This window comes from Crinia signifera, chromosome 3, assembly GCF_055691185.1.
Source record: "Crinia signifera chromosome 3, ASM5569118v1, whole genome shotgun sequence".
In the NCBI taxonomy this organism is placed as follows: Eukaryota; Metazoa; Chordata; class Amphibia; order Anura; family Myobatrachidae; genus Crinia; species Crinia signifera.
This window is the reverse complement of record NC_139219.1, coordinates 33,991,022-34,063,110: the sequence shown is the minus strand read 5'-3', so window position 1 is coordinate 34,063,110 and position 72,089 is coordinate 33,991,022. Positions and strand designations below refer to the sequence as shown.

Sequence of the window (72,089 nt, the reverse complement as noted above, 5' to 3'; positions counted from 1 at the left end):
TATCCTTCATTCCTTGTGAAAATGAAAAATTTTGAGCCAGATCTGCATTTTTGTGAAAAAAATGTCATTTTTTACAGAAAAATGCAGTTCTGGCTCAAAATTTTTCATTTTCACAAGGAATGAAGGATACAAAGCACCCCAAAATCTGTGCCCCAATTTCTCCCGAGTACGGCAATGCCTCACATGTGACCAAAAAATACCAGTTGGGTGCATGGCAGGACTCAGAAGGGAAGGAGTGATTTTTGGATTTTGCAGCACAGATTTTGGTGGAATGAATGGTGGGTGCTATGTTGCACCAATACAGTGGAACCCCCCCACAAGTCACCCCATTTTGCAAACTACACCCTTCAGGGAATTCATCAAGGGGTATAGTGTACATTTCAAACCCCCAGGGGTTTCACCAATTTTGATACAACTGAGCTGTGAAAATGAAAAATTATTTTTTTTTATTTTCACTGCCCAGTTGTACCACAATTGGTGAAACCCCTGGGGGTTTGAAATGTACACTATACCCCTAGATGAATTCCCTGAAGGGTGTAGTTTGCAAAATGGGGTCACTTGTGGGGGGGTTCCTAACTTTTAGCATCTTATGGTGCCTAGAAACCTACATGGTGCCTAAAAAATAATCTCATAAAAAGGAGGCTCCAAAATCAAGTAGGTGCTCCTTCTATTATGAAGCCTGTGGTTTGGTCACCGTGCACACTAGGGCCACATATAGGATATTTATGAAAACAAAAGAATTGGGGGAATCAATTTTTAGTCACATTTCTCTAGTAAAATCTACTGTATTCGTTAGAAAAATGTATTAAAATTTAAACTCTGCAAAAAAAATGAAATTTTGAAATTTCACCTACACTTTGTTTTAATTCCTGTGAAACACCTAAAGGGTTAACAAACTTCCAAAATGCTGTTTTGAATACTGTGAGGGGTGCAGTTTTTGAAATGGCATCATTTATGGGGGTGTCTCACATACAAGTCCCTCAAAGTCACATCAGAACTGAACTGGTCCCTAAAAAAATCAGTGTTTGAAATTTTCTTGAAAATTTGAGAATTTGCTATTCATATTTTACGCCTCCTAGTGTCCAAAAAAATTAAAAGGAAGTTGAAATAATGATGGCAACATAAAGTAGACATATGGTCTATGTTAGTTATTAACTATTTTGAGTGGTATGATTATTTGTCTCACAAGCAGAAAATTTAACATTTTGCAAATCGCTAAATTTTCCATTTTTTCACGACATTTTGGTATTTTTCACAAAAAAACACAGACTGTATCGACCCAAATTTACCACTAATTTGAAGTACAATGTGTCACGAAAAAACAATCTCAAAATCACTGGGATAAGTAAAAGCAAAAAAAAGTTATCCCCACTTAAGTGAGACATGTCAGATTTGAAAAAAATGGCTCTGTCAGGAACGCAAAAACTGGCTGCGTCAGGAAGGGGTTAAGTATAGGGTCCTGGGTTTGGATGGTTGAAGAGAGGGAGGGTTCACCATCCATTAGGCTCAGCTCGGGTCTTTGGGCTGTTAGCCTGACAGAAGGCTAATCAGTACCTCCAGCTGTGTGTGTGTTTTTTTTTGTTAAACACTGCTAGATTGAGAGTTAGGGGTCTCTGTCGGGGGAAAGGAGACACTATGCAGTGCTCTATGAGGAAGAAAATCTACTTCTTCTAAAACTACAAACTGTAACTGGTATGCTACTACTATTGTTTTCTAGTGAGTTAGGAGATTATCCTATGTTTAGTTAGAGCCAGACAGCAAGGATTATGTTGATGCTTTATTTCTGTTTTGTTTGATTCACTAATAAAACTGGTTGAGGCCAGTTCCACCAACATACTGGACTGATTTATGACCTCTCAGTTGCTGTAACTTACTATATTCCTGCAGGAGATGATACCTGTTCCCCTGACCTTCTTATAATATAAATAAATATGTGTATATGAGCAAACAAAAACAAAAAAATCCCTCTGATGAAGTCCGATGACGAAACGTGTTGGGGCGTGGCCTAGCGTCAGTCACACAGGAGTTTCATGAGCGAGTGTAACCGGCTCCAACAAAACCAGATGCTGTGTGCTGGTTGTTTTTGCTGACAACTTGCGGTGTATGGAGCCGCTTATATCGGTAATGTTACCCATCACTAGCGTGTTGTATTGAGTTATTTTATTGCATGAATAAATACTTTTAGAAACAGTACTTGCACTACGGGGCGCTTGTCTTTCTTTGTTTGCTCAGAGATTTACCTGCTGGATCAGGTGCCTGCTAAGGCGGAGAAAGGAGCAGCCGGGATTAATAACATCTTGAGTGCACCCACAAGTGAAACACAGAGACAGTGGGGAGTCTGGGACTTGTAGTACCTTAAGTGAACTTGTGACACGGATATCCATCTTCATTTTAACTGGTTTGATTTCAGCGCACTGTTGATTTGTATACACTGATGTTATCCTGAGACCGGCTGATAAAGGTGGGGCTTTGGTTGTTCAGGACTTTGCTAAATACAGAGTAGAAGCCATGAGACAGCTAAATGATGTGGAAATCTATACAAAACTGCAAAAGGATCCTACAGAGACCTATTTGACAGAACTGTCCAACCTATTACAACAAGGAGTAGCACACCAATGGATTACAATTGAAACAGCAGATGCGCTTTTGAAGAAAAATCCAGTAATCCCTATTTTTTATACAATTCCAAAACTACACAAGAACAGTGTCGACCCACCGGGTAGACCTATAGTGTCGGCGAGGGACTCTGTCTTTTATGAGGTCTCCAAGTATTTGGATTTTTTCCTTCAGCCAGCAGTACAGAAAGAGAACACTTATCTAAAGGACACTAACACTTTTCTGGAGAAGCTTTATGAACTAGGTGACCTACCTGAGAACGCTTTCCTGTGTACGGCAGATGTGGTAAGCTTGTATACCAACATACCATTGCAAAGGGCTTTACAATCGGTACGTAATTTGATAACTGACAATGACTATTATTCTGGTCTTCATATGCCGTTTTTTATTGATCTTTTGGAATTGGCGCTGGATAGAAATTATTTCTTGTTCGATAATATGTTTTTTAAACAACAGCAAGGCTGCGCGATGGGTAGTTGCGTAGCGCCAGCCTACGCCAATTCATTTATGTTTCATGTGGAAAATGTATTGTTTTTTGAGAACCCGGAGTATGCTAACAAAATACATTTTTACACGCTTTATTGATGACCTGTTCATCATTTGGGTGGGAACTAAAAATGAGTTTGACCTAATGATGTTGAATGTTAACCAGCTAGACCCTAATATTAAGTTTACATATGAAATTCAAACAGATACAGTACATTTCCTAGATGTATCTATGATTAAAACTGGTAACAAACTGGACACATCTGTAGACCCCTGAGTAGGGTTACCTTATTAGACGCGGTGAGGTCGTGCTTCCCCGATCTCACAGGCCCAGTCGGGAGTCTTCTCGGGATACCGGATGATGACACAGAGCAGTCGACACAGAATTAGGTTGACCTTTTATTCTAGAACGGCCACATAAAGAATCAACCTCTTTTACATAAAAATATGACAGTGATTTCACGATATCACAATACAATAAATGCGTTTATAACTTATGCAAAACAAAACCAACAATATCGCATCCCGTACCATACAAGGACTAGGGAGCCACCAACTATTGCATCAATAAATCGTATTAACAAATTACCATCGGATCAGTGCACTACCTACTCTAGGTACCCGGGTACTCTTTCTATACTTAAGACCGGTCAGTCCAGATGAAGGGCCTATGCATAGGACTTTGAAATAGCTGGTTGCGGTTCTTGTGTATTCTATAGGAGGTTCTTAAACCACTATGCAGCAATATCGTTTCAAAGGGGTCCTTCTCAGTCTCTGATAGGGTTAGTTGGCAATATGGCAAGGAGGCCCGAAAGCCCTTATAGTCGCTTATGTTTCCTTGCCCAGTCGACCGGAACGGGTGAGGCCTCCGTAATGTCACTTTCCTAACAACAGTGTGCAAATTAGGCCAATCACAGTTGCACCACAGGTTTCCGGCAAATGGAGTTAAATGGCTAAACAGCCTAACGGGCTACACAGTTAGTGCTGCAGGGGCCAGATCCCTCTGTGTGTATTCCCCTCTTCTAGGTACCAAGGTGTCAGCATTACTTGCCCCAGGGGCAGACTTACAGTTTGGAAGACACGGTCTGGGCTGGTATAGCTGGCTTGGGGTGGTTCCTTCTCTCCCTCTCCTCTGGGTCTGGCTGCGTGCAGGGAAGTGTCAGGGGCCACACTCCTTGTGGCGTCCTGGATGCGGCCGTCATCACAGGTGGTCGGCGGGGGCTGCCAGCCTCTCCGCGCTATGACATGGGCTGGCTATTGCAGGGGTCAGCGGGGGTCACAGCCTTTGTCTGCTCTGTCTCCTGTCTCGCCCTGGCTGCTGCGGCTGGGACGGACGCGCTCTCCTCTGCTGGGGAGGTCAGCGGGGGTCACCTGCCTCTGCGCGCCCACACTGCTTAGGAGGCAGCAGCACTTGCTGTGCTGCATCCCCTCCTCTGCCTGGCTGGAGGTCGGCGGGGGGGTCACGCTGGGCGGGGGGTCACGCTGGACGGGATGCGGCAGTGTCTGCTGCGCCGCGTCTTCTCCTCTCCCCCTGATAGAGGTCGGCGGGGGTCACGCCGGCGGTCAGCTGACTCTCCCTCCGGTCTCCGCTCCGGGCACTCTCTCTCTCCTGCTGCTGCTGCGCCCACGCTGCTCCGGGCTCTTCTCCTCACGATGCCGCCAGCCTTCAGGTCTCCTTCTTCCCCACGCTGGGACCCACGTGAGCCCTCCCCGTTCTCCTTCCTCTCTCCTCCGGCCGCCTCTTCCTTCCTCCTCCTCCAATCGGAGCTCTTCTAGCCCCTGTCAGTCACAGGCTGATGGGGCAGCTGGGCTAACCCCTTCACTCCTGGGGCTTACATCCGCCCCTACTTTTTCGTGGTCGTGTCCTCACGCCACGCTACCGGAGACATAAGTCCGAGCCGTTCAAAGTTCTGGATACTTTCGTTAGGAAGAGCAATCTATCAACAGTTATAACAGTGTAACTGAGAGCGACCAATCTACACATATATACAATAACATGAGGAAAGACACAATTCGATTACCTCTATATAAATATGACTATGCTCTATACCACAATGGTGGCGCCCCTGTTGGGAGGACTGTTGCCCACTCCGCCGTACTCCGCAACATTTTCAGGATGAGGTTCTGGCCGTCATTACCGCTCACTTTGCTGCTTGACTTGAGGGGCAGCTGAATTCCGTTGGGGTGTGACTTATGATGGTTGCGATGGACCCGGTGCCGTCGGGTTCCATCTGGGTCTCCCATCTGGTAGCTCCCGGTTGTCGACGTAGGCCCCTTAGTGGCCATATAAGGGCGGGTTTTCCATTTAGGGTGTACTTCACCTCGTGACTGGTCTTCTTTCATTAGCCCGTTCTGCACTCGGGCATGAGAGTACCGCTGGCTACATACATACGACCCCTCCTTTGTGTTCCCTGCCACGCATGCTGTTTTCTTGGAGTGCATACTTTTCCCCTGGGGTTGGTCTTGGGGATGGCTGAGGCAACGTGGGTGGCTCCCATACCACTTGTTCCTTGCCGCGTATCTGTTGCCTCGAACAGGAGTACCACCCGGGCCAGTGACGTTCACTGCTTGGAGGCCCTTCTCACCTCTGACAATGTCAAACTCTACCATTTCTCCAGCCCTCAGACTTCGGTATATTTGCCTTGGGTCACTCTTCTGGATGGCGGTGTAGTGGATGAAGATGTCTTGCTTTGGGTCAATACACTCAACGAACCCATATCCACGTTGGACGTGGAACCAGATAACTTTCCCTCGACTTTTCATGCGAACGGGAGGGTCACGGTCCAACCTGGCAGATAATTCGCCTACATTTATATGGCCCTGTCTGCCATAGTGGATCTGCCCGTTTTCACCTGGACCTACTCTTCCTGTTCTCCCCGAGGTTCGGCCCTCACCCTCGGGGGATTGGAGTTTAAAGGATCAGGTGGACAGTACCTTTCAACGTGCCCCAATTCTTGACACCGCTGACAGATGGGTCGGTCTTGGTGGTAAAACTGATCAGTTGCCCGTCGATCAGACTCCCGAGGTGGCTCCCATCGGTTTCGGTTCGGCTGCTGTCGTTCTGCCTTCCATCTGGCTCCCCCGCTGTCCGGCGCGGTTTGCTGTGCTACCTGGCGCATCTCTCGCTGCATAGCGGCCATCTCAATGGCTAGGTCTTCTACCTGGCGCTGGAGGGACTGACCGGGGTCTCCTGATGACTGTTGGCTATGCTGTATGGCCCGATCCCTTGGCTTCCAGGGCTGTTCTGGGTTCGTTGCCGCTGGTTCTTGGTAACCCACCATCTCCGGATACTCCACCTCAGGGTCGGAGTAGTTCCCGATGGTGACAATGGCGATGTTTTTGAAATCGGCAAAGGATTTACCCGGCATTTGCATCTTCAGGAGCCGTAGCTGGGTCTTAATGGTGGGGTTCGATACTCCTTCGATGAACTGTATGGTAAGGGCTTCGTCGCCATTGCGAATTTCATTCTTGTCAGCCGCTTGTATGAGTTTCAGGGTCGCCTGCAGACTCAGGGCGAAATCCCGGAGGGTTTCGCCCGGCCTTTGTTTCCGACCGTAGAGTTGCACCTTCAGCTCCGGGAGGGTGGCGGTCTCGAAGATCGTGGCCAGCCGATTCAGAATCTCGTCGGTGCCTGTCTTTTGGTCGTCGGCCCATGATTCGACCTCACTAAGGGCGGAGCCCGTGAGTTGGCCGATTAGAATTTGTACCCTCTGTTCTTCACTCGGGGTGTAGAGCTGGTGTATGGCCTTCAGTTGGTTCTTAAACGCTGTGAACGTGGCGCCCTTGTTGGGGTCCCCACTGTAGGTCAACATCCATGGGGCCCCAAAGTAGTAGGGTAGGGTGATGGGAGCATGAGGGGTCGCTGCTGGAGCAGGTACTGCCCACGCAGGAGCAGCCTGTTGGTCGCCGTTGGGGGCCACGACGGGTGGCTGTCCGCCCCCGACCTGTACTGCGTCCATCCTGGTATCAGATTATACTCCGCGTCGACTATATCCTGTTCGTGACGCCAGAGAACTGTAGACCCCTGAGTAGGGTTACCTTATTAGACGCGGTGAGGTCGTGCTTCCCCGATCTCACAGGCCCAGTCGGGAGTCTTCTCGGGATACCGGATGATGACACAGAGCAGTCAACACAGAATTAGGTTGACCTTTTATTCTAGAACGGCCACATAAAGAATCAACCTCTTTTACATAAAAATATGACAGTGATTTCACGATATCACAATACAATAAATGCGTTTATAACTTATGCAAAACAAAACCAACAATATCGCATCCCGTACCATACAAGGACTAGGGAGCCACCAACTATTGCATCAATAAATCGTATTAACAAATTACCATCGGATCAGTGCACTACCTACTCTAGGTACCCGGGTACTCTTTCTATACTTAAGACCGGTCAGTCCAGATGAAGGGCCTATGCATAGGACTTTGAAATAGCTGGTTGCGGTTCTTGTGTATTCTATAGGAGGTTCTTAAACCACTATGCAGCAATATCGTTTCAAAGGGGTCCTTCTCAGTCTCTGATAGGGTTAGTTGGCAATATGGCAAGGAGGCCCGAAAGCCCTTATAGTCGCTTATGTTTCCTTGCCCAGTCGACCGGAACGGGTGAGGCCTCCGTAATGTCACTTTCCTAACAACAGTGTGCAAATTAGGCCAATCACAGTTGCACCACAGGTTTCCGGCAAATGGAGTTAAATGGCTAAACAGCCTAACGGGCTACACAGTTAGTGCTGCAGGGGCCAGATCCCTCTGTGTGTATTCCCCTCTTCTAGGTACCAAGGTGTCAGCATTACTTGCCCCAGGGGCAGACTTACAGTTTGGAAGACACGGTCTGGGCTGGTATAGCTGGCTTGGGGTGGTTCCTTCTCTCCCTCTCCTCTGGGTCTGGCTGCGTGCAGGGAAGTGTCAGGGGCCACACTCCTTGTGGCGTCCTGGATGCGGCCGTCATCACAGGTGGTCGGCGGGGGCTGCCAGCCTCTCCGCGCTATGACATGGGCTGGCTATTGCAGGGGTCAGCGGGGGTCACAGCCTTTGTCTGCTCTGTCTCCTGTCTCGCCCTGGCTGCTGCGGCTGGGACGGACGCGCTCTCCTCTGCTGGGGAGGTCAGCGGGGGTCACCTGCCTCTGCGCGCCCACACTGCTTAGGAGGCAGCAGCACTTGCTGTGCTGCATCCCCTCCTCTGCCTGGCTGGAGGTCGGCGGGGGGGTCACGCTGGGCGGGGGGTCACGCTGGACGGGATGCGGCAGTGTCTGCTGCGCCGCGTCTTCTCCTCTCCCCCTGATAGAGGTCGGCGGGGGTCACGCCGGCGGTCAGCTGACTCTCCCTCCGGTCTCCGCTCCGGGCACTCTCTCTCTCCTGCTGCTGCTGCGCCCACGCTGCTCCGGGCTCTTCTCCTCACGATGCCGCCAGCCTTCAGGTCTCCTTCTTCCCCACGCTGGGACCCACGTGAGCCCTCCCCGTTCTCCTTCCTCTCTCCTCCGGCCGCCTCTTCCTTCCTCCTCCTCCAATCGGAGCTCTTCTAGCCCCTGTCAGTCACAGGCTGATGGGGCAGCTGGGCTAACCCCTTCACTCCTGGGGCTTACATCCTTATATACAAAGCCGACAGATGTAAACACACTTTTAAACTCATCCAGCTTTCATCCTCCAGCCCAAAAAAGGGGTTACCATACTCCCAATTTTTAAGGGTTCATAGGATATGCAGCAATCTAGTGGATGAAGGGATACAAATGGAGAAAATGAGGAAAAAATTTCTCTGCAAAGGTTACGCTAATAAAGCCCTTATGACAGCAATGAAAAAAGCCCTTGAACAACCTAAGCGACCCCAACCTCCCACAGAAGGTACTGAGGACACAAAAATTGATAATTCTATTATCTTTGTTAGTACTTACAATACTGCCAGTGATACTTTAGTGGGGACAGCAAAGCATTTTGGCCAATAATCCAACAAGACCAACACCTCTCCTCGCTTAAAAGTAAAACCCCCATGCCATGCTACCGCAGAGGTAGAAACATAAAAGATCAGATTGTACATACTAATATCTCGAACTTTAAAAAGAAAACAGAAACAGGTTTTTTTACATCGCAAACCAGGTGTTTATAAGTGTCTTGGCTGTGCTACTTGTGCACACATGGAGTCGGGGGATCATTTTTTTCACCCACACAGCGGCAAAAAAATAAACATCAAACATGTACTCACTTGTAATAGCCAGTAAGTGGTCTACTTCATTAGATGCCCATGCTCAAAATTCTATGTCGGCAAAACGAGCCGCCTTTTTAAAGAAAGAATGGGTCAGCACAGAAGTGCTATTAGACAAATCCTGGCAGGGAAACAAGTAGACCAACCGGTGGCCAAACATTTTAAGCAGATGGGTCACAATCTGGCTCAGCTTAAGTACAAGATGATAGACCATGTTCCCCCCAACACACGAGGGGGTGACAGGGATCTACAACTCTTAAGGATTGAGGCAAAGTGGATAGCGCAGCTCAATACGGTCCAACCGCATGGACTGAATGAGTATCTATCTTTCACTAGCTTCCTCTGATCTACGAGTTGTTTGTAAAAAAGGTTTTTCATTAATGATATACTATATGATATAAAAAAAAAATTTGACCCACAGTATGGGCATTTAATATGCGATGTGTTGATAATATATGCATATATTTTACCATGATGAAATTGTAAATATTTCCTAAATTGTTTTTGCAGGACTCTGTCTCTATTGATTTTATGGTTACAATGGTGATGGTTACCACACACGCACACAATTTTTTTTTGCGAGCCTGGCTCCAGGTAACGGACGTCATAGCACAGGGAGGACCTCCCTATCCACACGTCATGACTTTGCCGGAAGTGGGCGGCCGCTCCTGATAGGCACTTTTTTTGTTAGTTTGGCATAGTATAAATATGGTGACATTGTAACTTATCTTTATTCCTGATGAAGGTCTTATAAAATAAAGACCGAAACGTTGAATTAAACGCTGTAACAGTGTATTTTTTGATTAAAACCGAGAGTGCCACAATATTCCTCCTTATATTTATCTACCTTGGGGGCACCCGGCATTTGAAATAACAACGGCTACAGGAGTGCCGGACACGAGTCGTATATATATATATATATATATATATATACACTTAACATCGGCACTCACCTTTCCTAGTTTTGGGGTGCCCTATGGCTTGTGACCACATTGTTTAAACAGACATTGTAGGGGCTCTGCACACACTAAATTAACTGATAATAAATAGTGGAGATTTGGTTCATGAATTGATCAATGCATTTAAGCCTGCAGCCCCCTTCACGGGACCCCACTTTTCTGCAGGTCCTAACACTATCGCTGAAAATGGCTACAATACACATAGCTATCACATCAATGTTTGATTCCAGGCATGCTATCTGGTCTGAAGCTCACAACACACTTTGCTTTTATAGGTGAGCAGCTACCAACACACCTGTCACTAATCATCTAGGGAAATGGTTAACATAAGCTATGGAATCTTAGTTAAAGCAGGGTGCATGAGAGAAGCTTATGTTAACCATTTCCCTAGATGATTAGTGACAGGTGTGTTGGTAGCTGCTCACCTATAAAAGCAAAGTGTGCTGTGAGCTTCAGACCAGATAGCATGCCTGGAATCAAACATATCATTGATGTGATAGCTATGTGTATTGTAGCCATTTTCAGCGATAGTGTTAGGACCTGCAGAAAAGTGGGGTCCCGTGAAGGGGGCTGCAGGCTTAAATGCATTGATCAAGTCATGAACCAAATCTCCACTATTTATTATCAGTTAATTTAGTGTGTGCAGAGCCCCTACAATGTCTATATATATATATATATATATATATATATATATATATATATATATATATATATATATATATATATATATATATATCTCCTTAAGTAAGACTAAAGGCCCAGTAAGTGGGCTAATGGATGCGAAATATAGATAAAGTAATTAAAATTATAGAATATGTTATGAAAAGAAAGGAAAAAAGATTTGTGAAATATGAAGCTAAGTTAAAATCAGTCTCTATATGCTGTCATTTATTTAGTATTGAGGTGGTTCCCCCAGCGTTTTATGGGGGAACCAATAGAAACGCTGGGCGTAGACCTGTGAACGCAGCATGTCGATGCATGCTTGGGACGGGTGGCTGACAACACATGACATCAGCGACCGCCCCAAATTCTCCTATCTTACACTGACTTTTATCTGCAAAGGTGAGCAACCATTGAATTACTTTTTCTCCCGTGCGGCTGCATGCGAGTGGATACCTAGTGAATAGAAATGAATCAGGCCCTTTATTCAAAGGGAAGAGCTATATAACCCCAGATCAGCATGTGTGTTTTATCAGTGTATACTCTGGTATGCTTAATTATTATTCTCAGCGCATGGTGTGTATTTATCACAGCACCTGCGGGCTCAGCTTGTTATACTGTATGTGTGCTCTTGATAATACTATGATAATACTATAACCATAATGTGAATTATCATATCCCTTTTACACAAAAAATCCCGGATCCGACCTGACATTTGGAAGAAGGATCCAAACTGGGTCGGATCCGGGATTTACACCGTTTACACTGCGGTGCCCACCCGCAGTGTAGACGGAGGCAGCACCTCCAAGTGACATCATCTCCAAGTGCCGGGACCGTGGTGATCCCCGCCGAAAAACATCGATCGCCGTGCCGGGGGAAGCCCAGCACCAAGGTAAGCTGCTGGGCTGCCCCAGCCCCCATGCACCCCCCCAGCCGTCATCCGGGAGGTGAATGGATGCCGCACACAGGCATCCATTCACCTCCTCCGCTGCCGCCGCTGCTGTCTGCAGAGTATAGCAGACAGCAGTGCAGGCTGTCTGTGCCCCCCCCCCGTCCAACCTGCGGACGCTGCGGTCCGCAGGTTGCACGTCCCCCATTGATGTAAATGGGAGCCGGGGCGGTTGACCCGGCATACCCATTTACACCACCCTCTACCCAGGTCCTAGCCGTGTTCTACTCAGGTCAGGACCTGTGTAAACGGGGTATCAGTGAGTTACACTTGGTATAGTATTGCAGGCATAAGGGGTGAAAGTTCATATTAGTCGCCCGGAGGCAAGTAAGGTGCCCCCCACCCAAAATATGTTGTGTGTCAACATTCCCCTGTGCATATCATCTCAGAGTCCAACAGAATTGCTTGCTGCAGCCCAGACTGAGTGGTATCAGGCAGGAACCATCCTGTTCCCTATTGCAGATGTTAGCACGGCTCCTGGTATAGAGCCAATTAACTACAGGTGCACCACACAAGTGCTGCTCTACATGCAGGTGCCCCTTCAGGTCTTGGAGCCCGGAGGCTAGAGCCTCCATTGTCTCTAGGAGTTATGTCCCTGGCAGGCATGTAGATATACAGAAAGCAATGAAGTCTGGTATGATAATCTGTCAAATGCCTGTACCGTATGCTCTTAAATAGCATTGCTCCTGTGGAGTCATAAATGCCACTGTATTATGCTTTCATATGCTGATATAATGTGGAATATGCTCTGTCAAAGGCACCTGATATAGGGGACAGGATGGCTCCTGCCTGGGACTGAGCTGTAACAAGCAATGGTGTTGGACTGTGAGATGGGATGCTGATTCACACCACAAAGCAGTGGAGAGGTGACTTACATGGAATACAAAACACGCAAGATTCTTTTTATAGATTCATGATCGAACTGCATAGTGGCTCAATTTAACTTGAAACCCAAAAGTTTGGGGGGGTATGGATCATTGGGTCCACCTAAAGATGGTCGACAGTCATTAGGTCGACACCGTTGGTTTGACATACTGCAAGGTCGACAAGGGTCTAGGTCGACATGGGACAAGGTTGACAGGTCATTATGTTGAAAGAAGCCATCTTTAGGTCGGCCAACTGACCGTATCCCAAATTGGGGTATGTTCTGCTTTCAACAAAACCAAACTGCTCATCTCTACTTTAGACACTAATTTTTAAAAGCGAATACCATCTAGTGGTTCCCCAACTCGGTCCCCAGAACACTAAACAGGTAATGTTTTCCAGGTCACCCTGTAGGTGAATTCAGTGGCTCAGAGAGAAGGGGGTCGGGGGTACTAATTACCCGGGCCCAGGTCTGATTGAGGGGCCCAATGCGGCTCCTGTTACCTGGCTGCAGCCAGGGCTGTCTTTTCGTATGGGCTTAATGGGCACTTTCCCAGGGGCCCCAGGTGTATAAGGGCCCTATGCTGATAGCTGAGGATCTCCTTTTTCCAGGGATACCAAAATTTTGAAAATCGGCCCTGGGAAACTGGAGATATCCAACTTCAAAGTAGCAGTCCACATCCGACCTGTTAATTGCAATTCCCAGTCATATTTCTCAGGTTCTCTCTGACTTGGAGAGTATATTCCAAAAGCTGGGACTCTCCCCTTTCTGTCGACACTAGCGGCTTGTCTCTATCATGCCCAGAACCAGAGATATCAGCCTTCCTGCAGCCGGTCCCTGCTCCAGCTCCAAACGTCTGGTGTACAGTTTCATATTTTTGTCAATGGATTGCTCTGGATCCTGATCTCTGATCCCCAAGTTCCCAGCAACTCTTGAAAGTTGGGACTCTAGGTTTTTATACTATTGAAGGCTAAGAAATCTATTTCCAGATAATGGCGATATCTGAATAGAACCCTGTGTTCTATGAATAGAACTCTGCGAGCTATGAATAGAACCCTTACTTTTGACGTCACCGGCGCGCACTCCTGGGACCGCTGGAGACGCTGGAGAGGATGCTGAAGGCCTGCTGTAAGTATAAAAAAAGTGTTGGGGGGGAACAATTTTTTTTTTTAATTGTTCAAAAAATTCACGGCTTTTGGAATAATTTAGATACAGGATACCGTACCTGTATTAACATCTTGTCTGCCGAAGCGGGGGAGTGCTAACTCCCCCCTCCGGTGATGTCCCCTCCTGGAGATTGCGCATCAGTTTACACTGATGTGCTGTCTCCTGTCCACGCGAGATCACCAGCGCAGCCCAGAGCTAACAGCAGGGACAGCGCTGTCCCTGCTGTTTAGATAGAGCTTCGCCAGCCAAAACCGGCATCGGGCGGAACGGTCAGCGATGCTAAGCGTTCATACATTGAGCCTGCTATAATTTAAATAGCAGTGTGCGCCCCTGTCCTTTACCGCATCCCGGCTCCTTCATACATGGGGAGAAGCGGTATCAGTGCACATAACGTGCGCTGATACCCGTTCTCCCCCATAACGGCCGGTCATACATCTTCCCCAATGTCTAGTGACCATAAGTCTCTTAAACACTGCCATCTTCTGAGAGTGAAACAACATCTCTTTCTCACACATTTATTACCAGTTTCTTATATATGGCACACATATTCCGCAGCGCTTTACAGAGAATAGTTGAACATTCACATCAGTCCCTGCCCCAGTGGAGCTCACAATCTATATTCCCTACCATATGTACACAGACATTCTAGGATTACTTTTTTGTTGGGAACCAATTAGCATACCAGTATATTTTTGGATTGTGGGAGGAAACCAGAGTACCTGGAGTAAACCCACGCAAGCACGGGGAGAATATACAAACTCCACACAGTTAGAGCCATGCACAAACACAGAAGGTTAGCAGACTAGCTTTCGAAGCTTTGGCTTCCAGCGGGCTTACTAGTTGCACATATCCGTCATGGAGCAATAAAGTATCTTGGAAGCATATCATAAAATGTTATTACTTATTCGTGGAAAATGACCTTGGAACATGTGGGTCACATCACATACTGGATGTAGCAATTTCTTTGAAAAGAACTTGTTCAAGAGTCTGTTTACATGTTTTGTACAGATGAACCTTGCCATTTGCTACACCTTACAGGGAACTTGATGAGTCAGTTCCTGGGTGTTACATGCACTTGACTAGTAGGGCGGTGTTTTGCTTGAGAAGGACCATAAACATAATCCTAGCTGGGCTGGGAAGAGCAGTCACACTGTTGACTGCCTCCTGACCTGCTCATAGCTGCGGTGCTTCCATTCCCCCTCCCTCATGCAGCAGTGACGTTCCTGTATCCCTTGATAGCCAAGACACAAAAACACAACAACCAAGTTTCCAGGAACACGTCCTCGTGTGACCCTGCCCCTGTAAATTCATATTTTTACAGTGACTGGCTGGCGATTCAGTGACTTTATTGTCCTAATGCCAGGGTACACATTCCACCATGCATGCAAATACAGCAAGGAGTAGCGGGTTTACCGGAATTAACCCTTAATCTTCCTTTATACCCCACACTGCACTTTTAAAACGGTATATTGCAGTTTTTTTCCATTTTAAAACGTTTAAGGCTGCAGTGTGAAAATGCCAGAGTTGATTTACTGGTTAAAGTTAACTGGTATTTCAACACGTTTAAAAAGCAGAGTTCTACACGTTTCAGAGCCGTTTTTTAGACAGTGTGAACAGCTCTATTTCTATGGCTTGAAACGTGTCCCTTGGGGGTTAAACGGGTTGAATGTGTGAATGGTATTAAATGCTTTTTAAAACGGTTTTCACCTGCAATGTGAAAGGTCTTAAGGTTCAGACCTGTTTTAAAGTCTCATTTAAGAATACAGGGTCAATACCCGTTTCTGCAATGTGAAAGCAGTATTAGTGTTTATAGACCAGATGGCTTTGTGTATTAGTGTCCTACTGTTCATACAAAAATTGGCATATGTCTGCATTTGCTTGTATTAACTAAAGCTCTTTTTTTATTTATTTTTTAATGTTTTTATTAGTTCTGAAATGTAAAAACCAAAACCGCCATCATTCACATTAAATACAAGTGATGTCATACAGGAGCATCCCAGCAGTCAGTAAATCCACGCAGGTGCTGAATGACTTTAGGATGCTGACACTGGGATCTCGACAGGTGGTATCTCAAATGTAAGTATACTGGGGCGGGTTAGGGTCAGGCCGGAAAGGGGCTAAGCTGCATCGGTAAGGGAATTTTAGGGATAGTCTGTGGAGCGGTTGGGGTTAGGTTTAGGCAGCGGGGTATGGGGGTTAGGATTAAGCACTAGTGGTTAGGGTCAGGATGCAGCAGGGGGGGGGTAGGATTAGGCTGCAAGAAGGTGAGGGTTAGGGGGATAGGGTAACTTACTCATGGAGCCTCTGTTGTGATATTCTGTACCGGGATGACGGGGTTAGTCTTTTGAACACTAGCATCCCCATCAGCAGGGGGGGGGGGGGGGGGGGGGCGGCGGAGACGGAGTCCTGCATCTTCAAGCCCCACCCTATTAAATAAACTGCTGCGCGTCTATGGGCTAAAGTGACTCGATTCGCGTCATTTTGGCCCCACCCCTCCATGTTCAACCGCAAATGCCAGGATTTGACCAACGGATTAGGAAGATGCAGGGATCCAGGGGTATGCGGGAGGCTTCCTGGGATATGCGGGGGATCCATGGGTATGCTGGGATGGGGGCCCGATTTTCGCTGTTCCCGGGAGGGTAGGCATGTATGCCCAGTGGCGTCGAGAGGAGGGGGGGGGGGTGGGTAGGAACATTTTACCCGGGCCTGCTGGAGGGGCTCGAGTCCCGCTCCTCCTTCCCCCGTTGCAGGGAGCTGGGAAGTGGAGAGAGGGATGACAGGCTGCAGCCACACAGCACAGCCTCTCTCCCCAGCTCAGTACACACTGCTCTGTGCCGTGTACTGAGCTGAGGAGAGAGACAGCTGCAGCGGCAGTCTGTCCTCTCTTTCCCTCTCATCTTTTTTTACTGGGCACCCCACCTGGAGGCCCCACCCATCTAGTGGCCACACCCCTCAGTTTTACCGGGGCACAGCTGAACTGTCAGAACCCCTGCCATGCCATTCAGGTAACATACCTTCCAACAGTCCAGATTCCCGCGGAAACGTCCAGGTTTTCGGACGTTTCCCCATCCCACACGGCAAGGGGGGCTGTTGGGAGTCCCCCTTGTCAGCTGCTGAGCAGCGGTAAATAAACGCTGTGCACATGCATCTATTCCCGCAGCCAGAGGGGCTGGGGGCATGGCTAGAGGCTCACAGAGTCTCTGAGCCATGCCCCCAACATAGGGGCGTGGCCTCATGAGAAGATGCAATTATAGGCCACACCCCTTTGTGCTAGCCACGCCCCCTAACTGTGGCCCTCTTCTAACAGCCTTTAAGTTTGGAGGTATGAGGTAACCAGTATTGTACCGGGGCATGAAGGGCCCACAAGGCGAAGTAGTGGCAGGGGCCCATTTTGCAGTCTTGGCTAACCATCAGCGAGTGCAAGGTATCTTATATAATGTATAATTTAAAAAGCACAGTCTGGAACTTGATCCGATGAGGAGGCGGTGGGGATAAGTATATAAAAAAAATGCAAATAACATCTCTGTTACCCCAGCTCTTGTGCTTATGTCCCTCAATCTAAATTTACAACTGTAAATGCTGGAATTTCTACAAGGTACAGTATAGGGATGTGTTGTAGGGAATGTGTGTACACCATTTTATCTCCCTTGAAAACCATGTACATAACTAAGGGATCCAGTCATTCATAGCCTGAAATAGGCTTTATCCACCATAAACTGTCTAGATGATGTGGCATATCCATGGCATAGTGACACATGGGCCTAATTCAGAGAGTAAAGTACAGTAAACACGATGTTTATGTACATTTCTGATTTTTTTTTTTATTTAAATTCACTCAAAAGCTGCACTGTCCATATGCAGATCTGTGGGTCTACAAAAGAAGAGTTATAACTTTCACATTTTGCATTTTCCAGACCCAAAAGTGGTTGTTTATGGGAGAACATGGACAAATTACGGACATTAATGACCAGCTGTGAGCCTGTGACATTGTAGCATACACACTGGGTGATATTCTAAATAATCATACTTGCCTACCTTTGAAAACTAGTTTCAGGGAGATTATAGTTGGTAATAGAATTTTGCAAAGCGCCCCATTGAGGGGGCATGTCATGCTCCACCCAAGGGGTGTGTCTAGTACCATATATAGAGAGATTGTGAATAGAGAGTGTGAATGTGGCACCCACAAGCGTGGGTGTGTAATTTAAAATGAGTCATATCCAAATGTAAATGAGCCCAAAAGCAGTTAGTAAGAGATACTGTACTTGGTAAAGTGCAGGGAAATGGTGCTGATGATTTAATGTAAATATGTCTGTCACTCTTTCTTTTCATAAAAATGTAACATTGTAATGTGGGCTAGGTGACATGAGGGAGATTGCTAGACTAATGAGGGAGGGAGGGAGATCGCTGCTATTTCAGGGAGTCTCCTGCAGAATGCAGGAGGGTAGGCAGCTATGTAATATCTTTCAGAAGGGCCAAAATGAGCGATAGCGTTGGAAATATTGCAAATATTGCATCTTTTGGATGTTCATCAACACATTAACAATTTTTGGGGAAATCATCGATGTCAGGACTACGCGGCTTAGACAAAGGAATGGGATTGTGATCCCCGCATAACACAGTATGTACAGGAAAAGGAATTTTACCATTGGAACTCCTCAATGGGTGGTAAAACCATTTACCATCAGTAGGAACCCATGTTAGCCCAGGTTACTGCAGTTGAGATCTGCTGACATTCCCAGTAAGCAGTACTTTGGGCAATGACTGGAGAAGATAGACCTAATATCATCATCACTTGTATGTAAACAAAACAACAATGATATGATGCCAAACACTGCATCACTCTCCTCAGTCCTCACCAGCCAGCGGACAGCCAATTACATAAAGACTTTTATTCGCAACATTGGCGCGACAATCGGCGACGGGACCGTGATGATTGGTGCGGCGGATAGCTGTGGGCGGGGCCTGTTGCCGTAGGGAAGTGTGTGATGCTGGCTGACTGCGGCTTCCGGTTGTGCTGACTGCAGTAGTCTCCTCCGGAGCTGGGCGGTTCCATTCCAGTCTGGACCGGTTTGGCCGGTGTAGTGTGGTGTGGTGAGGTTGGCGACGGCGGCGTCCTCTGCTCACAGCCCGAGTTCCCGGTCATGTACGTTTTTATTCGGCAGTACTAACTGTAACCTGCTGTAGTCTTCCTGGGGTAAGTATGTCAGTACCCTGCTGTAGTCTGTCCGGGGTATGTGTGTCAGTGCCCTGCTGTAGTCTGTCCGGGGTAAGTGTGTCAGGGCTGGATGTATTAGGCTCGGTGAAGTGATAGACTGGTTTTTATTACCGGCCACTCAGCTGCTACCTGTCATTTGTCAAAACAAGCCTGTAACTTCACAGCTGATTGGCCGGTGAAATAAAAACAGACAGTTTATCACTTCACTGAGCTTAATAAATCTACCCCTCAGTGTCCTGCTGTAGTGTGCCTCGGTAAGTGTCAGTGCCTGCCTGCTGTAGTGTGCCTCGGTAAGTGTGTCAGTGTCCTGCTGTAGTCTGCCTCGGTAAGTGTGTCAGTGCCCTGCTGTAGTGTGCCTCGGTAAGTGTCAGTGCCTGCCTGCTGTAGTGTGCCTCGGTAAGTGTGTCAGTGCCCTGCTGCAGTGTGCCTCGGTAAGTGTGTCAGTGCCCTGCTGCAGTGTGCCTCGGTAAGTGTGTCAGTGCCCTGCTGCAGTGTGCCTCGGTAAGTGTGTCAGTGCCCTGCTGCAGTGTGCCTCGGTAAGTGTGTCAGTGCCCTGCTGCAGTGTGCCTCGGTAAGTGTGTCAGTGCCCTGCTGCAGTGTGCCTCGGTAAGTGTGTCAGTGCCCTGCTGCAGTGTGCCTCGGTAAGTGTGTCAGTGCCCTGCTGCAGTGTGCCTCGGTAAGTGTGTCAGTGCCCTGCTGCAGTGTGCCTCGGTAAGTGTGTCAGTGCCCTGCTGCAGTGTGCCTCGGTAAGTGTGTCAGTGCCCTGCTGCAGTGTGCCTCGGTAAGTGTGTCAGTGCCCTGCTGCAGTCTGCCCGGGGTATGTGTGGTAGTGCCCTGCAGAGGTTTGCTTGTGATATGTGTCAGAGCTGGCAGTAGTCTGCCTGGGCTATGTGTGTCTGCCCTGTTTTAATCTGTTTGGGTCATTATTTCTAGGGAAGAGCTTTCTATGTGGGCAGCATAAGAAGACTCCACCATGGCGTCCTCTCATGTCACCTTTCAAGTCAGAGGAGCGGTAGTGCCAGGTAACCACCATTGTTTATGAAGATGCAAATGTGTTGGGAAAATGAACATTAATTATGCAGCAACTTGGGTTCCACATTCTTCAGCTGTGTTTGTGTAGAATTAGTACTGTACTTATAGATTCTGTTTTTTTGTAGAAAGATAAAATCATCATACATATAACCAGCATCTGTCTGTGGTTTGGTTGGTTTATCGGATTCAGTACTGAATCCCGGCGGTCGGGATCCCGGCGTTCAGAATCCTGACGCCGGAATCCCAACAGCCGAAATGCCGACAAGGGGGGGACGTGGATCGCCCCCCCTTGCGGGCTCGCCACGCAGCGGGCCCGGTGCCTCGCTACGCTTGGCACTTTAATTTTATTCTCCCTCCAGGGGTGTCGTGGACACCCACGGAGGGAGAATGTGTCGGGATTTCGGCGGTCGGGATTCTGAACGCCGGGATTTTAACTGCATCCCGGTTTATCCTATGGCATATTACTGGCACTTTACTGTATTTATATAGCTTATACCTTATTTTTTTTATTTTTATAGTGTTTTGTTCTTTTTTTTTTTTGTGTGATATTTTTATGTTTTTGGTACTTGTGTAGTTTCACGGCGGCAGCTTACGCCACGTTTGAAGCTACTCTAATAGCTTAGCCCAATGGCTGCTTTTCGGCAGCCTAAGTTACGTTATTAGCGTAGCCCAACGGCTGCCTTGCTTGTGTAGTTTCACAGCGGCATCGTAAGCTACGTTATCAGCGTAGGCTGCCACCGTGAAACTACACAAGTAACTACCGTACTGTTGCTGGGAACTGCATCTCTGTCCCCGGCGTCCCTGGCAAGACTAGTCAGCGCCTCTCTCAAACTGCCGGCGCCAGCATGATCCCCTCTTTGGTGCAGAGGTGATCATGCCGGTGCTGGGAGCGTCTCAGATGCTCCAGCAATGATACTCTCCTGTGTCTGAGGAGCTATTGCCCAGATGTATGACATGGCAGGTGTGAATGTGTTCCTGAAACACACCCCCACTATCCACGGCAGCCCGAAGCATGGCGAGTGGGCACGTCACGCATCCTTTTTTTCTCACAAAAACTGTGAAATACAATAGTGTACCAAACGCAGCGAAGCATGTCAAGCGGACGTGGTACACTAATATGGTGCCCATGTCAGTATTTTAACATGTTCGACGGTACGATCATGATATCGAGTGTCTGCATTTCAACTGTCTGTATTATGTAGCTGCCGGTATTGATGGTTCCTGCTATAGATTCCAGACCAACGGGATGGGCAGCTGCGTTGCTGCGGGCGGCCTGCCCGGCCAGGAGGCACGCGCATGCACAGAAGTAACTTTAACCAGCCATCCATTCAGTTTAAGGTTCTTCTGCACATGCGCCCACCTCCCGACGGGGCGGGTCGCCTGCAGCGACACTGCTGAATACAACCTTACCATCGCAAGCCATCTATCAATGGCATAAAACTATTCGACCCTCCACTATCGATGCCCGAAACATGGAGAGCTAGGTCACAACCATCAATGTTTTGAAAAACTAGCCATCATCGCTAGATGTGCTGGAAAAATCATCAGACTGCCCATCTCGCTAGCGATGATGCTGGAGCGCACATCATCGCTAGTTGGCCGCCGCTGGGCCATACACACTAGGCGATTTTTCTTCTTCTGAATATCGTCAAGTGTGTATGGGCCTTAAAGGTTATAGGGCAACTAATATGACCACTGAAGTGTGCCATGTTACAGAGGATACAAAGTTTGCCCAGTATATACTGTCCCTGCTTGACGAGACCCTAATTCTATAAAAGAGATATTTGTAACAATCAAACATAGATGTTAGTTATATGTATGAGCGCTATAAATAGCTAGTAGTAATAAAAGTAATTGTTGCAACATTGTCTTTGTGCCACGGTCATACGGTATTTTCTTCGAAAGGAGAGCAATATCTTGCTGTCATACTGTATGTAAAGCAAATGTTAATACTATGGCAACAATCTCTAGTTCTGGAACAGTAAGGAGACTTGGTACAGTTTTAATCTCTTTCGAGTTTTAATCTCTTTCGGAGAAAATCCATGGGATTTGCCAGGAAAGGGTTGTAGTTCTGCCAATATTATGTCTTCGTTGGGGTGTGGTAAAAATGAGACCTATTATCCAGTCACAAAGTAAAGGGGGAATATCTTCACACCAAAATAAATAATGGGAAGTCACTATTTTTTTGTGTTGTTGTTGTTGTCCATTGTTCCAATTTCCATCTACTAAGGGGTCGATCCTATTAACCCCAAACGGCGCGGATGATTCGCGAGTTACGAATCATCACAACAGTGGGTGCACTTTACGGAGGGCCAAATTCGCTGAAAAGTCCTCGCACCTCCATAGGGGTTTCAGGCTCCATACCTCACCCAGGACACAAAATTGACATCACAGACATCCAGACAGTCAGAATCCCGTCCTTTCCAACAGTAACTCGACCGTTGGTATTCAATGTACGGAGTGTCGGAAAGTCTGCAAATCGGCAAAAACAGGTGTGAATCCAACAATCTGTGGCCATTTCCGACAAAACCGATCTGACTTTCTAAAGTCAGATCTGTTTTGTCGGCAACTGCCTTCAATGCTGTCGGTAACTGCAGCATTGAGTAGGCGAGTGCCGCTATTTTCGCTGGTGGAAATAGCGGCTGTGATTGATAGCCTCCCTTAGTCTGTGCTTTGCCATCAGGATGTCAGTGCTTCATTCAAGACCACCAACATTAAGGCCCCCACACACTAGAACAAATTTTTTTTGTCCGATTTTCCGACCGATCGTGTTTTTTTTTTTTTCTTTTTCTTTTACAGATATCGGCCGATTATCAATAAAAATCGACTGATATATCGGCCAAAAAGTGTGTGCGGAGGCATAAAGTTTTAACTTGCACTGTTTTAAACGTATACCGTACTCGCCTGCGCTGCTGATCATCACACAGACGTTTTCTTTGTTTGCAGGTTTACGGTCTGCTTTAAGCAGTAGTCCAATTAACATACACTACCACTAAGCCACCCACGGGGGTTGTGTTAATATGGCAACTTCTTGCAGAAGTATTTCAGCTTAATTCCCAGAAGAATTAGATGGTTACAGCTTGGAATAGATAATCTCCACTATGTAGCGTTAACTGGAAATATATTGGACATTGCGTTCTATAACTAATAGTATGGAGTAATTAGTCTGGATAATGAGCTGAAAATACGTGGCTTATGTCCTGCTTTTAAATGGCAGGAGCTGCCCTGTAATATTATCAGGAGACCGGTTTATGCAATACTGTCCTTGAACAGAATTGACCTTAAGGATTTTAGTTAGGATCTTGTGCTCCATTTAGTTTGCTGTTGCAGCCTAAATACCAGTAAACAAGGTCACGCAGTAGGGGAAATGCTAACCTGCGCTAATTTTATTCCGCCTTGGCTCAGAAACAAGTATCAGCATATCTGTCTAGATCTCTGTAACTTAGCCAGTGATACTCATGTGGTACAAATGCTTATTTCTGTATATTCCTCAGTGATACTGCAGACAGCAGGAATTTCCTGATGTCCAGACTTGTGCACACTCTTGAAGGTCTCGGTTCTGAGAGCGATTTGCACACTGAGGCCCGAATTCTCCACTAAATGAGTTACTTTATGTAGGGTACACACCAGAACGCTCATGATCGTGAGTCAATCATACGATGGTCACACGATCTGATCACAATCTGTACCCAGTTAAAGGGGTCATTTTCAAGTCCTGACTGCAGCATGTAGGATCTGCAAAACGACCAGCGGGGACGCACATCGAATCGGATCTAAAACATGCCCAATTTACGGACAATCGGTTGAGAATTGTATCGAAATTAGGGGAATTGATGCCAAATCGGCATGGTGTGTACCCAGCATAAGTTTACAGCCACAGAGGGGTGAATGTAGCAGCTGCTGCTCTTGTCTGCAGCATCCCACCTAATTTAACTGCCCCTTTTGATGATTTTGTGTTACTTAGCTTATTAACTATATATTTGATAAAAGTATAAACCTTATCGAGCACTTTTTCAGGGGAGGATGTAGCAACCATTTGCAGTACATCATGCCGATACTTGACGCATATGTACTAACATGACTTTTTACCCTCCACATTGGAGCCCCAGGGGCAGGTATTTAGTACATTCTAAAAATTAGGTTTTAACTGCATTTCTGCCTTCGTACATGCTGCCCTCAATGTGCTGTCTCAGTTGACTTTACTCCCGATTGTAAGTCCTGTTATCAGTGCCAATACGCACTTTCACACATTTTACAATTCTACTTATGACCTACACTACTGATGGGGGCATGCCCCTGTCGTCTGCATCCCCAACGCTCTGTATTTAATATGAATAGGTGCTGAGCACAGCATTTATTCATTAGCAAAACAGCGGGTAGGCTGTTTTATCCGGCGTCGATAAAGGGCCAGGGAGCATGCTAAAACAGCCTAGTGTGAACAATTATTAGTATATCGCACTCCTACCCATTTCAGATGGCAATGTCTGGTCCGACCCGGCAGCATCACATTCATATTAAACCCGAGTTGCCCAGAGGGAGACCCTGGTTTAACCCTGCTTATAGCCCAATTTGAATTGCTGGGTTGCTCGACCCAGGTTATAAGTTTTAAGGTGCCCATACATATTACAATTATTGTATACAATATCTCATCGCATCTCGGTTTTACGATGAGATGAGAAGTATGTGTGCAGCACATACTTTCTGTGCTAGATCTCATCTCATCGCAAAACCAAGATGCGATATTGTAAACAATAATTGTAATGTGTATGGGCACCTGGAGTTGAGGATGCAATGTGAAAGGGATATTAGACCAATTTAAAACTGCATATTGCAGAACAAAATGAAGTGAATATCTTACAGATGTAGATATGAGAGTGCAAAGGGCTCTGGTCTTAAACTCCAGTTAGTGTCCATTTATGTGGCTTTTGATACATTTGTGTTTTTATAGAACTGCAGTATAAAAAAATACATGTAAGATGATGATTTTATATTTTACATAAAAGCCCAAGGCAACTGAAAACAGGTTTCGCTAAACCTTTTGTGTGTGTGTTTTTATGTATAATTGTATAGCCTGATACAAGAAACATTGCGAACAAATTGCTTTTGATGTTTTATCTGGTGTAATTGGGAAAGGTGCAAAGCAGAGATGGTGGAGGGGTGGTTGCAGCACTACAGCGGTGTGGTAGTTGTGGTTCCTTTCGTGTAACATACTCACATACTTTATCAATACTTCCCAGACCTCCCCGCCTGCATTCAGGCTACCTCAGTCTTCACTGTTTAACATCATGAGCATGTTGACATTTCAACCATGTCAACATTTTAGGATTTTGACATACTGTATTGCTTGTCTACATTCTTAACTGTACACTTTCAAAAACTCAACTTTTTTTTTTTTTTTTTATTCGCGCCCATCAGAGCAATTCAGTTAAAAGAAATAAAAGTCAAACGTTGGAAATTGGTGTGCTAAGATGAGAAACCGTAATGGCGAGACTAGAATCCTGTCCCACACTTTTGTGCCAAACCAAGGGCTGGCTTATCCTATTTTTAACATACAGAATAGGCTGTTTTGATTTGGAGTAACTGCTGCGTTTATTCACCTCCAACTATCCCACAAGTGTTATGCAAGCAATTCAGAAAAAATGGACAAGAGCCAGAAGCTTATTCTATTGTGACTTAAGCTTCTGCATGTCAAACTGGGCAGCCATAAATGATCCTTTTGATCTGTTTAATAACCCGATATAATGCCAGGTTGCCTTAGATGAACATGGTCCGCTGAGCGCATGATAATAACCTCATTCTGAACCCCAATAATCATTAGCAACTGTATGCTGCATTGTTACCTGAAACGTGGATTATTTTGGTAGCTTTGTTTTTATGTAGATGACTACTGTTTAATTCCTCCGCTCTCCTGTTCCGTGCAGCTGGGGAACAGCGGGATGTTCTGCAGCCTTACCTGATGACGAGGGAAGGATGTGGTTCAGTAGAAAGGCTGCTTTTTCCTCCTGCTCTAATTGCTTTTTGATGTCAACAGACATTTATTATTCACTCCCAAAATAAACGTTTTTTTTTTTTTTTAAATTGTTTGTACAAATGTTGACATAGTGTTCTCTGATCTGTATGTAGTGTTGCACGGGATATGGTTATTAAGTAGACACTCTTGATGTCGACATGCATTAGGTCATCACCTGAAATGGTTGACATACCTAAGGTTGGAAGCTTGACACAATGGGAACTCAGCACTCAAAATGTCAACATGAGTTTTTCATGGTATTTTTTTTTAGCCGACATGTGTCGACAGGCAGTATTTCATGCGATACCATCCACTACGGCGCGGTGGGAGAATAAAATAGTGCGCCGAGTGCAGCGAGGCACCGTGTCCGAAGCATGGCGAGCGCAGCAGTACACTTGTGTCCATGTCGACTGTGTTGTCATTCGGGTAAAAAACAAAACGTGTAAACTCATGTTAACCTTTTGACTGTTGGACTAATACTTGTGTCAACCTTTGGACCTTGTTGACCTTCAGTAGTCGACCCTATGACCCATACCCAAGTTGCACACTGGTGAAGTGCTACCATAGGTTCAAGGGGTGCAGCTGCTATGAAGACCAGAGTTGAGAGGGGCCCATCTTTACAGTCTTATATGTGCTATATATATTTATTACCATCAGCTGCTAATACCACTTTTACACCAAAACTTCCTTGTCGCACCGGGTTTTTGGACCCGGATGCGACAAGGCAGTTGTTCCCTTTTACATCAGTGTCCCCCGGCAATATGCCGAGTAGGGGACGCCGGTGACATATGCCGGGTAGGGGACGCCGGTGAATTTGGGCCCTCAGCTGGCGCTCGGAGATGAAATAATCTCCAAGCGCCAGGTAACCCGCCGACCGTCACCCCCGCAACGCTGCCTGATACCCCGCAACGCTGACCGGACATGCTGGGGGCAATCCCTGTACCCAGATAAACTGCTGGGCTGCCCCCAGCCTCTGTCCATGAGATGAATGGATGCCGCACACAGGCATCCATTCACCTCTGCTGCTGTTTGCATAGTACCGCAGACAGCAGCGGAGGCTGTACGCAGTCCCTGCCCAACCTCCGGACTGACCTCAGGGCGCTGCGGTCCGGAGGTTGGGGCTCCCTGATTGGAGGAAATCGGTCCCTGGGTCGGATGACCCGGGTTACCCATTTACACGGCCCCTGACTCCGGGGAAGCCCCATGTCCGACCCTGAACATTTGCCGGGTCGGACACCGGGTAACAGGACCCGGGTTATTTAAAAAATATATATTTTTGCCCATTTACACCAAGCCCCGGCCCGGACTGGAGCGGCAATAATCCGGGTCGTGGCTCTGGTGTGAAAGGGGTATAAATATTTGCTATGGGGTCTACGAATATCCAGTTATGCCCCTGGCTGCAGCAGAAATAAATACAGAATACTATTTAATACATTAGACCAGTGTTACAAGTGTAGTAAGAATATTATGCTGTGTCAGAGTTGTGCTATAAAGTAAAACCGTATTCTTTCATATTTTCTAACAATATTATTAATTTGTGTACAAATCTCTGCCTGTTTCTCAGGTCATGGCTTGCCGATCAGAGTTTGCAAATACCATATGCTCCTCTCTTTGTTAAATTGTCTTATTTAATGAAAGCTGCCAACGAAATGTAAAGAATTCCTTTCCCTTATGATGTGTAGGATATAATAAAGCAAAACCTAGTACCCTTCATGTACTGCAACGTTATTAACAACGTAACAATAAAATAACTTTTTAAATCCAGACCAGAGAAAACGATTGCTTGGCTTTCTTCAAAGTTTATATCCTGTGAGGATATGGGGGTAATTAGCTCAGTAGAGTGGTGAATTGGCGCAGTGTCTAGTAGTGGGCAAAAAGCGGCCCTCCAGCTGTTTTTGATGAGCTACACATCCCAGCATGCCTTACATCAGTTTCAGCATGGCCAAATAGCAAAACTAAGGCAAGGCATGCCGGGATTTGTAGTTCATCAACAGCTGGAGGGCCGCTTATAGTCCACCATCGGGGAGGATTAAGTTAGGATCCTAATACAGCTTTTCAGGTATATACATTAAGCTAATGCTTTACTGGGCAGCATGAATTAAACAAAACCACAAACAGGCCTAGACCCCATTCAGGGTTCTAACTAGAGGTGTGCAGGTTTGGATTTACCCGGATGTCAAAACAGGATCTTATTGGTTATCAGCGGTCACATGTTTTTGCTCCAAAACATGTGACAGCCGGATAGGCAATAAGATCCCTCTTTTGACATCCAGGTAAATCCAAACGGTAGCTGCTAGTCCCCCTTTGCTGTAAGGACCTGGGGAGGAGAGGGGGCAGGGTGAGGAGGAGCAAGTTCGCAACAAGGGACCCAAACTGATCCTCGCAGGCTCACTTCGTTCCTTCCCTATCCACGCCACCACTGGTTGCCTTTAGTAACCAGGCCGAAGCGCGGCGAGCATCCATTTGGGTCTTTTGTTCCGACCATGCTCTTCCTCCTCCACGCCCCCTCTCCTCCCCAGGTCCTTACGGTGAAGGGGAACTAGTCACAACCAAATCCGAACCTGCACATCTCTAGTTCTATCTCACTTCTTGGTCTTCCTCCCTCCCTAATCAGAAAGTCCCAGTCCTGTCACTGGCAGGTATAGTAATGCACCACCAGGCCTAGTCATATACAAGGCTCGCCGGCCTGGCTTTTCTTCCCTGTGTGGCCGATCCCTTTACTGCGCACAGAATACATGTCCTTTACCTTCATAGTGCCACAATCTGTTTTTACATTGGCTTTGGTTTATGTAATAGCATTGAACTAAAAGGTACAAAGAGATTGGAATAACGTTTCATTTACAGGCGAGGTCCTTGCCCTATGTGGGAGTAGTGAACTATTAGGTGCCTGGAGACCAGAAAGAGCCGTTATCTTACAGCCTGACTCTAATGATTGGTAAGTAAGCAACAAGCGCCTTCATATCTGTATGTATCATTATCCTTAATGTGAGCAAAGTCAGCCCTGAATTATGAAACCACAGACAAGGGAGTGTGTAACTTAGTGATGCACCCCCCCTGGAATCACTACTGTGTGTGTGCAGTGTATGGCCGTGAAGCTTTATCGAGATTTTTCTGATGTACGACCATAGCGGCTAGTCTACAGTACAGAAATACTTTAGATAACTTGGAAACAAGCCGAGTATTTGTCATAGCTGCGATCATTATAGACGTCGTTTGAAGGGGGGCACTGGCAGCTCACTGTGGTATGTCTGGATCTCATTCATGAAAAGTTTTAAACGTTAAACTCGGGAGGTGATGAGTAAATGGAGGAGCTAAATAAGAGTAAACTGTTACATAAGTAGTTCTACAACTTAGAAGCATTGCATGCACAAATATATGTTCTCCCCCATATGGAGAGCTCAAGATGCCTTCTAGTTGGCAACCTAGCATTTGTACTGTACGTATGCCACGTCTGTGTTGTTGTATTTGCTATTCAGCATCCATAAAACTGCTAAAGCGTGACAGCAGAATCAACTCATTGTCTTGTGTATGGAAAGAACAAAAAGGTTCTGCTTAATATACGCACACAAACACCGTTTCTGCATCAGCAATGAAGATCATACCGGTGAAAGCCAGTTACAGGCAGGTCACCGAACGCAATCAATACAGACTTTTCCCAGGCTGAATGCTACCTTGGTATATGTTAGAAGGCTTTTATGCAGGGGATGCAGTTAATATGCCAGCAGTCGGGTTGCCGGTGCCAGAGTTCCGACAGCTGGCATTCCGATCGTAAGTATTCAGGGTCTCAAAGCTTCAGACCAGGCATGACCAACGTTGGCCCTCCAGATGTTGTGAAACTACACATCCCAGCATGCTTTGCAATAGTTTTAGCATTCTCGAATAGCAAAATTGTGGCAAAGCATGCTGGGATGTGTAGTTTCACAACATCTGGAGGGCCAACGTTGGACATGCCTGCTTTAGACCAAGGGTGGCGGATTAGGTTAAGGCAGTAGCGAAGACTTGGGGTTCGGTACATAAAAGGGTGATTAGGGTTAGGATCAGGCTGCGAGGTGGGGGGAGGTTAGGTTTAGGTGGCTGGGTAGGAGGGTCAGGCACTAACTGAGAGGGTTAGGATATAACTCCTGTCGGGATCCTCTTTAGGCATCCCCACTGGCATGATCACGTGTGCATTGCTGTCCTGTGCAGTGCACAATAATTACTGTTTAAATTCTGAAACGTTAAATGTTCTCCCCCTCACCGTACTAAGCGTTCAGAACAACTCGGCAAGGTGACGTTTTACAGAGCTTTTATTTGACAAACCTTTTTGATTTGCAGACCCCTTATCTCCTTATTCCATTCTAGCACTTTGCGGATTGTCCCACTAAAGTCTTGAGAACTTCCAGTTCTCCAAAATGGTGGGAGCCCCAGGGAACCTCCCTAACTTACGCGTGACCCGACAATGTAATGTTGCATCTGTAATCATTTCCTGGTGCCCTTTTTCAACAGTACTGTCTGGAAAACAAATGTTACGCTTCCGAGAGGAATTCCAACACAGTATCGGTATTTCAAGGGTATCTTCCTGGAGCCAATGGTATGTAATGAGCTGTTTTGCATGGTCTGTTGTGATAGCAAATCAGACGTTTTCCAAGAAATAATTGTTTTGCTTCTGTATTATCTACACTTTATCATTGCTCCTGTTTGTCTAATACAATGGGGCAGATGTATTAAGCAGTGATAAAGGAGAAGTGAGCCAGTGGAGAAATTGCCCATGGCAACCAATCGGCACTGATGAAACCTCTATTTGCATACTATAAAATTATACAGAGCAGCTGATTGGTTGGGCAACTTCACACTGGTTCACTTCTCTCTTATCACTACTATATACATCTGCCCCAATGTATCTAAGGCTGTGACCAATGTAGGGGCGGAAGTTGTGACAAAGATCAGAAGGGTCATTGCATTTTGGGGTTGATGCAGGACGGAGAGGGAAGTTTTTTTTTTTTTGTATAAGCTGTCAAGTATTTGGGGTTGTATTGGAGGAACACATGTGACAAGAGCTTACACTTTGCTCTTTATCAGGGATGGGGAACCATTGGCCCTCCAGCTGTTGTTGAACTACGCATCCCAGCATGCCCTGCTACAGTTTTGTTATATGGCCAATGTAAAATTGTTGCATGGCATGCTGGAATGCGTAGTTCAACAAAAGCTTGAGGGCCGAAGGTTCCCCATCCCAATTTCAAATGCTCCACCTGTTGTGCTTCATTTAGATGTGAAGATCAGTGTGTAAAGAGTATGGTCCTGATTCTGAGCTCGGAGTGATGTAAAAAAAAAAGGCACGCATCTTTGACATAGACAAACCATGTTGCAATGCAAGGGGGAGCAAAATACATTTTCTTTGCATGCAGGGCAAATACTGGCTGCTTTGGCATGTAGCCCACACATACTGGACCGCTTAATTTTGTGCACTGCACCTGTCTCCAAATCTCTCTGCACGTGTTACATCTGCCCCACCTGCTAATCTAATGGAGTGTTCATTGGACTTCTTATTTAAAAAAGTAAAACCGATGTATGCTTTACGTAATTCAGGCCTGGAAGCCGTATTACGTGGCTTTGTGTGCTAATTGTGCACAGGAGTGGTGTCCTGGTGGGGACTACAAGTACAAAGCACCTGGTCCCAAGCCTGTCCTTCTATCTGCGACTGCACATGATGTAACGAGGTGTATTCATGTAGTATAGGTCACTAGGTCCACATGGGTATTTGAGCCAACATGTGCGGTATTCCATGTCCTACTGTCCACTAGGGCGTGGGGGGAGATAAAATGTTGTGCCCGAAGCTTGGCGAGCCCTGCAAGGGGAGGCAGTGCACCGATACGGTGTCCATGCCGACTGTCGACATTCAGGGCAAAACCCCATGTCGACCTTCCCATTATTGTCCTAAAGCCATCTTGACCTTTTCAGTGTGTTGACCTTTAGTGGCTGACCTAATGCATGTTGATCTAATGATACACACCCATTCCCGCCCCACTGGTACAGGGCTTGTAAGATCTCCCGGGGGCCCTAATGGTGTCGTCTAATGCTTCCTACAATGGCTGATCTATTAAATCAGCAATGGGGAACCTTTGGCCCTCCAGCTGTTGTGAACTACATGTCCCAGCTTGCCTTGTTACAGTTTTGCGATGTGACCTTGGGCCTTATTCTAGTTCACTCTTTCTGACAAACTCCTTCTTAGATGGACAAAACCATGTGCACTGCAGGTGGGGCAGATGTATAATGTGCAGAGAATTAGATTTGGGTGCGTTATTTTGTTTCTGTGCAGGGTAAATACTGACTGCTTTATTTTTACACTGCAATATAGATATCAGTTTGAAGTAAAACCCCTCCCAAATCTAACTCTCTCTGCACAAGTAACATCTGCCCCACCTGCAGTGCACATGGTTTTGTCCATCTAAGAAGGATTTTGACAGAAAGAGTGAACTAGAATAACCCCCCATGACGCACAGGTTCCCAATCCCTGTATTAAATGATGTCTTCATATGGGAGCTTTTTTTTTTAAACGGCATCTTTTATATTGGGCCTGGGTTTCTGGTTTTAGTGGTTGATTCGATTCATTTTGAAACTAAAACCGATGTGGTTTATTGTACCACAAATTCTATACAACTTCCTATAAAACGCATTCCTATTTAAAAAAAAAAAAAAAAAAAAAATGTTCTGACTCTAAACCACAAGTTACATGTGTTTTTGAATGTATTGTTTTATAAATGCACCTTCTCTCTTTAGTATGGGGTCATTTTGATTGAAATCTAACTCCTTTTTAAATATTGTTTAAATACAAGATGAATGACCCTTGTGTAAATTGGTTGTGACCAGATTTTGGATGTCGGATTTTTGGAATAATTGCATACCATGAGTTAATGAGTCAGATGCAAGCCTAAACACTGAATGCATTTATATTCCATATACACCTTATACCAGTGGTTACCAAACTTTTTTTTTATCACGGCACCCCTGAATATCAGAATTTTATTTCACGGCACCCCTAGGCCAAAAGTTTCTAATTGAGAACATCAGGAAAACATATTAAATTGACTAAAATGTATTTATAGCTCTTCCCTTAGGGTCAGTTATGAGGGACAGGTTTCACCTCTGTTTGTCCACAATTTGCCTATTACATTTGTCATAAATAATTTGAATTGGTCATGGACCACCAACCCAGGGCACCCCTGCAAGTCCCCCAAGGCACCCGATGGTGCCATGGCACACAGTTTGGGATCCACTGCCTTATACACACACCTGAAGCTAATTGTACAGAATATTTTTCATTTTATTCCCGAAACATAGAGCCTAATCAGACTTGATCGCAAGTTTTGTTCTCAGAATGGACAAAACGACGCTGCACTGCAGGTGGGGCAGATGTAACCTGTGCAGAGAGAGTTAGATTTGGGGGAGTTATTTTGTTTCTGTGCAGGGTAAATACTGGCTGCCTAAAGGTGGCCATACACACGCAGATTTATCCCACCCAAATCTAAAGGTGCCCATACACTAGTAAGATTTATCTTCAGATACAGATATGGCTGATTGGAACAAAAACATGGTTATGGACAGTTTGTCAGTTTTCCAGCATTTCCAAGCAAATGGTCAACCGTCATTTGCGCTCATCTATAACCAGGTTTTTGTTCCAACCAGACAGATCTGAAGATAAATCTGCAGGTGTATGGCCACCTTTACTTTCTCTGCCCTTTTTTTTTCTTCCAAACACATTTTATTTAGTATTTTTCAATGTTCTACTGCAGTAGCAACATACAAATATGAACACTGTAAAAATCAAAGCAAAGAACATAAAGAGAATGATTGCAATTGAATATACATAGGAGTTGCCCCAAAAAATAGTGGTAAATAATCAATCCGGGATTTTAGTGAAAACACAACCGTGTTATTAAAAAAGGTGTGTGGGGGGGGGGGGTGGGACCAACACGACAAGGGAGAAGACAAAAAGGGAAAGGACAGGGCGGTACACCTAGCCTAGTGTATTACCGTCACTTTGGTAGCAGGAAGCCTGGAGGGGACCGTTCAAGGACAATCCCTCATTGTGCGGTAAACATCCATGACGTAACAAAATGTGCCACTAATCCTTTTGTGCGCTGTGCAGTTGTCTTATCAGGTACCAAGACATTTTCGCATAGAGACGTAATATTTGGGACTGAGTGGTGGAATCCAAACTCTCGCTATACAGACCCCACTTTTTGTAGAAACGTACTGCACCAGTTTCAATATCAGGCAATGTGGCTTGACTCTCCATATATAACACTCTATGGCGCATAGCCTTGGTGTCCATGATAGAAGGCGCCGAGCGCCTAATCCAATAAATCAGGATTAGTATCTTGGCCACCCCTAAAATTACCGTTAAAACTGGTAAGAGTGTCGCTCTACGTCCATCCAGATCCCAAGCCCTAAAATTGGACAATAAACATACAGTAGGGCTTTTAGACACCTTTTAACAATAACATTGTTAAAGTTAATAATTCTATTCCCATAAGTCGCCACCTTGCTGCGCTGCCAGAAATGATGTAAATAACAGGCAGCATATTTACCACATTTAATATACACTTGCCCGTTTTGTCTGAGACCATGTGTGCTCTCTGGGCAGGTGCAATGTAAGCCCTATATAATACTTAGATGAACTTCGGAAGAGGCAGAGTGCAAATATTTCATAGTCAGCTGGCAATGTTTCCTCTACATCAGAAATAGACCGTGTATCAGATTTCCAAGCATCCATGGACCTAGCCCACTTTCTGTCTCGGAAAGCGACATTGACCCCAGTGCAGTAGCAGCGTAATTTGTAGATACCAATGCGTACTATAGACAAAAGTGTGGGAATCGGATCCATAATATTATTATCCATCATAGCGACTGGATAAAATGTCTAACTTGTAAAAACATAAAGAAATGTGCGTTCGGTAACCTATATTTCATTTTTAAGATCCTCCAAAAGAGAAGAGATGGCCTCCCGGGTCAAAAACATTGCGTATGGAAGACAAACCCTTCTCCTTGTAAAGAGTGTATTGAGAATTATCGAGACCCGGGGGGAAATGCGGGTTGCCCCAGATAGTTACAAAGCGGGAAACCAGCGGGGACCTCTTAAGATTTTATTCGTGAAACCCATGCTTTGTATGTATCCTTAAATAAAACGCATTCAAATAATATTAATGCAATCAGTTTTTTGTGGCGTATGAAGCAATGCACTGGGGTGAATAGGGTAAAATTGTTCCTCCTCCAGGATATGATTGGTGTAAACAGAACGGCCCCAAAACATATCTATTATGTACCTAAAGTTGACCGCTCTACTAAACGCGGGGACATCAGGGACACCCTGAACGGGGTAACTGAAGCTTAGCAGAAGTCACTCTTGGTTTCTTTACCAGACCATAAGAAGGTGGTGAAAATGCAGTTCGCAATTGCGCAGTCATGTCTGGCAAGGTCCAAAGAGGACATTTGTAAAGTATAGGAAAAGCTATGCTTTAATAACAGCGGCCCTACCCAGTAATGACCACGTTAAATTAGCCCAGGAGGACAAGAGCATAGATATTGCAGCTATCACAGGGTAAAATTAGTGGGAAAAAGGTGGTCCAATGATAAAGGGATACTAACTCCTAAATATTTAAAAGATGTGGGAACTAAGGGGAATTGAGATCGTACCAGGGCAAACAGAAAGGGGTGGTGTTTGCCCATTTTGATAACAAATTTGCCCTGCGATCAAGTCTGAATTAGACCCAAAGTTTGTGTACATGCTTGTGTCAATCCTGAAATGAACCAGATGTATAAACATTTTTTTAATATAGCCTTTGCTTCATATGGTTCCTTATTTTGTCTACATTCAAAGTTGAGATCTGTGGTTTTCCCCTATTTTATTTATGTATTGACCGTTATTTATACAGCGCACACATATTCCACACTGCTGTACAGAGACTATTTGAACATTCACATCAGTCCATGCCCCAGTGGCGCTTACAATCTATATTCAGTACCACATGTACACGCACACACAGACATTCTAGGGTTAATTTTGTTGGGTGCCATTTAACCTCCCGGTATATTTTTGGATCATGGGAGTAAACCGACGCAAGCACAGGGATACTATACAAACTCCACACCGTTAGGGCCATGGTGGGAATCCAACCCATGACCTCAGTGCTGTGAGGCAGTAATGCTAACATTACACCGTCCGTACTGCCCATGCACTAAAATTTCATCGTAGTCTTCTCACCATTATTTCAGAGTAGGCTTTTTTACCTATAACGCAAAACAGAAGTCCTAATTGTCATGTAAGGACAGAGTTAAGCTTATCCCGCCTGTCTCTCTGTTAGTGCTTCAGTGCATGTAATGTTACTCAGAAGTCAGCAAACCTTATTAAGCAGCCACTGGTGGGTTGGTGAATGTTGCATACAGATTCTAATCACTGGCCGCTTTTTGCTATCCTTGTGTTTCCACCAAACGTTACACCTGTACCGGCCATTCTCCACGTACCGTACGTGTATTCAGTTAGTCCAGGGCCGGCGCCACCACTAGGCAAGTCTAGGCATTTGCCTAGGGCGCCGGCCACTAAAGGGTGGCATTTCGCCCCCCCATGCCACGGAGTACCTGTTGTGCCGTCTGGGGAGGAAGGCGTGTCTATTCTGGGATCTGACAGGAGCCTGCGCGGGTACCTGTCCTGCGACGCTTTGTGTATAAAACTGGCGGGGGTCCCTGCAGTGAATAATAAATAACTAGCTCTATGCGGCGGCGCGGGAAGCGCTTCTATTTTGAAAACACTGGCCGCACGCTGATTCAGCCAATCAGCGTGCGGCCAGTTTCAAAACAGATGCGCTTCCCGCCCGACCGCCGGATAGAGCTAGTTATTTATTATTCACTGCAGGGACCCCCGCTGCCACCAGGTTTATACACAAAGCGTCGCAGGACAGGTACCCGCGCAGGCTCCTGTCAGATCCCGGAATAGACACCCCTTCCTCCCCAGACGGCGCAACAGGTACCCCCCCCACACACACACACACACCATGGCACTGGGGCGCCCCCACCCCGACTCGCCTGGGGCGCTCCGGTGCCTTGCACCGGCCCTGAGTTAGTCTTGTCATGTACATACTTTCTCGTTAAAAAAACTAAAGTGAAGTGCACCACTACATCAATCTGATATTACAGTTCTAAAAAAAACTGCAAATGTTTTATTCCGTTGTCAAAAAATGATTACAGTATAAGACAAATAGTAGTCACCAAGGTGTTCCGCGCTCCATGCTAATGGCACAGCCATGAAGAGACCGATTGCTTCTCTTGGAGGTAGATTTACGGTTTGTTTTGGTTACAAAGCTTCCATTGATTCAATGGATTTCAAACGGCAATAGCAGTTGATGCTAAAACCCTCGTTTAGCAAGAAGTACTGTTGCCCATTAAAAACCAACGGTTGTATGTGTAAACCTGACAGATCTTAAATCTACCCGCCCTGTCTCCTGTGTGACCTCCAATATTCTATTTTACAGTTGAGAACGCTTTAACCCTTTATATACTTAAAGTGGTATGATTTATATCAATGCAGATCTTCAAATTTTAATTTGCAGACTTCTGGCGGTCCATACCAAGTCATAGTTCAGAAGTGGGAGACTCATCTGCAGCCACGATCAATAAATCCTTTAGGTATGAGCAGACGACTGCTGCATGGGATCAGTAACTTATTCTTAACGTCTAATGCTGTGGTATAGATATCTCATCACTGGGTGAACCCTCTGCCCTCGTCTTCTCTCCAGGTCTGCTTTACGGACCTGACGTCATACAGCAGCTGGTTATATTGCTACGTGAGACTAGACGGGCAGACTTGCTAACATTGAGCAAGGGCGTGGTGACCCCTCTGGGTCAGATAACACATGCAAGCAGTAATCTCTGTACAGACGTCACCTTGAAAGCTATGCTAATGATTTACTGTTGAAATGCTGTGTCCTAAGAGGTTGTAAATGGGGTATTCATGACTAGTACTTATGAAGTATTAGAACACGCTCTATTATTAACAACATTGGGGGGAAAAAAACATTTCACTACAGTTCTTGTTAATGATTGTTCTACAATCCACTTTATGGAATGTCCTTTCAATATGTATTCAATAATGCAGAGCCGAAAGACTACCGGGCTGATATATACTGAACAATTAAAACCAACTTTAGGATCCCATTATATAATAACTAAAGCCTGTACACACGGGGGAGATATATTGCTCAGCCATATATGGCTGAGCAATATATTGCTCAGTTTCTCCTTTTCATCAGCGACCAGAGATGGTCGCTGATGAAAAAGAAACTGCTGGGGGAGGCCGGCAGTGGTAATCAGCTGGTCGCAGGAGCATGTTCCTGCGACCAGCGATCACTACAGAGGTAAAAACGGGAGCGCGCACCCGGCGATATATCGCCTTTGTACACTCCCATCGCGGGCAATATGGTTGCTTAGCGACCATATTTCCCGCGATATTACACAAAATCGCCCCCGTGTGTACCTTAAGACTAAGCTTGTGCACTTGTACTATGTTTATCATGGGTACTCTAGAGCAGTATTTATCAACCCCTGTGCCGTGGCACACTATTGTGCCTTGAGCTGTTCTCAAGTGTGCCCCCAGATCTAGAGATGCCCAAACCAGTTTACAGTCACCACCAGTTCAGCTGTTATTTACTGGTCTCTTTTCATGTAAAGAGCCAATGTATTTTTATTTTTGTTACCTGTGGGGACCAGTGTGATTGATATTTATATGGAGGCCAATAGGCTTGTTTTTTTTTCCTGTGGGGGCCAATGTGTTTTGCCCTGTGGGGATCTCGTGATGTGCCTTGGCAATTTTTTATAATCTTATTTAATTTAAGGCAAGGTAAAAAGACTGAAAATCACTGCTCTAGAGCAGGGGTGGCCAAACCGGTCGTCGAGATTTACCAACGGTCCATGTTTTCCAGATGGAGCACAGCTGTAGTCAATACTAACGGTTACATTTTCAAACCTGCTGCATTCATTCCTACTATTGATCCACAGGTTGCCTGGAAAACATGCACCATTGGTAGATCTTGAGGACAGGTTTGGCCACCCCTGCTCTAGAGTGTTCCTTCTGTCCTACCATTCCCTCCAATAGGGGGAGATGTATCAAGCCCAAACAGTGGAAGCGTTGCTGATCGCAACCAAATCTGCCTCAAGTTAACGAAGAAACTTCTACAAAGCAACCGATTGGTTGCTATGGGCAACTTCTCAATTGTTTCAGAGGCTTGACAGATTTCCCCCTATGCTTGCGAAGGGTCACCTTTATTGTATAGTATCTAGATTTTGTGTTTGTTTTTTATCTGTTAAGGATGTGGAACATATAGGGGGGTAATTAATCCCGGGTCCCGACTGTCGGTACGTCCCAACAGTCGGGACCTCAGCATGTTTTTTCGGTCCGCTCGCCTGCCGATCGGCGGAAAGGGTGCGTGTCTGAAAATGGCCGTGGGTTTCGACAATCCACGGCCGTTTTCGGCAAAATGGGCCTGGCTGCTTTTAAAGTCAGGTCCATTCTGTTGGGAAAGACCGCATTGAACAGGCGCCCGCCGCTATTTCCCCCCCCCCGTCGGAAATAGCGGCGGGGATTGAATACCCCCATAGTGAGCCCATCTGGCTATATGAAACATCCACGTTTCTTTAGATACCAGTTTGAACAAATTCTGACAAAGGTAAAATATTCTTATAAATATTCCTATTGGTGTGGGGCAGGTTGTGTAGTTCCAGCAATCATCTGCCGCTCCGTGTTCTGATAGCAAGTGCAAGGAAACCTGGTTTAGTGTCATAGGTACATTTTACTATAGCTTCTAAAACTGAAAATAATTGATGTTGCCATAGCAACCAGACAGATTCTCTCTATCATTCTCTCTATCATTCTCTCTATCATTCTCTCTATCATTCTCTAGGATGCAAAACAGATCTGGTATGCAGCATCTGATTGGTTGCTATGGGCAACATCACATTATAATTTTTAGAAGCTTTAGTGAATATGCCCCTTATTGTAACAAAACAAGCCTTGCTGATGGACCACACACACACACACACACACACATACACACACACACACATACACACACACACACACACACACACACACAGTCATTATTTCCCGGAGGCTACATTGGCGTAACTTCTTGTTTTGTGGGTTTTTCTAGTGTTGCTTAATGGAGTTTGTTTTACTTACAGAGACTGAACCTTTCGTGGACGATGGCGAATTTGGTATTCACAGTAAGTAAGATGATGTATTCAGAAGAGAATGAATGGGTCATTTTATAGCGTAGTTTAAAACGCACCTTCCGATAACTTGAGATGCTCAGAAAGGCATTAACTACACTGCTATGTAGAACACTCTCCATGTGGAACTATAACAAATCTCTAATCTGGTAATATTGCTCTGTTGCCTCCTAACCCCCACAAAACAGGTTTCCATTGCATGCGCACGGCAGAGGTGTTTATTTCACAGGCTGGACCAGTATGTGAGTATGCAGCCTATGCATTAGACACTTCTCACCTCATGTTGCAGTGAGGTTCTTTGGGAATTGATGGGCTGGTGTTGCTCACACAACTGTCGTCTCGACTGAAGGAACGGGAGTTTTGGAATGTCCTGCTCTGACGTTCCACGGGAAACCTTTCTCCATTATAGCCACTGGTTCCAGATTGCTATAAAAGGCAATTAGTACACCGTCCAGTAGAGTATCTGCAATAAACTAATATTCAGGCATTCCCCAACATATATATATTGACCAGTTGGCTTGGCTACACATGGCACATTATGAATGCTTCACTTACATCTTTCTTTTGGCTGGAAAGCTGTATTTGCACCCACCGATGGGGTAGGTTCTCAATTAGTCACCACCAAAGGCCATTTGTTTGCTGCTATTTGCCACACTTAGGGGTACATTTACTAAAGTTTGAGTTTTTGGAAGTGAGGTTGCCTATAGCAACCAATCCAATTCTAGCTATTGTGCTCTAGAACAGGCCGGGTCAACATGCGGCTCTCCAGCTGTTGTGAAACTACACATGCCAGCATGCATTGCCATAGTTTTAGCAATCCTTCTTTGCAAAACAGTGGTGCGGCATGCTGGGACTTGCAGTTTCACAACAGCTGGAGAGCCACAGCCTCTCTCACTTCTAATAGCTCACACTTTAGTAAATTTACTCCTATATTAGGTTTGTGTAAAAAAAAAAAAAAAAAAAGAAATCTGTGAATCCGAGGAAAAATCAAGTCATGAGGGGAGGGGAGATAAGGTGCTGCTGCTGGCATTTCCATGTCATTGGAACGTCCAACCCCCCCTTCACTGATACATTATCCCCTATGACTATAAGATCCTTGAATTTCCCAGCAGCAGGTAAACGGAATGTACTTTTTTTTTTTTTTTAAATTGTTGCTCCAGTATTGTGCATAGAAAATGAAGGGATTTTCTAAAAATATAGACCGTGAAAGCAGCCAGGTGTCTCTGTAATGCTATCATACAATGGTGAGAAGTAGGGAAATATTATACGGTTCATTACTTTTTACAGACACTTAGAGGAAAATGTGTGAAATTATCATGTGAATTTCAGATGTTTTAAGGAATAAATATTGCATAGTCTTGGGTAGACATCCTAAAGATATGAGAACAAATCGTTTTGATACGTTTGGTGTATTGAGCTCTCTGATCCAGCAGGTACCTCCCAAAGGCGCCAACAGTCCAGGGCTATATACTACAATGGCGGGTCCTTGCTAAATGTCAGTGCCCTTACCCCATGGACTTCCCATTTGCGTGATCGGAGACACCTTGGATAGAATGAAAGACCTTGTTTAAATTATGTGCGCTGTTGCAGTACGGGTGTTTTGCTGTGACTGTTGAGGCCTTTGGGAACTTGTCAGATCAAAGCTGGAAATTGTCAATTTCAAGAAATCTGAACTTGATTATTTACAAATATATTAAATCTAAATCTGATTTTAATGTAAACCTAAACCCAGTATATTGAGCTTGACAGAACAGGCTGGCGTTTTATAACAAACTTGCCATGGAGCGGGCATACTATTGGATAATCCAACACTAGGACCTGTCTGGTCTGTAGGCCAACGTCTGTGGTGCCTGTGCTGAGCATTAGAGTTTACATTAAAATCTGATTTTAGTCTTTGCGATCATTCTTATGATTTGGGTCAGGCTTGGAGGTAGGGTATCTTCCTAAAAAATGTATTGTCAGGACTGGCCAAACCGGCCCCCAGATGTACCAACATTCCTTGTTTTCCAAGTCGCCTAGCTGGTGCACAGCTGTAGCCATTACTAACTGTCACATTTTCTAACCTGCTGCATTCATTCCTACTATAGATCCACAGGTTAGCTGGAAAACGTGAACTGTGGGTAAATCTTGAGGACAGGTTTGACCGCCCCTGTATTAGATGGTAGATTACTTTTTTTTTTTTAAACCGGTTTTATCGTCTAGTGTTCAGTGTGTGTGGCTGCTCCAGAGCTGGGGCTGAGGCACAAAAAAAGCGGAAAAGTCACAACTGCCAGGGAGTCCCGGCTTGAGGTGTTTGGGGTGGCAGTTGGTGTGGTTTCCCTATTTGAATTTTGGATGTGCTTTAGCCCTATCACCGGAGCAGCCTCTATACTGTGAAATAATGTATCTGTAATGTAAACGCCGCAACTATACTGTGTCACTTTAATGGGTGATCTCATCACATCAGCGTTCTGCTATTGGAACTCTGCTGAGACGTTTCCATTATCCAGCATAATATAGTGAATAATGCAGAGAGGAATGTGCCCAGCATGTAAACTCCTAAAGCTATTACAAATTACCAAGAAGCTCTGTGATCATGTTAAGGCACAAAGGCGCCTGCTTTCATAAAGGACGTTGGAAACTGAAGTGATTTATTGTGTGCTTATAATATACAGCACAGGCTATATTATTTCTTATCGTACACAAGTGTTCCCAAGGAAGTGATGTCACTGGTCATCTAGTTATACTTCTGTTATCAATCTTGCATTTCCAGTGCAGGCTGTCCCAGCAACTTCCCTGAACCACTTCAAAGTCTATAACTGGGAGGTGGCAATAATATTGGGCATACTGTAATGTACCATTGGCCATACATTCACCAAGAAAATTCTCTGGTCATGTTCTACGTTCTATCTTAAATAACTTTATTGAACATGTCCACTGCAGTACATGGCCAGGAGAGAAAAGGGTGCTGGGTATTAGAACCTTTCAGAACTGAACTTCATATGAGGGATTTTATTCTACAAATGTTTTGTTGCGGTTTTTATCTGCAATGTTCATTTTTATTCATATCCTGTAATGACCCTTTATTGTAATCACTCGTGTATTCTAAGTACACAGTACTCAAACGGTTTACAACATTCCGTGACCATAGGACTTCTTGGTGATTCCTAATACCTAAATTATAAGCTAGTGCCATATATTTCTGATTTTGGTATTTTGCCTAATAACGTTATATTGGATTCAGATTTAATGAGCTTTTCAGCTACCTTTAGTTTGGTTTACCTTGTAGACTACTGTATGTACATAAAGATGTATCCAGCAGCTTTTTGGGGGGCAGCAGACGTGTGGTCTTTTCTTCCTTTCACAAGTCTCTATTACTCCTTTCAGATGTCAAAGCCAGGTCTGACCTGGGATCTCAATTACGGGTCTGACACCGCTCCGACGCTTTCACATTAAGGGGTGTATTCAATGTAGGGTCGCGACTGTCAGGCTGGCCCGACAGTCGTGACCCTGTCCCATTCTCGGCCGCCTCGACAGTGATTTTGCAGGTGGGATTCAATATCCCGCCTGCCGAGCGCTGACAAGGTGGCGTGGCCTTGAGAAGCGGCTGGAAATCGGCAATCTGCGGTCGGGAGCTCGACAATCCCCAGCTGTTCTGTGAAGTCTGGCACGTTCTTCTGAGTTCCCTGTTCAGTGGTGTCGGGGTAGACAACATTGAATAGGGCCCCGCTGCTATTTCCCCCAGGAATGGGGAATGACGGCGGAGATTGAACATCCCCCCTAAACCCGGGTCGAATTGCCAGGTTGGTCGACCCAGGTTATTCGGTGTGGTGCTTTCATATCCCACCTCGACCCGGGTTGACACGTTGGCATCCCTGCAGTAACCTGGGTTATTTGGACAATCTGAAAGGGGTAAATGGCAGTGTGGATAGGGTCCCACAAAGATAGATGCCTTACAGACATACTTGCTGAAAGTTATTGTTAATCCTGGTGTATATCCGCTTTATATCCTCATTGGGCAAGTCAACAAGGTACACCAAAGTAAAGTAATTTGACCCTTAAATTGACTATTTAATGCATTGACATTTTTATCGGTGCTTCTTATTCAATGCAAAGAGACATCACGTTGCCTATGGATACTGCATTAACCAATGGCCATTCAAGTGATGTATTTTTGTATGTGACTTTTAACTGATTTGGTTGTTTGTTGCAACTGATAACTTTCATCTACTTTGCCAGATGGCGTTGAAACAGTGGATTCCGGATGGCTGACATGTCAGACCGAGCTTAGATTACGTCTGCATTATTCTGAGAGACAGCCTGTTTCTATATCCAAGAAAAAATTTAAAAAGTCTAGGTTTAGGTATGGTGACAAACTGGTCTTGCTTTCCTCAGAGCATTGCCACCTTCTCTAACTAATGCTGTTTGTACAGATATTCGTGTATGTTACTCCCAGGTTGGAGTACTTCTCGCCTAGTACTTGCTCATCAGCCACTAATTTAGTATTATGGCTCAGAAGCTGGAGATTTCCCAACCCTGCCTTAAGAAAACCTAAGATTGAACACCACTTTTTAGATTTTAAACCGCACATCTTCAACAACGATAAAGGCAAACCTGACCGTATCGTGATTAAGTTCAATAAAGTTTTCTTGTTTTAAAAAGTGACCAGTTACTGGTTTGCTTAATCCTGTATCAATAAAGTAAATAACCCCTCCCCTAGTGGGCCTGACAAAAGGACAGATCGAAAGCGGAATCAGATTGCTAACAAACGCCCTAACTCCTCCCCCACTCCACAATGGGCTTCAGGTTACTTTGCAACCAAGTCTATGGAGATTGAGCAATAAAGGAAAACTATTGGCCCTCACACTTTATTAAATCTGAGCCACCATTAATATAATACTTCCGAAGGACTCTGTGTCTACCGATTTTAAATAACGTCTCTCAATTTTACAAACTCACATAGTGTCCCTGCAGTAACTCCAAGCAGAGGCAATGACTTTTTGGCATTTAATATTTATGTACAGCTATACAGTCTCCTTCCTTGTTGACTGGAAGCTGTTGTACAACCTCCTTTAGCATTGGATTGTTAACACACTTTATATGCTAATTATAAGTAACGTTGCATCATGGGAAGGTTTTCCCTTTTAGATACTAATCCAGCTATATAAAATTATGAATAAATCCGCACCGTAGAGGTCTGGTTTACCATATAATTGAGGCAGACAGCCCGCACACTCAAGTCAAATCGGTAAATCCAGTCGGGTGGGCTTTCTCATCCGTTAATATAATCCAGTAAGGTAAGACGCCTATTTTTTTTTTTTTTTTATTGAAATGGAAACAAGGTAAAGATGCAATCCCTCATAACACTTCTTAGAAATTGCTTTGTAGTGGACTATTTATATGGCTTCTCATGCAAGATCTGGAGCATTTGATTGCAGCTCATAAGGAGAAGTCTGAGTCAGTCAATCAAAAGTCTATTCAGTGGCAGATTGGGCAGGAACGTGGGATATGATATAGGTGCCCATACACGGTGCGGTGCGCACTCCCGCGGACATCCCATCGCACAGTTCAAAAATTATGTGCTGCGCATACTTTTTTGAACTAGCTTTGGATCGCATTGCACGCAAATCGCATGCTATGCAGTCCAAAACGCATGCAATTATCGCAGCGTGTATGGGCACCTTATGAACTTGCATGCTGAGAAAAGTTACAATGCCGACTACAGTGGTTGCCATAGTAATCTCGTGACAGTTTGCAAACAGTACATCATTAAAGGGTAGATATATGAAGCGGTGATAAGGGAGAAGTGATAACGTGCCCGGTACTTTTTTCACCGGCCAATCAGATCCTAACGGTCCCTTTTTAAACCCAGCCTGTAAAACTTAACAGTCAGGAGCTGGTTTGTGGTTGATAAAGTATCACTTCTCCTCCTGTATCACTGCTTCATACATCTACCCCTGAATTACATGAGCTTGAAGAAAAATTCTTAGCAAGACATATGGACTGGTTCATTTACAGTTATGTTACATTTTCATGGGATTGCATCTATAAAATTATTCACATAATGAAATGGAGAACAAATTATTGCCCCCTCTCGGCTCCAAGTGTATGCCCTGTAGTCCTCTAGTAGACCCTCCTGTTTATCACATAGGTGATCCATTCCACTACCTCATTAAGGAGGCCAAAGCAGTGCCCGCTGATTATTTGGGCTGGGCTGGGTTGAGCCAGGTACTAATTACTCAACCCAGTCTCATCTTGGAGCCCCGGCCAGCCGTGGAGGCAGGAAAATGTGCCCCTCTTGCAGTTTAAATGATCTTCGAGTGGACATGGCGACTCTTCACTCTTGTATGCGCCCTCTCTAGTAATTGGGCCGAATGGATGCCTCGGTGACCATGGTCCCTACAGGAAAAAGAAAAGGGGCAGCACCACTGTGCTATACTGTACAAACAGCATTACAAAACAATAAATAAGCATACAGTATGTGACCAATCAAAAACATGCTCTTTCATAACCAAAGGAATTCGGTTCATTTTTGGAGTTAATTGGGGTCTGAGGAGGACTAGACTAAGGTGATATTATTATGGGATGCATTCAGTTAGCGGGTTTGACTTGTATGATCTGTTTTCTCCAGTAAAGTGCATGGAGCTTATAATGAGAGACTCGCAAGCAGCCCTCACGCTGCAGTTCATGTTCAATTTGGATTGCACCTCTTGAGGGTGCATGGAGAAATGAGCACAAAGTGGGTCTGTAATTCAGTAGCTCCAACCACTTAACACTGGGGAACAATTGCGTGAGTCACACAGCAGCTAACTGAAAGATCTGTGTTTTTTTATTTTTAAGTACCTGTATAATGTAAAAATGACTGTGAGGGGGGAGAGATTCAATTAGCCCCTATACATTTTTGCGGTTAAAAACAAAAAAACAAAAAACAAATGTGATTTTAACACTGATTTATTGGGCAGTACACTTAGAGCCCATTTTTTACTCCCGAGAAACTACCTGTTTTTTTTTTTTTGTTTTTTTAGGCAAAAACACACAGAGTTCATGATAAGTTCACGGATCTATGTGTTTTATTTTTTTGTGTCCGTGATTGTAAAAACGAGGCACATCTCAGACTTTGGGGGGCCCTCAGTGGGTCCTAAAGAAAACTAATCCCCAGTAAACACTGATGTGGGTTGACTTTAGGGGCAATTGGATAGCCCTAGCGGGTCAATTCGAAGGCAGTAAATTACTGTGGGCAATTGAATAACCCCTATTAATCTAACTTTTGATTTTTGAATAGTCATGGATTCGCTCAAGTTTGTCTCAGATGACATTGTCTGCTTACCATACAAAGTATCATAGAGCGTGCAAAGGGGGTGCTCGTGTGCTGTATAAACCTCAGTCGGTTCAGATTTACTATCTGGGATTTTTTTTTTTCAAGTGACCAATGATTGGCAGTTGTGAGAGCAATAGTAACGGCTCTGATAATCGACAGCTTTGCCAATCTGATGGATAGTAAATCTGCCCCTTGGCAGCCAATCACTGTAATCTTTACAAATTGAAAGCAAAGACTTCGCTGCTTTGGGGTAGAACATATTTTTTTTTTAATTTGTTTTTTTTATTACCTCTGCACCAGTTTTTATAAATACCCGCTCCTGTTATATAATAATCATACATGTTATTCATATTTAGCAAATTGTAAACTCTACATAGTCTTCCAACATTTTTAATAAAAATAACCTATCAAACGCCATTCGCATGGCTGTATTGTGGAAAACTGTTTTTTTTTGTGTTTAGAAAAACTTTTACGCAACTTTTTATCTTAAAGTACAAGAGATATAATATATTGGAATTTAAAAATAAAAAATCTAAATCTGTAATTCGTAATAGATTTTGGATTTGCTTGCTGTTAGAAGCACAAGAGGTAATGGGTCGCTGCTTGAGTTTATACGTTTTATCGAAGTGTGGAAATCTATAGGTAGTTGCATATGTTACTTAGAATGTAGCACACCTGTTTATTTACTGTATTTACCGATTTTTGTCATGCACTTACGGTACATGTTCTTGTGCGGACAGGGTGAAACTGACATTGGAAGGCCTTGAAGAGGAGGGCGAAGAGGAAGAGCCAGATAAAACGCCACCTGGTTTTCTCCTAAAGATGGCCAGCAGTTTTGACATCTCTCTAATAAGCAACACCGAATATCAGTCTCGCCATTTGCAGCCAGAATGTGGTTATGCTCTCCAGCCTGACCGATGGACTGAGTTCAGTATACACACCATGGAGCCAGACAACTTGGAGCTACTTTTTGACTTTTTTGAAGTAAGTGTTTTATGATGCACCATACAGGCTATTTGCTGTGCTGCGCTGACACCCCAACAGCGTACAGCTGAATCCGATCATGACCGATGCAGCGCTATGTTCCGTGTGTAAGGCTGTCCTCTCTTAAACAAACCTGGTATTGTTCAATGTGCCGCCTCATCTGCAGAGATTCTTTAGGTCAACTGATCATATAACATATTGTAAAATCCCATGTATGCAGGGCCTATGTTACCTAGTTGCCAACTTGTCCTATTTGTCAGATCGCTGCAGGTTTAATATTGTGGCCTGTTTTCATATATGCGGGATGATACCCTATACTGCATGGAAACACGGCCCGCAAAAAAACGCAGACCTTTTGTCTTTCCGCGGCAATGTTCATGGCTGTTAAGAATACTTTTATTGGGAATTTGGTTTCTCTCCAAATAAGTTCTATCTTTCTCTCCAACCCAGTGGCACAAAAGCCCAGATAGTTGTTGGGGGTGGTGGAGGCTAATACGAAGCATTGTGCAGCTCATTACCAGCGGTAAATTACTCCAGCTAATTGGATACCACCTTATACGTGTATAAAAAAAAAAATCACCCCCGTGGTGTGGCGTGGTGGGAGAATAAAATAGTGTGCCCGAAGCATAATGAGCGCAAGCGGTGCACATATTTTTGTGTCGGCATTCGGAATTTTTTTGAAAACCCATGTCGACCTACCCCATGTCGGCTTAATGTGTGTGTTGACCTTCAGTGGTCGACCTAATGCTTGTAGAACTAATGTCTGTCTATCCAATGATCCCTTCTATTTGTACTTCAGTTGCCGTTTAACACACTTGTGAGTGCCAAGTGAATTTGTCCAAAAAAAAAACATTTTGTATTCACCCCAATGACCTGTAATGTTTACAGTTTCTATATAGGATGTGTATAATTTTACACATTTGTGTTATTTGAATTTATATAACAAAGGTTGGAGATGGTATTTAAAAGGTTAAAACATCTCCCATTTCCTATGTACTGTATTTTTCGCACCATAAGATGCACTTTTTCTCCCCGGAAAAGTGTGTGCGTCTTATGGAGCGAATGTTCAAAAAAACTGCTCCCTCCCTTGGTACTTGTCGGAGGTCCGGGCAGCGGGGATCATGCAGCTGCCGTGGGGTCCATTCGGCGAATGGGATTTCGTTGGAGGGGTCCCTGTGGCAGATGGCAATTAGCATATGACACTGCAGCCAGCTCTAGGCAGACAAACAACCAGCACACAGGAAGTGTAACCTCCCAGCTGGCCAATGGGAGCCCGCTGAGTGTATTTACAGAAACAGCAGCGGCGGCATGAAGGAGCCAGCTCCGGCGGATGTGATCAGGATTAGGGATGGCTTTGCCTTTGCCATCGATGGCAAAAGTGTAACTGGCCATCGATAGTGTATAACTATTCATGGACGACCATCGATGTTTTTGCATATCGATGGTCATCCATCTGGTTCTCCCCCATCGATGGCAAAACTATTCGACATCGGCCATAAACCATCAATGATTTCTAATCATCGATGGCCACCCCTAATCAGGATGCCTGCAGTGGGAGGGAGCGCCAAAGTGGAGCAGTTCCCTGAGCTCTAGACGTCCTGGGGCATCATCAGCCGCACTGAGACAAGAGGCAGTCAGCATCGCCAGAGCCTGCAGAGGGAGGGAGAGCGAGCCTAAATGGAGCGGTTCCCTGAGCTCCAGACGTCCCGGGGGTAAGAGGCTGCACTGTTGGCCCCCCTCTTTCATCCAGTGGCGGGCTTCTCACTGGCCACACACGGACTGGCAGCAGCACATCAAGCTGTGAGCTCTCTCTCCTCCTCCCTGCCCTGCAATGTGGCTGCTGCACATAGAGCACCATGTCCCACAGAGCACAGGATGAGCCCCTGCTGTATCCCATGTATAGTGATGTATCAGCCAGCACAGGGTATGTCTGCCTTCCCCACCGCTACTGCTGTGTATGCAGACCTAGGCTCCCATAGCATTGTACTCAGTGCTCTGCTGTCTGTGTGCTGCTGGCTGAGATGATTACCGTATATATTGCATTTCCTATCACGTCACCAGTGTAGCTTTGCTTTTCCCAGCGGCTTGTTTACATGTGCACACATGTGTGTGTGTGTTCCATAGCAGTCAGCAGTCCTGGATTATGCGTGACGACATCAGCAGCTGCTGACGTGTCTGTAATGGAAGTAATGGAACCATTGGATAAGCAATAAAGGTTATTTGTGTTCTATTGTATTCAGCAGTCAGTCACTGTTTTTGCTTTTTCGTTTCTGTAACTGGGCGCTGTGGATGCCTTATGGCGCCATAAAAATAAAGGCTGTTAATGCTCAGAGCGAGGGACCGCACACTTTCAACTGATAGGGTTAGCTGCTGACAAGTACAAAAGGAGGGGGTAGCGGAAATTACACTATTTGGTTCAGAATATTTTTTTCCCGTTTTCCTCCTCTAAAACTAGGTCTTATGGTCAGGTGCATCTTATAGAGCGCAAAATACCGTATTTGTTTAGAATATTTAATAAATGAGACCATAATACATAGTGGGGGTTATTTGTACATGTATGATCTGAGTATTTGTAGCATACGTCTGATCAATTGAGGTTTACTTTATATAACGTGGTCTATTTAGTTTAATTGCTGACTGATTGTTATGTTATCCCTGTAGGAAGAACTCAGCGAGGCCGTGGTGCAAGGTGACGCACTCCCGGGACACGTGGGCACAGCTTGTCTCCTGTCCTCCGCCATTACGGAGACTGGGAAGAGTAACGGGATTATCACACTCCCCATTATGAGCAGGAATGCCAGGCAAACCCTTGGGAAAGTCCGAGGTATGCATCTTGGATCGCTTTCCTATCAAACCGAACATACAAGACTTATTTTCTGGGCATGTTTTCCGTGGGAAATAATAACAAAAAAAAGCTGCAATTTCACACCAGCAGCCTACGCTACGATGAGCCAACGAAACACACAATCCCACTCGGTTCTGCAGTGTGACATAATTGCTATTCTGGAAGAAGCAACAGCTTGTGGCATAATGTTCTCATAAATCCAGACATACAGGAATAGCTAGCTACAGTTTCTCAGGCATTTCTTTGTGTTTCATAGAGCTGCAAGTCCACATGCCAAGCATACAGGTTTACAACGGGAATAAACCCTTTCTATAGGTCACTTTCCTAAAGGCTAGGTCTGAGGTGGTCAGACTGGTCCTAGAGATCTACCAACGGTCCACGTTTTCCAGATCACCTTAACTGCTGAACATCTGTAGTCATTACTGTCACATTTTCAAAATCCCCTAGCTGGTGCACAGCTGTAGTCATTACTAACTGTCACATTTCAAACCTGCTGCATTCATTCCTACTATAGATCCACAGGTTGCTTGAGACATATGAACTGTTGGTAGATCTTGAGGACAGGTTTGGCCACCGCTGGTCTTGGTTATAATAAAGGCTTCTTTCATCATCGAGGTTTACATTTCTAGCATTCTGACTTTTCAGGCTAAAGTTGATTTAGCCACTAAACTTAGAGATTCCTGTTTAAGGTGTTATGGGGTTATTCAATATGGCATTCCATCCCGTGACATTTTTGTTTCTTTCGACAGTCGGAATACAATGTTCCGGCAGACGAGTATTGGAAAGTCCGTGGATTTGCGAAAATGGTCACGGATTCGACAGTCCGCGTCCGTTTCCGACAAACCTGACTTAAAAAAAAAAAAAAAAAAAGGGCTCTGACACACTTCAATGCTGTTATTAATGGCAGACACCCCCTTTAGTCTCTCTTTTTTTTTTTTTTTTTTTTTTTTTTTTTTAGATTTTTTGCTTTTAAGTCTTGTAGCTAAATGGCTGAAGTCCCACGGCTGCGTACAGCTCACATTACATGTACCCCACAGTCCCATCTCCCTCTATAGTGAGCTGTGTGGTTCCGGTTACTCCAGTATTGAGCTCAGAGTTTGGACAGATATGCACCTGACCCCTGTTGAGATTCCCTTCAATGGGATGCTGGTGTCTGTATTCCAGTCATCCGTATGTATCGCCCTTATAGCAATAATTCATTATTTTTGTAATAAAGATGATTTCAAGTTTACCTGATAGCTTCTATTCCGACCAAGAGCTGATATACCATTTCTCTTATCAGTGGACTTCATTCTCATAAAGCCAATACAAGGATTTGCCTGCGGCATGGCCAGCTCTTTCTGCAAGTACTGGAAGCCGCGGACTCCACTTGATGTTGGACATAGAGGCGCCGGTAATTCAACCACCGCTGCAAAGTGAGTATATAACCGTATAGTTACCAGGCCTACACATTGGTAGAAAGTGAATGGCAGTTACAGAAATGTTCCACTCTGGACTCTGAGAATAGCATTTTTGGAAAACAAATTACCATGGATAATGGTTTTTTTCAATTATTTCTTTCCTGTCCATGGTGTTCTAGGCCTCCTTTGTAATGCTGAGTGAGTGTACAGAAATGTTTTAATGGCCCCCGCTGTTCTCGTGTATATTTAAGATGTGTGCTATTTCAGTCACACTGTCATATTGATAGGTTATTTTGAGGCATCTCCTGCAAGCAGGCACGATAAAGTCTGTTTAGGTTTAGAGAACGAAGAGTCATTATTATAAGCTTAGATTATTAGTTATCGTTCATTAAATAAAGCGGTTAATAAACTAGAACATTGGATGTTCGCTTGTAGTAATTCCTTAGAGACTGTACAGTGGTCTGGAAGCAGCAATGACGGTAATGTGCCATACACTGATCGGATACAGTGCAGCGGGAAAGTTGAGTGTGTAAACGGGATATTGTAATTTTTTTTATTTTTTTTTTTAACTTTTGATTGTATTTTTTTATTTACAAATGTGCAGTTGTAAATGATCAATTAGTCAGAAGGGGAGAACGTAATCTTTCAAATAGTACCATTTATCGATTTTAGTTAAGTGTGAAGGGAGAAAAAGGGAGCGTCACCCTTTACAAATAAAATATGAGGTTTCTATGCTCTTTATCATATATGCAAAAAAAAAGTTGTTTTTTTTGGAACCTTTTTCTATTTATTAAACTGATCTAAAATAAGAAAAAAAATATAAATATATTGTATATCTATATGTATCATTATTTTATTGTTATTTCACTTCACTTTTGTTATTTTACTAATTTTATAATGTTTATTTTGACAGAATGGCTAAAATTCGTGAAAACACTGTGGCTTCATTAAAAAGTGCTGCCAACCATGTAAGTTGTTGTTTTTTGTATATATTTAGAGATTATGTATAGTTTTGTATTCACAACAATATCCTCAAGATTTATTTTTGCTGAATATGGGAATCGTCTAGTTTTACCTTGTTACAGTACAGCCACATGTATGTATGTATGTATGTATGTATGTATGTATTGTGTGCTGGGACGGTGCTTATCTGATTTTTAAGCCATGTCAAGTTAGCAATAAAGTCTATCCATACACCCACATAGCGTTGTACCCTTCATACACCCAACACACTGAGTGGTGTTCCGATGTAGGACAATTTCGTGTAACTATTCCTCTTATGTCAATGCTAATATCCGATGGCTGTTCTTGTGGCAAACTCATATCTCGTCTGCTTTATTGACCATCAGTGTACATCCGTACCGGTGCACAGTATAGAATACGTTTCTATTAAACGTGCCCCGTGATGGATAAAAAGAGAAGGCTACTTTTTACAGAAATAAATTCTGCAGGTTTCTGTGAATACCACCTATATTGGCACCGGTTTTATGTTCATGCTGTCAAATTGTGTCTCCTACAATGGCGTTTCTTATAGGAATTGCAGCAGGGGCTTTTCCACAGTAAGCACCAATCTGGTGTCTTGCCGTAGTGGCATCTGTGACTTTATTCTAATGCTAGTAAAAGCCCTTCCCACTGGTATAGAAGCGTCAGCCGGAATGTGCAGAGAATGTAGATTGCTTTGTATCCTGGTAATTTATTGAGATCTGTTTATTTTATGTTGCTGGTAGAATCAACGCTGCCTGGTAGTGCTGCCAGCCACCTGACTAATCGCTTGCAGAAGTTGACAAGCTGTCAGCAAGAGTAAAGGTGCCCACACACTAGAAAGATCTGCGATCGTAAGATGTGCGCATAAATTAGCCTTGAGATCTTTTGTCCGTCCTGGACAAAAGATTTCAGGCAAGCGCACATCTTTACCAAAGATTTTTCTTAAGATCCCGTGTGCGTTCCTATGGATCTTTTGTTAAATCTTCTGATCTTTTGTGCAGCACATAAGATCAGAAGATTCAGCTAAAGATCCACGGGAGCGAGCATCGGACCGAAATCGGAAGATTTTCGACCGATGATCGGTAAACATCGGATGATATATCGCAGTACACATTGCGGCCCATACACATGCGCAATACAGCAATAAACTGATGCTGTTCCATCAGGTCTGAATTTGGCCCTAAGTCATATAATACCCAAATTATACTTCTCTGTATTATTTCCATGATAGCATATGCTTAAGTTTTTTCATTTATTTTCTCTTTTCGTTGTACTTTAATGCAGTATATACTGTAGGTTGCTGCTTTAATGCAGTATATACTGTAGGTTGCTGCGTTAATGCAGTATATACTGTAGGTTGCTGCTTTAATGCAGTATATACTGTAGGTTGCTGCTTTAATGCAGTATATACTGTAGGTTGCTGCTTTAATGCAGTGTATATACTGTAGGTTGCTGCTTTAATGCAGTGTATATACTGTAGGTTGCTGCTTTAATGCAGTGTATATACTGTAGGTTGCTGCTTTTAATGCAGTGTATATACTGTAGGTTGCTGCTTTTAATGCAGTGTATATACTGTAGGTTGCTGCTTTAATGCAGTGTATATACTGTAGGTTGCTGCTTTAATGCAGTGTATATACTGTAGGTTGCTGCTTTAATGCAGTGTATATACTGTAGGTTGCTGCTTTAATGCAGTGTATATACTGTAGGTTGCTGCTTTAATGCAGTGTATATACTGTAGGTTGCTGCTTTAATGCAGTGTATATACTGTAGGTTGCTGCTTTAATGCAGTGTATATACTGTAGGTTGCTGCTTTAATGCAGTGTATATACTGTAGGTTGCTGCTTTAATGCAGTGTATATACTGTAGGTTGCTGCTTTAATGCAGTGTATATACTGTAGGTTGCTGCTTTAATGCAGTGTATATACTGTAGGTTGCTGCTTTTAATGCAGTATATACTGTAGGTTGCTGCTTTATTGCGTTTTACTTGTAACGTGGCAGTGATTTGTTGCCACAACCGAATGATGTATTTATTCCCCCAGGGGGCAGCTTTTGTAGAGTTTGATGTCCATCTGTCCAAGGATCTTGTTCCAGTGATCTATCATGACCTGACCTGCTGTATATCTATGAGAAAGGTAATGTGTATGTTATTTATGACGTGCTACATAGGTTGTTTTTTGTAAACTTTTATTTAAAAATGAAAAAAATTACCCAACACAAAAATTTTTGTGTTCCACCATTCCCAGCTGTTGTTGATTGTATTGGCCCATTTGATTTGCTGCACATGATCCACAGCCGACGCAGTCCAGTTGCGTACATTGTCCACACAGCTTAAGATGCAAAATTGAGGGAAAAGGATAACATTGGCTGTAGCAAAATTGCTAATGCAAGATTTGTAAAAGTCATATAACTCATATATTCGAGTGGATACATATACTGTAGATAAATCTTCTTTAACATTGGTGTATAACACAGTGCACATAGATAATGGACTCTTGATTGCTCAGTCCAGCGCTGCATATGAAGAAGAAATAAAGAAATGTATTTCGCACTGCAAAATGCTACCGAGTTATACAGCTAAACATTTATCACCAGATCAGAAAAATAATGGCTTCCTTCATTGTAGAAAGCGAATGCTTCATCTGTGGAGTTGTTTGAGATCCCTGTGAAGGAGCTATCCTATGACCAGCTTCAGCTTTTAAAGGTAATTTTCAGACCGATAGTTTGATGTAAGTAATTTGGGTGAACACCTGAGAAGTGTGGCCCTTGAGCTTACTAAGGATCAGTAGCACAATAATTGAACGTAATGCCTTTGCCACCGTATGTGTGTGTGTGATATAAATAATGCTGGGAAGATCCGTTTTGCCCATCGCACCCAACACTGTGGAGATGCAGGTTACCGTGTCTAGGGATGCCAATCCCGGGGCATTTTTTCAATCCTGGGATTCGGGTTTGAAAAATGCTCAATCCCGGTATTGACATCCCCCCCCCAAAAAAAAACGGCCCCTCTCCCAAATAATTTCTAAACCTACCCCTCCGCCAATCCTCCCCAACCCCCCTGAGCTGCCCTGCCCTGTCACGTCACTTACTGCGGCAGTGGTGACAGTGAAACAGTCCTGCTGCTGCCTATCTCTGGTGGGAGGGCGGGCGGCTGTCTAGGTTTGGGACAGTGTGCTGTGTTGACAGGCATAGCGGCGGCCAGGCTGCGCAGCATGACATAATGTCAGGGGTCACGCTGCGCAGCCTGGCTGGGCGCCGCCATGCCTGTCCGTACAGAGCACTGTCCTGACTCCGGAACAGTGGCATCGGGGGTAAGAAGCATTCATCCGGGCAGCGTCTGAGCCATATTCTAAGGTGCTCAGCGCTGCCCGGCTTTAAATAAAAAGTTAATTTTGGCATGGGGTACTAATCCCGGAATCCCGGGATTGGAAGCTTCAATCCCGGGATTCAAATCCCGACTATTTTAGGCCAAAATCCCGCCGATCCCGGTATTGGCCTCCCTAACTGTGTCACAGTAACCAGCATTTTCTGACTTGAGTGCTTGATGCCCAGCTGTTCGCGCATCTGCTAGGGCAGAAAACAGCATCATGATACTTGTTGTAGTTTAGTCAGACTTCAGGAAGGGTGCGATCAGAAATCCTCTAGTCTGTCTTAACAGCACGGTCAATTGGATAGCCCCGGGATCTTCTTTCCAGCTCTATTCATATCACACTGAATTGTTTGTTTGTGTTGAATAGAACAAGAGATCTATTACTGAAGCTTGATGTACACACCAGTAACTCTCTTCACCATACAATAACATTTGCTTCTGTTTGTCTTCCCAGCTGGCACATGTGACTGCACTGACCTTAAAAGATCATTTTGGTAAGTAGCTGCCAGAAAGCAAATGCAACGTATATTGTTCATAATGCATTCTTAAGGTCTGAGGAAGTCTGGGTCAGGAACACTAGTAGTAGATTTTGTTTTTTACTACCAAGGTGAAGACTGTTAGGTGTCACCTATTTACTGAGCCTACATCCCTTCTCTCCATTACTTTTAAACCCTGTGAAATCCATCCAGCCTTATCTATTAAAGAGATGACATAATGGGATCATTGGGGGTTTGGGGTGTCTATGTACTAGGCTTTGGAGAGAGAGAGAGAAAGTGGGCGGGGTTAAAGTACCAACCAACCAGCTACGGTCTGTCATTTTTCAAACACAGCCTTTAATATGACTGCTGATTGGATGGTACTTTATCAACATTATCTCATTCCAAAGATTAGTACATAGACCCCTTGCCTAGAAGGGAATTTACTAAGTTGGCCTTCTATTGAAGATGAGATGTTGCCCATAGCAACCAAACAGATTCTATTTTTAAGAAGGTGCAAAATAAATTAAAAATTGAATCCTGAATGGTTGCTATGGGAAACATCCCATCTTCAAAAACCTCCCATCTTAGTAACTTTACCCCGTAAAGTGTGGAAGGTTACTACCACTGTTAGTTTAACGGGCAGCATTACATTTGAGCGCAATGTTAAATGATCCTTGGGCCTGGAACTGTTTGATATGGTTCCTGATCCCAGCACAAGTGCTGACCCTAGGCAAGAAGGTGCGGGCTTCTCCCTGAGCATATTCCTTTGTTGTCCTGATAGTACTCTTGCAGGAATGTGTCTGTGGATTTCCTCCAATTTTACAGTTAACAGCCTTTCAGTGTTCAGTTCACCCCATGTGTCTGTCTTCTGTTTATGCTGAGCTGCACATGGGATAACCATATTTTCTACGTTCGTTTCCAGAGTTTGCACCCTAAGCTGTAATGATCTCCATCGTTCTTTTTCTCTGCAGACTCTATTGATGAGGAATGTTCTGTATCAGACAGCCAGCCGTTTCCTTCCCTGCAAATGGTAAAGTATATGCTCCTATTATTTATCACCATTTATTTATATAGCGCACATATATTCCGCAGCGCTTTACAATCTATATTCCCTACCACACGTATATGCACACACAGACATTCTGGGGTTAATTTGTTGGGAGCCAATTAACCTACCAGTATATTTTTGGATTGTGGGAGGAAACCGGAGTGCCCGGAGGAAACCTACGCAAGCACGGGGAGAATATACAAACTCCACACAGATAAGGCCATGGTGGGAATCAAGCCCACGACCTCAGTGCTGCGAGGTGGTAATGTTAACCATTATAGTGTTCATTCTAGCACCCGCCATTTTTGAAAACCCATGCAGTTCCTCTTTCCTGCCTGGGGTGTCGCTGTCTGCTGTGGTGTTTCTAGCACATGTCTGGTTTGCATATCAGTGCTGATATACAGACCACACTGTGCTAGAAGCATTACATCAGACAGCGACACCCCAGACAGGGAAGAGGAACTGCATGGGTTTTCAAAAAATGGCGGGTGCTAGAATGAACACTACATTACACCCTCATGCTGCCCCAATTATGCTCCTATAATCTTAAGCTGGGTACACATATGTACAATCGTCGGGCCGTTCTTCCGATCTGCGGACGAACGGCCGTTCGATTGTATATATGTGTACGCTGTCCCGATCCCTTCGTTGCGATCGATAAACGGCCAAAAACGCTCTTGGCCGTCCACGGTCGGTCGGTCGCAGGTTCTTTGCTGCTTAATATTCTTCCGACAGGACGGCTCCATATCGAAAGAAAAGTGACATGTGTACGCACGTTCGATCGATATGCAGCCCGTTCCTGCGATCATTCCTCCCAAAAGCAGCACGCCCATGTGGGTGTTGACTAGCTGCGTCATCCCTCCATCAGCGCAGCATGTAAACAACAGGAAGTCTTCTCCCCCGTACTTTCCGCGCCATGCTGTTAAAGAATATTCGTTGTGTGTGCATTCCTTTTGAAATAAATAATCGTTGTGTGTGCATTCCTGACAGATATAGTTATAGAAGATAGATAGATAGATAGATAGATAGATAGATAGATATGTGATGTTCATTGTTCTGCATAAACACTTAACATTTATTAAGAAATACTGACAAAAAATACTGTGAACACTTTGTTTATTTGGGTGGTCGGACCTGAACAGAGTATATCACATACAGGTGCTTGCATTAAGGTGTAGCAGGAACGCCCACCCACCCAAAAAACATAAAAACACATTTGAACATGGTGGTGTATGTAGTGGAAAGCGGTCCCACGGCAGCAACGCATCACATGGGAACATCCCGGCCTGCTCACACGTGATGCGTTGCTGCCGTGGGACTGCTTGCCATGACATAAGTGCCACGTGTGAAGGTTTAGCAGGAAAGCCCACCCATCCAAAAAACATGCAGTATATCAGCTGTGGTACCTGCCAAAATCTAAATGTGCAAATGGACATATTTTCTCTATACAGGTGCTTGCGTTAAGGTGTAGCAGGAACGCCCACCCACCCAAAAAACATAAAAACACATTTGAACATGGTGGTGTATGTAGTGGAAAGCGGAAATCATCAGGATTGTTCTCCCGTATCTCCTGTAGCAATGGCATGTGGGAGAAGGTGTCTCTCCTCAGAAGCCAGTCTCTGGTCCAGCAGCTCCGATTCTTGGTCCTTTTTCTTTTTTTAATAGCCCGCAATCTAATGGCCATAGCAGCCAAAATGCACGCACGAGCCTTCCTTCTCCTCAAGCTCATGATTAAAAAGGCCCGAATGCACCGATAGACGAACGAACGTACGTACGTACGTATATCCAGTACAGCTAGCAATGATCTGAATAGTCACGGCTCTATTCACTGTACTACACGAACGATTCTTTGTTCCGTGATCACGCCTCGTTTTGGTATGCTCTTTTAAATCCAGCCCATTATGATAATGTTGTGTACATTTTTATCGTGCGAATAGCCAGAACGGGAGAGTGTGTACGGTGGTACAATCTTTTTCTTGCGATTGTTTGGACGGGAGTACATCGGACGTCGCAAGTAAAATTGTACATATGTGTACGCGCAGATCGGTCGTATGTTTCGGACGGCCGAACGTGTATTCGGTCGTTCGAACGGTCGCAAGAAAAATTAAATTGTACATATGTGTACCCAGCTTAATGATGTGCTCTGTGAGAACAGTGTGACTGCACATAGACTTTGAGATACATTTGTACGGTCTTACTATGCTGTGTGAGGTTATTGATATTCATTTGTATAGTACTCCAAGGTTTACATGGGGGTACAAGATACCTTTGATACAAATACAGTGAAAAAGCATACATAGTAGAACCGTAACCTGTCACGAGCAGAAAACATAAATACAAACCTATACAAATAAAAAAGAGACAATTTGCAACTGGCACTTTCTGATTTGCAGCTGGGTTTCCTTTCCTTTAGGAGGCCATCAATCCTCCTAATATACACAGGAATTTTCAACAGAAAAGGGAGTAGGGAAGAAAACCAGCGCAGAGAATTCACTGAGACTTGCTTGTGAGCAGGAGTATAGGGACACAGATGCTGTGCTTTTAGTGGGCTCAAGTAATTTCACTTACTTTCTAATCCCGACTCGCATTCACATAGCAGTTTCTTTGTACACCATGAACGTTAAGTATCACAGGCTTTTCAATATCAAATGGGCAATGAAGACTTACATCAGCATTCTGTCACGCGTGCACGTAACAGTTTCTTTAGGATCCACTGCACGGACTCCAAGATCACAGCAAACGACTTTATTTCACAAGCACGGTATTCACACACAATAAAACAAACAATTGTCACCGCAGTCTTCCAGCCAGCAAAGTTGTTGCGAAGTCCCCCGGGCGCTGCAGACGCTGAAGGGGATGCTTGCTTCCAGACCACGGACCGGCACCTGTACATGAACTTCTGACGGCGGGTGACGTCAGGGAACCACGTCAACGCGTTTCGGACTACCTCCTTTTTCAAGGCGTGCTGCTCGTTATCCCCAGTTCATTATTTATAGCAGAAACCGGTGTCACATGATCTTATTTTCTCCAATCCGCACATACCTATATCCCGGCTCAGTACCTATATTTCATTCTAATTGCACTTTTCCCAAAGCCAATATTTATTGCACATGCACACTATCCAATATTGGTTTCAAAAACCGCACTGCATAAATAAATATCTATGAGGGCACAGATGACACATTATAAATATAAAAGTGCAAAAATATACTGGAAGACTGCGGTGACACCTTTTGGTTTTATTGTGTGTGAATACCCTGCTTGTGAAATAAAGTCGTTTGCCGTGATCTTGGAGTCCGTGCAGTGGATCCTAAATAAATACAAACCTGCCCTAAAACCGCAGACATGGGGCGACAAGTACAGGAGAAGGGGCAGGACGACTGCTGTATCCAGACTCCTGGGGCTGCCATATACCTACACCTTTTTATGCTCTTCATTCAAACGCACAAAATAAAAGATTGTCGTTTCCAACTTCAGATTCTATTTCTGAAAACCTTTTGTGCAGATTCTGATTCTGAAAACCTTTGTGCAGATTCTATTTCTGAAAACCTTTGTGCAGTTTCTGGCTTTCTGCTGTCTTTGTAGATTAATACAAACAAGAAAACCACAGAGGATTTGTAATAGTGGTCAGAAAGCTCCTCAGGCTTCCGGGCATTGGAAGTAAATGTAAAAACCTTTGCTGACTAATCCCTTATATTTTATAATGTGCTTGCCTAGTCTGTAACCTTTTTGTAAAAGGTGTCTGGTCATAGGGGTAGAGGTATTATGTGGCGTTATGGGGGAGAAGCGGTTTCGGTGCATGTAATATATACTGATACCGCTTCTCTCCCATGTAATGATTGGCAGCAAATGAGAGGGGCGCTGCTACCTTTTAAAATGGTGTGCCGATGTGTGGAACAATGTTATGACCTAACGTGGCGGCTGCCAGTTCTGGGCTACATGGAGGATCTAACGATAATAGTTAGATCTTGCACATGCCCAGTGAGCCGGCTGGGTGGAGAGACACGGTGCATTAGCACTAGGCTGGTGCAATATGGGGCTTTGGTGGGGATCACCGGAGGGGGATTTTTCACTCCTCCATTCCTAAAAAAAACGGCATGATTACACCTCTGATCTAGTGCCTTATGCTTTGCCTATGTAAATAAAAGCAGTAACAAAAAAGGTACAGTGGCACAATATGTGATGCACAATACACCCCCCCCCCCCCCCTCCCCCCCAAACTCCTCCAACAATTGTGTTATAGGAGGGGTTGGTTATCCTAAGGACCCCCTCCTAAGTGAATGGAGCACAGCAGCTATCCCGATTGGACCCAGTCTCTTCCTGTCACTAAAACCCCTATCCTAGTGTTTCTCTCTCTCTCTCTCTCTCTCTCTCTCTCTCTCACTCACACTCACACTCACACTCACACTCACACTCACACTCACACTCACACTCACACTCACACACACACACACACACCTATAGACGAGGAAAATAAACAGCGGTACTCGGAGGAAGTTTTTCAACATATATTCAGAATGTACCAATCCAATTTGAATATAGTTGAAAGCACAAGGGAGGTATCCAATTTCAATGTGAAGTGCTGTTTCCGACAGGGGAAATAGTGCCTGCCCCTATTCAATGCTTCTGTTTCCGACAGCATTGAAGGCTGATTTCAACAAAAGATATTGTTGAATTCACGTCCGTTTCTCGACAATCCACGGCCATTTCCGTGCCTGGACGACACCTACAATATTACAGTTTTACTTGGTATTTCTTTAATTGCTATAGGGTGTCTTTGTTTCTGTTTCCATGTAAATATAGTATGTACGTTATTTTCGCACAAGTGCCCCAATAGTTATTATTTGTTTCTTATTAGGTGTTGGACTATGTCCCGGAGGATGTTGGGTTCAATATTGAAATCAAGTGGATTTGTCAAGAGAAGGTTAGAAAAGCCTTTTTGTTCCTTACTATTCCTTTTTTTTTTTTTTCCGAGAGGGAGTCTGGGGGAAAAATAGTCACCATTTGGTACCCAGACTCTCTCTCCAGGCTATACCCAGTGTTCCCTGTGCCCCCTAGTGGATGGAAGAAGAAATTGCAATATGTCATAGTTTTTAAAACATGAAAAAACTTGAGTTTATATAACCGTTACACGTATAGTAAAAGTATCTGGTCATAATCACTCATTCATGTGAATTATTATTCTATTTTTTTTCTACTGATAAATTCCTAAGATTATACTTCTAGCTATATGAATGTTAGGTGGCCATACACTGGCAAATAAAGCTCCCAACCAGACAGTGTACAAAGGATTATAGATGGTCAGATTAGAATTGGTCTGTTTATATGATTGGTCTGTCTGTATATGTTCACAATGTCTACAATGACATAATGTCTACAGATGTTCTTTTTCTCTCCTATGGTTTTCACTTTGGTCTTCTCATTAATTCAAAACCCAGATGGTCGACATGCCGATTTCAAACATATTAGTGTTGATATTGGACATGTCGCCCTCTCTTATGTCAACATACTGAACACTAATATTCATACCATACCTGGCCTGTCTGTGTGATGGTGACTTAAGCACAAATATTTGCTTCTTTTGGGCATGCTGGAGGGGTATTCATGCCCAGCAGGCTGAAAATTTGTGGTGTGTTTTTTTTTTTTTTTTTTGCATCCATATAATGGGCAATTGTTGGCCACTATTTATTCGCTTGTTAGTAGGGGAAAGGAGAAAGATATAGAGTGCGCCTCTCAGTATACCACCACCACTTTCAAAATACAGTATTAAATGTCACTCTGACAATTCATTGAGGTAGATTTAACATTTTAAAAAAGAATAATCTAGCAAAATTATTTTGCACCATGATTCGGTCTCGTAGTTCACATATAATTATTTAATTACAAACAACCCGACGCGTTTTGTCAATAAGACTTCATCAGGGGTGAAAAAACCTTGATAGTTGAGTTAATCTATTCTACAACAATATACTTGTCCGGATCCTCTAGGGCTCCCGAAGGAGCTAAAGGTAGTCACTGGTCTCAACTGCGGCTAATGGATTTTACAGAAGTCTTTGTATAATCCATTTAACACTTATCGGTGGATCCTGTTTGGTTAATCAGAATATCACTATAGGTATCCAAATGGACTTGACCCTCTAGTGCTGCAAGTGACCTATATTTACAAAAAGCCTCATTATAGATTAGCTAAATTCCATTTATATTTAATCCTTTACTACTCAAATTAAATGCATTTAATTATTTGTAATACAATATCAATATATTCTAATGAAACGTGTATCTCTTTATGTTTATAGAGCGGTAAATGGGATGGCAATCTGTCTACTTACTTTGACATGAACATCTATCTGGATATCATCTTAAAAACTGTTCTGGAAAACGCCAACCGCAGAAGGATCGTGTTCTCTTCGTTCGACGCAGATATTTGCACAATGTAAGTAGGTGGCATATGCCTGGCTCCGTCGTCTGTGGGAACATTGCCGTTTTCAACTGCCTGCTTAATTAAATTGACATTAAATGCACTGACCTGACAGGTGCAAACCAAATGCCACTGGGTGCTACACCCAAGTGAGTGACGTTTCCAAGTATTGATGAACAATAAAGTTTCATTGAATGATTGTATGTATATTTCTTTCCTCCTAGGGTACGACTTAAACAAAATAAATACCCCATACTTTTTCTGACACAAGGACAATCTGAAATCTATCCTGAACTCATGGATCTCCGGTCTCGGTCAACTCCTATGGCAGTGAGCTTTGCTCAGTTTGAAAACCTTCTGGTAAGTGTCTTTTTTAGTGTCTGGCAGACACACAAATGTTTAGGCACGCAAGCTTAGCGGGTGTACACACAGTGCAATGTATTTCTATTCAATCCCGATCGTGTTGCGCAGCGCTGTGTACACATTTGGTTTAGACTATTAGGACAGACCTGTACTATATAGTCTTGCCTGCACAGTCTATTTTTTTTTTATTGTTTCGATGCCGCAGGGCCACGCATTGGAATCGAATCAAAATCAAATGTATTAAGCCTGGTACACACCAAAACGATCCTGATTGTTAGTAGATCGTTAGCAGATTGTGTGATGGTCGCCCGATCTGTTAGGGCGTATGATCTGCTAACGATCTGCATCCAATCTGATCCCAATCCGATCTGAGTCTGTATCCAGTTAAATGGATCTTTTACAGATCCTACTTGCAGCAGGTAGGATCTGTAAAACGACCAAACGACAGCGGGGACGCGCATCGGATTGGAATCGGATCGGAATTGGATCTAAACATGCCCAATCTACATACAATATACAGCCAATCGGTCGGAATTGGATCCCGATTGATGGAATTGAGCCCTAATCGTTCTGGTGTGTACCCCGCCTTAGATTTCCGTTCGATTTTGATTAGACCGTGTGTACACCCTATTATAGCCACACAGGCAGAGATGGACAGGACTACATTGCGGCCCTGTCATTTCGGTGTGGCGCTCCTAGAGTAGCCTTGCAGCCTACCCCCTTCCTTCTGCGAACCAGCTATTAACGGGCAGAGGGAGGGGAATAGACCGCCAGAAGGCTGCTCTGCCAGCCAGTATCTCTGTGTAGCTGGACTGGCCCATCCCACCATTTATCCTTCTGGCATTTGCCTGAAGTGCCAGATGGAAAGTCCGGCCATGCAAACTGGCGTATAGACACCAAAAGGAAGACTCTGTTGGAGTATACGTTATGGTGTAATGTGTATAACAGAGGCAATACCACATATGGGCACTCACGTGACTGGCACATTAGCAAAGTCGGGAAGAGGAGTCTACAGTTACAGTAGGCAGGCTGTGTCTGCAGCTCCATAGCTGGGAGCAGAATCTGTGTTCTGTAGTTAGCGCCTGGATCCGTTCTGGCAGCATCTGCACATAATTGAATCTGCCCTCATGTGTCAGGTAAGTCAGTATCAAAAAGACTAGTGAGTGCCCATTTTCATGATAAAAACCCGTTTATACCTTGTTCTAATACTGTTCTCATTGTCATGGATTGCCTGTATTGGTAATGGGGCTTCTTCACATAACAAAACAATGTAATGCTGTTTCAGTAGTTATTCCCCTCCTCTCTCCCTCCCCTCCCTATGCACACCACCCACGTTGTTCTGTTTCCTATCCCAAATTCAAATTGTGAATGCATAACTTTTCAGTGGTTCCCAGCCTCCGTCCACAAGGACCCCCAATAGTTCACATTTTCCAGATCACCCGGCAGGTGCACAGGTGCACTCATTACTCACGGACACATTTTAAAAGATCCACAGGTGGAGCTAATTATTTCACTTACAATTCAGTGTGGAAACCCAGAAAACGTGAATTGTTGGGTGTACTTGCGGAACGAAGTTGGCGAAACACGGACTTAAATGATCCCGTAAGTGTGGATTATTAGGACAGTCAATATGTCGACCGCTATTGGTCGACAGGCAATATGATCTAGGTCAACGTGTTAATGGTTGATCGAGAAAAAAGGTCCACACTGTTTTCTCGTCTTCTTGCGTGTCTGTTGATATGGACACACGCTCGCCATGCTATTCTATGCCAACTGGGATCATGAATGACCTACTGTTGACCAAGACCCTGTTGACCAATCAACCAGATACCATTTGCAGAGACCACAGCGGTAAAATGTGGGCTTCTTCTCTGCAAGGCCTTGCTCTTACAGCGCGCCTAAGCTTTGGGGATTTTTTTTTTTATTAACAAAAAAAGTTGTGACCCATTTATGTTTTCATCAGAACAGGTCATTAGTAATTTTATTTGTGTCCATTTTTTTATTTAATCATTAATTAGGGAATAAATGTCCACACGGAAGATTTTCTGAAAAACCCGCACTACATAAAAGAAGCTAAAGCTAAGGGCTTAGTGGTGTTTTGCTGGGGGGAGGACACCAATGACCCGGAGAACCGCAGGCTAATGAGAGAATACGGCATTGATGGACTGATCTATGACCGGTAATGTCTATACAGCTAACATTTTTATTACTTTAGTATGCTAATAGAAGGTTAACACTTGCTGCATTAAAGCCCTAGAGCTAGCAATTAGTCATTATGTTTATATGAATATTACACTGATTATTATTATTTTTTTGTTGTTGTGGGTTTTTTTTTGTCAATAAAATTTTAACTTAAAAAAAAAAAAAAAAAAAGGGCTACGTTGTATAGCAGTGTAATGTAAACACTATTCTGTGATGCTTAACACTTAGAATGAGCCCTGATCATCCTCTGTGATGAAGGGGTTAAGTTTGCTAAACCGTGTTATTGTATATGTAACATGCATTTGTGTTCTCCTACATCTATCCGCAATACACCACGTGGTATGAGTAGGAGCTGTCCAGGCCCCGAGCAACTCCACTAGCTTTTGCTGAAAATGTGACTTTGTCACAACATGTTGAATAATATGATTATATGCAAAACTTTTATATCTATTTTTGACAGTCTGTATATGGACCATAAACATACTAATAATGGGGGGTGGAAAAACCACGGGAGTTTGTAAGTAGTTTCGCTGCAAAGGCATTTTTGGTGCAGTTGCAGCAATGATGTATGGCAGGGATGGGAAACCTTCGGCCCTCCGGCTGTTGTTGAACTACATATCCCAGCATGCAATGCAACAATTTTAGCATGGCCAAATGGCAAAACTGTAGCAGGGCATCCTGGGATGTGTAGTTTAACAACATCTGGAGGACCGAAGGTTCCCCATCCCTGATGTTTGAGGACACCTGTTGACCTAATGCTTCGGTCGACCTTTCCGAAACGGTCAAACTATTTAATGTGTCCACGTAAGCCCTGTCGACCTTTATTGGTTGACCTAACGTATGTTGCCCTTCACACTGTCTAACCCGCATCCCGTTGACACAACATTGGAGTATAAGAACATGAACATTTTGCCAATTATAAAATAAAAACCTCTGCGCCCATCTATTTTCCCAGATGAAACCTCATCAGACCGTATAATCATGCTCATCCGTCAGACCGCAGTATATTAACTCACAATACTATGGAAGTGCTCCAGGTTTATCTTCAACTTATTACCAATATTTTCTGTTTGCAGAATCTACGACTGGAACCCCGAGCAGCCGAACGTATTCCAGGTGGAACAAATGGAGCGTCTTAAGAAAGAGCTACCAGCGGAGATGCTACAGAACTGTCTCTGCCCAGTCAATCACTATCTTTGCACTTCAGAGCACTGCACTCGTAACAGCATCGCCATGGATACCAATGGCGTCTCCAACCATCAGCCACTGTAATTTATCTTATTCTGTCAGCTAGCATCTCAGGGTTTGCATCCCCAGCAATAGTGAAGCCATCTTGCTGTTCCCTTACGCGTATTTGCATCCTTTATTTTTATTGGCTAGAAAGGTCATTCCAGTGTACCAATCAATTGTAATCGCTCTCTTCACGTAATAGCAATGACTGGTGGAGAGGGTTCTGTAAAAACTGTTACTCTGTGTAACCATTATACCTCAGAGGAAAAGGTTTATCTTTTTATCCTAAAAGTGCAATGTTCATTATCTGGATACTTGTGTTCAGTGTACGCATCTATCACTGTACTGTATACATCCTTATTTCTGGCCACCGTTGGCCGGTTTACCTCCGTTGCAGACTTTTGCACTGCGAATAGCAGTGGGGCAATACATAAATGCGCCTCCGTTGTTTTTTTTTTTTTAAGTTGGTGCCGTGCCAACCAAGCTTGTGCAGTCAAACTTTTTATGGACACTTGAGTTGACGTCTATTTGTTTGTTTGTTTTCCGCCGTACCGGATAAGCCAGTTTGACTAGATGTTAGCTGTAGAATAGGCTTGTCCATCCTATAGTGAGGCAGTTATTGCCCTGCCTCCACTAAAAACGCACACAATACAAAATGAATAAGACTTTGCTCCAAATGTATGTACTGTAATTGTATAGCGCAATGTAGATTAATAATCAAGGATTGTTTTTAATAGTTATATCTAAACATAACAAAAAATCAATGAAACATTGTAGACTAGAATATACCCTTTGCAATGATTGTTCTTCGTGCTGATATGATTGCAAGCTCTTAGCATGGACTGGCTACTAATCACTGTGCCTATACATTTTTACAAATCCAATCTATACAGCATGGCCCTTATTCTGGTTCACTCGCAAATTCCTTCTCAAACGGACAAAACCCTGCTGCACTGCAGGTGGGGCAGATGTAACATGTGCAGAGAGAAATAGATTTGGGTGGGGTTTTACTGCAAAGTGAGATCTATATTGCAGTGTAAAAATAAAGCAGCCAGTATTTTTCCTGCACAGAAACAAAATAACTCACCCAAATCTAATTCTCTCTGCACAAGTTCCATCTGCCCCCCTGCAGTGCACATGGTTTTGTCCGTTTTGAGAAGTAATTTGCCTTTGCGAGAGAACCAGAATAAGGGCCATTGTGTATAACCATGTTGGGCTAATTAACCAATTGTCCCCTTATAAGATTATGTATGCAAGTCGCCGACTATTCAGTAGCACAGCAATCTGATTTAAAGTGAAAGGGAAACACTGGAATGGTCTTAGTGATGTAACGCGTGATGTCAGACATAGACTGTTCTTGAATATCTGGTTTCTTGGCTGCAAATTTTATATACGAACACACTTGCTGTAACTATGGAATGTAGTGTTGTCCGTGGCACATGTCCCCGATTTTTATTTATTATTCCCAAGCGGAAATTTGTCTGTAATCAGTGTATTTCAGTTACAGATGTGTATATGTAATTTGAACGAATGGGGCACACACACGCACACACACGTTCTGCTTATGCGCTGTGCTTCCTCCAGCTGTCATAGCAGAGAGGGAGATCCTGGGCTGGCCTCCTATCTGCATCACAGCACTTTGCTGCAGTGGGAAGCTTTCAGGGAGGTGGCATCATCGGAAAGAGCTAGATGGTGCAGAAATATGGCTACATGCATAGAAATATTTAGACTTTATTCAACCCACTTTGGAGTCTGCTACCACTTTTCCTTTTCACAGCGTGCCATGCGCCTAGGCCTGCCTTAGTTTTTTTTTTAAAGGGCCATCAAATCTATCCATTACATTGATTTGGAATATAGAAGCATCTTGTAAAATCTGTACTTTAACTATAAATTAACCAAATACCTGCCGTCTGGCATTTTTATGTGCTGATGAATGTAGAGAATGGTCTTCTGGAATTAAGCAGAATATACCAGGGTACATTTTTGATCTGTCCTTCAGTGATCTGCTATACAGCATCTGTGCTGACGACAGCTCGCTTATCTGTACATTTTATGAAGTCACGGTTCCGTGCTCTTGTAGGGCAAGGTTAGGATTGTTGGTCCTTGTAAATTGCCAAAATGGAAGTGCCAAAAAGCACTGGGAAATGACATTAGGTGGACTGGAAGATAAAGGTTCTACATTACATGTAGGAAAGTCAGAAGCAAATGCTTGTACCGCATCCACCTTCTAATATATTTGCTGCTTTGAAATCCCTTCTCGTGCCTCCACATCATGTTTTGAGGGGATGTATGTAACCACTATGTCATCATGGGTATTTACAACCATCCTTTGCAGCAGAAGAATGTGGGTGGAAACCGGAGGAGCTTGATTAGCCAAAGCTGGCACTCTAACGCCGGCAGTGAGTGCCTCCACCATGTAAAAAAACATAAGCTTTGCATGGGTGTTTTTGTGAGATGCATTCTGTTCTTAGAAGAGGCATTACACACTCAGGAGTTTAAATGTATTTCTCAAATGTTCTAGCAAGCTTCCAAGAGAAGAACTATACTAATATTACTTCCATATCCAATGAGAATGTTGTCCAAAAAGAGCCTAGCGGATCACAATTGTCCAGAAACAACTTAAGTAATAAATGGATGTGACTTCCCATTCTGGTGCTATAAAGCCACATCTGATGTCTTTGTATCGGTGTGCAGTTAATGATTACAATAGTACTGACTTTGTAAGCATGCCTCTCCTTTATGTATAAATCTTTTTTTCTTTGTAGGTTGTGTTCTTGTTAGTTTTATCTTTATACTTAATAAAGTGTTTTCATTTCGAATTTTGATTCTTTTTCTGTTTTGTATGATCTATTTTCTGGATCATGTTTATTAGTTCAAAGCTATGATAAACACAGATTATACTAGTGCCAGGTGTTCCACAAGTGTGTAGATCAGGTATTCCCAACCACGGTCCTCAAGGCACACCAACAGTGCAGGGTTTCTAGATATCCAGGCTTGAGCACAGGTGACTTAATTAGTATCTGAGGGATTCTGATTAACCCCTTGAGTGGTGGGTT

General features: G+C 44.2%; 1 protein-coding gene across 1 annotated transcript; it reads left to right on the top strand.

Annotated features, from left to right (window-relative positions):
* The first annotated feature begins 18,894 nt into the window (after positions 1–18,894).
* On the top strand, positions 18,895–71,852 carry GPCPD1 (glycerophosphocholine phosphodiesterase 1). The gene is made up of 20 exons (XM_083175617.1): positions 18,895–19,097; positions 20,052–20,140; positions 29,005–29,095; positions 30,646–30,730; positions 37,743–37,818; positions 40,369–40,410; positions 44,635–44,758; positions 48,454–48,697; positions 51,359–51,521; positions 52,825–52,957; positions 53,856–53,910; positions 55,966–56,058; positions 56,550–56,627; positions 57,748–57,787; positions 58,744–58,802; positions 63,679–63,744; positions 65,117–65,253; positions 65,463–65,598; positions 67,620–67,780; positions 68,880–71,852. Exons 2-20 carry the CDS (start codon positions 20,092–20,094, stop codon positions 69,073–69,075), a joined length of 2,028 nt encoding a protein of 675 aa, XP_083031743.1. The 5' UTR covers positions 18,895–19,097; positions 20,052–20,091; the 3' UTR covers positions 69,076–71,852.
* The last annotated feature ends 237 nt before the right edge of the window (positions 71,853–72,089 follow it).

What these genes read in the sequence shown, in the direction of transcription:
- GPCPD1 (XM_083175617.1), top strand. Translation starts at nt 20,092, where the DNA reads ATGGCGTCCTCTCATGTCACCTTTCAAGTCAGAGGAGCGGTAGTGCCA. An exon ending in TTTAAAAAGTCTAGGTTTAG is followed by an intron (nt 44,759 to 48,453) that starts GTATGGTGACAA and finishes TTGTGCGGACAG; the next exon opens with GGTGAAACTGACATTGGAAG. An exon ending in ACCAGCTTCAGCTTTTAAAG is followed by an intron (nt 56,628 to 57,747) that starts GTAATTTTCAGA and finishes TTGTCTTCCCAG; the next exon opens with CTGGCACATGTGACTGCACT.